This window comes from Ranitomeya variabilis, chromosome 4 (assembly GCF_051348905.1).
Source record: "Ranitomeya variabilis isolate aRanVar5 chromosome 4, aRanVar5.hap1, whole genome shotgun sequence".
NCBI classification, from domain to species: Eukaryota; Metazoa; Chordata; class Amphibia; order Anura; family Dendrobatidae; genus Ranitomeya; species Ranitomeya variabilis.
In genome coordinates, this window is record NC_135235.1 from 290,530,286 (window position 1) to 290,602,374 (window position 72,089).

The 72,089-nt window shown below is 44.0% G+C and overlaps 2 protein-coding genes across 2 annotated transcripts; both read right to left on the reverse strand.

Moving 5' to 3' along the window:
• Positions 1-9,041: 9,041 nt before the first annotated feature.
• On the reverse strand, positions 9,042-13,953 carry LOC143767839 (taste receptor type 1 member 3-like). Its single transcript, XM_077256361.1, has 4 exons — positions 13,769-13,953; positions 11,688-11,988; positions 9,483-10,223; positions 9,042-9,341 (listed from the first exon to the last, which is right to left on the reverse strand). Exons 1-4 carry the CDS (start codon positions 13,951-13,953, stop codon positions 9,042-9,044), a joined length of 1,527 nt encoding a protein of 508 aa, XP_077112476.1.
• A 26,379-nt stretch (positions 13,954-40,332) lies between these two features.
• On the reverse strand, positions 40,333-59,447 carry LOC143768845 (taste receptor type 1 member 2-like). The gene is made up of 5 exons (XM_077257469.1): positions 58,429-59,447; positions 55,283-56,041; positions 50,177-50,383; positions 48,309-48,429; positions 40,333-41,308 (listed from the first exon to the last, which is right to left on the reverse strand). The coding sequence occupies exons 1-5, from the start codon at positions 58,807-58,809 to the stop codon at positions 40,380-40,382; spliced, it is 2,397 nt and encodes a 798-aa protein (XP_077113584.1). The 5' UTR covers positions 58,810-59,447; the 3' UTR covers positions 40,333-40,379.
• Positions 59,448-72,089: the final 12,642 nt, after the last annotated feature.

The window sequence follows — 72,089 nt, forward strand, 5'->3', positions numbered from 1 at the left end:
TGACGCTGTCATGTAACCTCTAGCTCTCCAGATTACTCCAAAATCAAACACAATACCATGTGCATACCTAGAATCAGTGTATATATTAGCTGTCTGATTCTCAGCTATTTTTAGTGCTTCAATCAATGCTGTTAGTTCTGCTTCTTGTGCAGACTGTTTCGGTGGAAGCGGTTCTGCTTTGAGAGTTTCAGATTCTGACACAACTGCATACCCTGTATGGAAGTTACCTGTGTCATCTGCAAACCTACTACCATCTATAAACAGCTCTAAATCTGGATTTTGAAGTGGTGTTTCGGATACATTGGGTAAGCCTACCGTTTCTTGTAAAATGAGCTCTGTACAATCATGTGTGTCTGTAGGGAAAAAATTTGCGTGTGGATCAGTGTCCTTATTCCCCCCTTCAGACTCGAGAGGTAGCAGTGTTGCTAAATTAAGAGTCTGAAGCCTTGCAAATGTGATAGTAGAGGGGAGCAGCAAAGAACACTGTAGCCGCAAATGTCTGGCCATGGAAATGTGTTTTGGTTGGACCTGGTTTAATATCCCATAAACATCATGTGTAGTTTGAACTGTGAGTGGATACTCTAGGACAATTTCTGATGCTTTGTCCAACAATAGTGAGACAGCAACAACTACACGTACACAGGTTGGCGCTGCCCTAGCTACTGGATCTAACCTTGCTGAAAGATATGCAATTGGTCTTTGTTTCCCTGCATGCTTCTGAGTAAGAACTCCTGTAGCATGAGAATCAACTTCTGCAGCCATAAGCTGAAATGGTTTGGTGTAGTCTGGTAGCCCTAACGCTGGAGCTGAAACAAGGGCATCTTTTAATTGTTGGAACGAAATCTGACCTTCTTTTGTCAACAAATAAGGTTCACTTTTTACACAGTCATACAGTGGTTGCATTAGTTGACTGGCATGTATAATCCATTGTCTACAATGAGACACTATTCCTAGAAATGCTCGTAGCTGTTTATGATTTCTAGGCTCATTCATGCGTCTTATTGCTTCAGTTCTTTGAGGTGTAAGATGCTTTTTACCTTGAGAAATGCAATGACCTAGAAAGACCACTTTGATCCGACAAACTTGTAGCTTTTGTCTATTCACTTTACAACCTTCTTTTTCTAGAAAACATAGTAAACTTACAGTGGACCTTTCTGCGGTTTCTAGATCTGGGCAGCAAAGTAGTATGTCATCCACATACTGCAAAATTACTACCTGTGGTTCAGGTTCAAACCTCTGAAGGACTGTTTGTAGGGCATTTGAATAAAGAGTAGGGGAGTGTATCATTCCCTGTGGAAGGCGTGTCCACGCCAACTGTTTGCCCTTAAATGTAAATGCAAACAAATGCCAACTATCTTGGTGTAAAGGAACCGAGAAAAATGCATTTGAAAGATCTATTACAGTAAATACTTGAGAACTGACTGGTATCTGTGATAATAACGTATGAGGATTGGGTACAACTGGGGTGATTGGATCTAGAACTTTGTTTATTTCTCTTAGATCATGTACCATACGATATTTGGGCATAGAACTCTTATCAAGAGTTCTCTTCTTGACTGGATACAGAGGAGTGTTAGCAGGTGATTGTATCTCTACCAAAACTCCTTTCTCTCTGTATTCCTCTATCTGTTTTGTAATCGCTAGTTCCTGTTGGGCACTCACAGGGTATTGTCTGAGCTGTGGGAGAACAGTTCCTGGTTGCACAGATAATTTTACAGGAGAGATATGCAATAATCCCACATCAGTGTCACCCTGTGCCCACAGTGTTTCTGGGATCATTGAGAGGTCTAGATCTGTGGTGTATTCTTTCTCTTCTGTAAAATCCTCAAAAGCCTGAATTCTGACATATTGTTCTAATGATTCTGCATCATCAGGGATAGTCAACATAACTGTGCCATCTTTCCTAAAATTGATATTAGCTTCTAATTTCTTTAGAACATCAGTTCCTAACAGACATGTTGGGGCACCTCTGGCATACAAAAATCTGGATGCAAAACATTTAGGTCCTAATGAGACCTCTAGGGGCACAGTATATGGCAGTGTTCGAATTACCCCATCATAACCCTCAGCTATTCTGACAGGCTTATGATTTTCTTTTATATCCATGGCTATTCCTAAACATCGTTGTTTCACAATATTTGGTTGTTCTAACGTCCTCCAGTCTGGAGTAGCGGCTTTGAACTTTTCCTTTTGTTTCTCAAACATTGTAACAAAAACTTGGCAAAATGCCAAATGCTAATTTTTTGCACGAAGAATTATCAATCAAAACATATCACTTTGATAAAAACAGAACTTCAAAATTATGTTCAGACAAAAAGTTATAAGGATTTCTAAAAAATTGGCTTTGCGCCAAAAAGAAATAATCTTCCAGCAACTTAACAATTTCCTTTGTCTAGACAATCAAACTTACAAAAATCCATCTATTATCTTTAATAATTCCACCTCGTTCCTTGCTCATTCTTTCCCATTCTGTGCTGAACACAAGTGCTTCTGAAATTCCCAATTTTTCTCTTACCCTTCTAATCTGCTTTTCTGACTGTCTTTCCACATCTTTCCTGTATGATATCTGCTGCTTCCACTTGTCCTAAGACGGTTTTTGTCTGTTTATTTCCCATTTTTCTTTTCAATATTAGCTATGACTACCCTAGGTGACGTTTGGACAATCACTTACTCTGTGGTGATGTCTCGTTGCCTTCTCTCCTAGGGAGCTAAAATATTGAAAGGCTCGTCTGCTCCGTTTCTTCTAATATGCAGGACGTACTTGAGTGCTATTGCACATGCAAACAGACTCAGCAACACCATACAGATCACAAAACTTTCTGTCTCAGTTAGCATACTTGTCCCAGGCTCATGAAACCGCGTCCTGGGCTCATTCTATCAAACCTTATCCAGAAATGAAGGAGGTTAAGCACTTAATGAATAGTCAAGCATGGGCGGAGGTCTCCTCGAAAGGACGCAAACACATGACCCAGTTAGGCTGACTTCCGTGTATAAGGCTTATACCCCAACTATTTCGGCTTATTTTCTACGTACTTTTGCTCTTCTTTCACAACATGCCACAACCTTCACACTGTTCACACACTGCCAGGGACAGGACTTATAAATCTATACAATATGGTAACCCGAGTTTTATAGGTATCTACTCACTACTAGACTAACCCAGCGTGACACGGCTCATAGAGATCTTTCGGATAATACAGGGCAGATAAAAGAGAACTAATAATGTCTCTTACCTGGCCAGGTTTTTCAGTTCATTTGCCGTCCATTATCCCAGATCTCCGTTGTCCGTATCCACAGGTGAATCTTGAGTAGATACTATCGCCTCGGGTCCCTGTTCAGGCGCCAAAGAATGTTGAGTCCTCTCCGTCCCTGGCTTCCTGGATGGGATCCAAATAAATGACACGCAGCACAAAGGTTGTGTGTTCATACATAGGGATGGCCTCAGAGCACGCCTCTCCTCACTGGGCACGATCCCTTCTTTATATAGATAAAAAGTTTAGACATTTTTCAGACATGCGCATAAGCGCTCATATTTCATAATCACTTACAAAGCAAGTCTATTCTAGTGTAGAGTTACAATTATTTGGTATGTGGATAAAAAAGCTACAATTTCAAGGAGGAATGCGCGCGTGATTACTAACAAAACAAAGAAGATGTCAAGTTTGCAGAAATATACTTCTTGCTGTATCTATCAGATTTCTCAGGAGGAAGACAAAATGGATTCTTTGGTTCAGTCTGATCTCTACAACATCACCCCAGAGGACCCCTTAAACCAGCATCGGTCCCCACTGACCGAATACCACAGGTGGCATCACGAACATAAACTTTATTCAATTTCCCTTTTACATGGGCACCCAGGGCTACGGACCGGGTCGCCACCGTGACATCCCCTTGTGAACACTGGACCCGGTACCGGGTACCCCACGGCCCTGGCGGGCGACTCATCTACAAATTCAGTGTTTTTGCAGCATTTTTTTTTTTGCAGCCAAAACCTGCTCTCTTGGCATTAAAAACACTGTGTTCACAACATTTTTTTTTTCAGTGCATTTTCTCGCAGCATTTTTAGCTGCATTATTTTGGGGCGGAATATGTGTGATTTGTCTACAGTATATGTTTAATAAAATTAGTTTTATTTACCAAAAACATGGCAAAAAATGCTGCAAAAACACAACAAAACCTGTTTTTGCAATATCTCACTGTTGAAAAAACTGCAAAAACACTTAGAGGTGACATGTCGCAGGTTTCAGAAATGCTGCAGTTCTCAAATTTAGTCAGAAAAATAAAGTCAAGCGTGTGCAGGAGATTTCTGAAATCACAGAGCTTTTTCTGGTACTCAGAAAAGCAGCTTTTAATTTGCATAAAAAACCTACACTTTAACAATGCTGTCTGTGAACACAGCCTTACACTACTTTTCCCATCATATCAAAGACTGATAGAACCCCCTCCCCTCAAACTACAATGGTAATAGAGTATTTGTCAATATCTGTCCACATTAGATAAGTGGTGTCCAAACTCATCAATTTCGGCAGAACCTAATTTGAGTGACGGCAGTCAGCATTTGGCCTTCCCTTCTTCCCCTCCTGATGATGTCTACCGTAAGGTTTTTTCTTACAGCATGTGCCCATTTGCTTTATTTTTTGTTTCGGTGGAAGACTATTGTAACATTCCTCCTCCCCCTTAAAGAAAAGAAGACGGATGCAATGATTTTGTAGGTAGAAATCCATTTATTGTCACAGGCAATTGATTAATTATTATAAATTTTGTAATATTCTTCCGATGCCATTTCCGGTTTTAATAGGAGAATATAACATTTTGGAGCAAAATAACCCAACATTATACCAAAGGAACTCACCAGAGTCACAACCATTTGTAGCAAAACTTGCTTCTCATCTGTGACCTCAGCATAGACAGGAACAAAGACAATCCATATCATCAAATATGCCAGGGTGGAGAATGTGATATCTCTTGCCAGGCTGTACTGACCAGGAGGAGCTTGGGCTACACAATTCAACATGAAGGAGATAAGAGCAAGTAGTCCATTGTATCCAAACATCAAGAAGAAGCAGAGGACATTGGTTATTTCGCACTTGAGATACTTATAGAGGAAAGTCACCTGCTCATTTTGGTATAAAGATGGTGCAGTGAGTATGTACCATGTACAAAACAATCCCTGGATGATGATACCAAATATCATGGTGGCCCATGTTCCTTTGGTCTTTAGCCACTGGATATATTTTGTGGGGACATCTTTAAAATCTGTTACCAACATGACTTGGAGGGCTTTTATGGATAATGTTGACAGGCAACACGTAAACCCCAGAGCTGGGAGTGGTTGCTGCATCTGGCACACAAAATCAACAGGTTTACCAATAAAAAGGATGATACTCAAAGTGACAACCAACAAAGATAGGAGAGCGAAGAAGCACATGTGACCACCGGAGGCTCTCACCAGTGGACTACGTCTGTGTTGGAAGAAGAGAATGATGGTTCCCAGGATCAGAGAGAGGAGAACAAAAGATATTAGCAGAAGAAATATTACAGAGAGGTCTCTCCAGTGTAAATACATGTAGGTTGGATTGCTACAGCCGGTGCTCCGTACATAAGACCACTGACCCACGGGACATGACTGACATTGATATTCATCTGCAAGAAGAGTCATAAAAATTCTGTCAATTAAAAGTCAACCATACAGGTCTAACAGTTAACACAACATTAATGGTTTACCTCCACTAGACTGAAACATTCCTTCTTGGCAATCAATGCAGTCAAAACAGCAGGAATGGGTTCCCTTCACTCTTTTGACTTGTCCTGGTAAACAGTTTCCCGAACACTGAGATTTTGGAACCTGGGAGAAGCAAGAAAACTTCTGGATAAGTGCTCAATAATTAATCTGAAGCTTTTGACCAGTTTCCCAGCCAGACACTTGGAAGCCACACTTGACCTTTTTGTCCCCGGTATGTTGGTCTGAAACTGTTGACATTTAAGTTATTGGGGACTACAGATACCAAAGATCTTGGCATACCTGAGATTTTTACACATAGGATAAAAATGGACCCTGCCCGGTTATTCTAATCAGACTCTGATCAGAGTTTGATCAGTGTGTAGTCCAAGTGTCATCCAATTTTCTATTTCGTGGAGAAATAAAAGAAAATGTTTTTCCCCATCTTCTCCATTCTGACAGTCCGTGAAAATCAATCTGCACTCGTATGTCATCCAATTGTGGTCTGACTTTTTCACGGACCCATTGACTTGCGTTGCCGATTTTGATCCTACCCTTTAATCAAAATTGGACATGACTCCGATATTTTCCAACAGTCACTCGGACCGAGGAAAAGATCAGGCATGTGAATGGCCCCACAGAATATCATAGGTATGAGTGCTATCCATGAAAACCATGGATAACACTCATACGAGAAAATCAGTAAGCCCTAAAATTTGGCAAGAGTCAAACAATATCACTGTGGATAAGAGCAATGTGACTGGTTGATGATGCTCAATAGGTCATGGACTTCGACTCCATACAATCAGGAATAAAATCTTTTACCCTTATTAGTCCATTTTTCTCTGAGGATGATAAGTTAATTGTTTGTTATTATTATTATTTATTGTTATAGCGCCATTTATTCCATGGCGCTTTACATGTAAGGAGGGGTATACATAATAAAAACAAGTACAATAATCTTACACAATACAAGTCATAACTGGTACAGGAGGAGAGAGGACCCTGCCCGCGAAGGCTCACAATCTACAAGGGATGGGTGAGAATACAGTAGGCGAGGATAGAGCTGGTCATTCAGTGGTTTCGTCGATTGGTGGTTACTGCAGGTTGTAGGCTTGTCGGAAGAGGTGGGTCTTCAGGCTCTTTTTGAAGGTTTCGATGGTAGGCAAGAGTCTGATGTGTTGTGGTAGAGGGTTCCAGAGTAGGGGTGATACGCGAGAGAAATCTTGTATACGATTGTGGGAAGAGGAGATAAGAGGGGAGTAGAGAAGGAGATCTTGTGAGGATCGGAGGGTGCGTGTAGGAAAGTACCGGGAGACGAGGTCACAAATGTAAGGAGGAGACAGGTTGTGGATGGCTTTGTACGTTGTGGTTAGGGTTTTGTACTGGAGTCTCTGGGCAATCGGGAGCCAGTGAAGGGATTGACAGAGGGGAGAGGCCGCGGAATAGCGGGGGGACAGGTGGATTAGTCGGGCAGCAGAGTTTAGAATAGATTGGAGGGGTGCGAGAGTGTTAGAGGGGAGGCCACAGAGCAGGAGGTTGCAGTAGTCAAGGCGAGAGATGATGAGGGTATGGACTAGGGTTTTTGCAGATTCTTAGTTAAGGAATGTACGGATTCGTGAAATATTTTTGAGTTGAAGTCGGCAGGAAGTGGAAAGGGCTTGGATATGTGGTTTGAAGGAGAGATCAGCGTCAAGGATTACCCCGAGGCAGCGAGCTTGTGGGACTGGGGAGAGTGGGCAGCCATTTACTGTAATGGATAGGTTCATTGGGGGGGACGCGTGAGATGGGGGAAAGATGATGAATTCTGTTTTCTCCATGTTAAGTTTCAGAAATCTAGCAGAGAAGAAGGATGAAATAGCGGATAGACATGAGGGAGTCTGGTAAATAGGGAGGTGATATCTGGTCCAGAGATGTAGATCTGTGTGTCATCAGCATAGAGGTGATACTGAAAGCCATGAGATTCTATGAGCTGTCCCAGGCCAAAGGTGTACATGGAGAAGAGCAGGGGCCCTAGGACTGAACCTTGTGGGACTCCGACAGATAGGGGGCGAGGTGAGGAGGTGGTGTGTGAGTGGGAGATGCTGAATGTCTCGTCTGTTAGGTATGATGAGATCCAGGATAGGGCCAAGTCTGTGATGCCAAGGGATGAGAGGGTCTGTAATAATAGGGAATGGTCCACTGTGTCAAAGGCAGCCGACAGGTCGAGAAGGAGGAGGACAGAGTAGTGTCACTTGCTCTTGGCGGTTAAGAGGTCATTGGTGACCTTAGTTAGGGCAGTTTCAGTGGAATGGTGTGACAGGAAGGCAGATTGTAAGCGGTGAAAGAGGGAGCAAGAAGAGATGGGAGGACAGTTCAAGGTAGACGTGTTGTTCCAGTAGTTTGGAGGCATTGGGGAGAAGTGATATAGGGCGATAGCTAGATACAGAGGATGAGTCAAGAGCAGGCTTTTTGAGGATAGGTGTGATGGAGGCATGTTTAAAGCTTGAGGGGAAAACACCAGTTGTTAGTGATAGGTTGAAGAGATGGGTTAGGGTTGGGATGAAGACTGTGGTGAGGTTTGGGATGAAGTGGGATGGGAGTGGGTCAAGTGCACAGGTGGTGAGATGCGATCTTGAGAGTAGAGTGGAGAGTTGATCTTCTGTAATGGTGGAGAAGTTGGTTTTGGAGGTGGAGGGCTGGGAAGTTGGGAGGAAGGGCTCTGGGGGTTGTTGACCAAAACTGTCTCTGATGTTATCAATCTTCTGCTTGAAAAATTAGGCAAAGTCTTCAGCTGAGATAAGTGGGGAGGGAGGAGGTTCTGGGGGACGGAGGAGAGAATTGAAGGTGTTGAATAACTGTTTAGGGTTGTGAGACAGGGAGGATATGAGAGACGAGAAGTAGGTTTGTTTAGCTGTGGCGAGTGTGGTGTTGAAAGTAGTGAGGGACTGTTTGAATGCGATGAAGTGTTCGTTGGAGTGGGATCTTTTCCATCTGCGATCAGCAGCCCTGGAAGCTCACCTCAGTTCTTTGGTCAGGCTGGTGTGCCAGGGCTGTCTGTTGATTTTGCAAGCTTTGTTACTGTCACATAAACTCTAAGGTCAAATTAGAAGGAAACAGAAACCTTTCCAAAAGTCTTTTTGTTCTTTGGCCAAAAGGAGGAAACCAGATAATCCAAATTTGCAACATAAAACAAACCAAAAAACAATCACTAAAATCATAATGCCCAGTACTACCCAAACTCTTACACTGCTGCTTATTTACCCACACCTTCCCTCTCTCAAAAAAAAATAGAGAGCGTAAGAAAAATAGAAAAGAACTTTGCAATGTTGGCAAAAAACATCTAGATTAACATGGCCACCTGGGAATTGGTATCAACCGCAACATCATCCACTTCGTATAGACATTTTCCAGACCTGCTATTTTTATTGATTTCACAACTTACCACATTCATAGGAGTGCCCCAGGTAATAAGAGTACTGTTCAGTTCCATTGCATTGTTGTAGGATCCAATTTTGGAGAAGCCCATTACGGACATACTATGGGTCACTATATCATAGCCAGTACTAGGATTTCCATTATCATCAAACTTGAAAGACGTGTTAAAGATGGAGAAATTCACCTTCTTCACCTCCTGCAGCAACTACCAGAATAAAATAAATCAATAAGGGTATTTTATGTTATTAGTTTCACCACATTCTAGAGTTCAAATTGGCATTTTAGCAACGGGCTTAAGGTACAAATGCGTATTATATTGATGGAGAGAACATGGAAAATGGCTTACCTTCCATGCATAGATGTTAGAGTCTTGTTTGTTGCATTTCATAGACGTGCAGTTAAGAAGTTTATGTAATGCGTACGCCACTGCATAGACTGCCGTGTATACGCTGTGGGCATGCAAAGCAGTGAGTGGGTTCAAAATGATTGGGACTTTATCAGGTTCAAGGGCAATGCTTTGAAATGCATCACTGACATTTTGTGTATATGTCTGTGAGATCATATTTCTTAAAAACATATCAAATCCCGAAACAGTGTGGGAACTTGGAAAGAAGCCAATGACTGTGCCAATACGTTCAATTCCCGGCAAGGAAAGAATACTTTGTGATAAGACCCAGGATGCACTTCCTATCCACACCCTCGTCATGTTGCGCGCAATGACCTCCTTGAAGAGCGCTACGGACTGAGTCAACGATGCAAACACCAGTACTACTTCCACATCGGCCTGAACAATCTTGTCTAATATTTCCTCAATAGCGGTACTTGTGTCAGAGGTGGAGAGGTACGTTGGAATTAGGCCTTCATAAGCAAGGCAGATTCCACTAGCCATCGCAAAAGAAGAGAACTGTCGAAGAGCAGTTTCACCATAATCGTCATCACTTGCCACCGCAGCTATCCAATTCCATTTGAAGATGGTCATCAAAGCCACCATACCGTACACTTGTTTTTGGTCACTTGGCACAGTTCTGTAGAAGGCTGGATATACGCTTTTATCACTAAATGCATCAGTAGTCACAGCATAACTGATCTGAAAAAAATAAGCATATCGAAAGTACCCAACTGAGATTTCGACAAAAGTAATGGCACCTTTTCTAGCATTAATAGGGAAGGCCTTTTCTTTGTACACTTTTTGTACCAGCCAATTATAAACCTATATTCCTAAAAGAGTTTTCTAAACCACAAAATTAATCTCCAAGAGAACCTGTCACCAAGCCAAAAGTGACCTGTTTTTGCTGTTATTTTATTCCCACTGCTCCCCTGAGGATTCCAATTTTTTTTTTTGTTAAATCCGCTTTACGGTTCCAGAGATATGGGCTTTTTTATTGAGTGCTAATTTGCATGGTCTTTATCAAGGGGGCGTGGTTCACATGCTAATTATGCAGAAAATCCTAAAGACACGCCCCATAGGATCTTTTGAGCCACTCCCCCTTGCTAAAAACCATAAAAGTTAGCACTAAATAAAAAGGCCAATATCTCGGGAACCATATGTTGGATTTTGAAAAAAATAAAAAAACAGATTTCTCAGGTGAGCATTGGGAATAAGACAATAACAAAAACTGGATACTTTTTACTTGGTGACAGATCCTCCTTAAAATACCCTGTTAAAACATTCCAAACTAATAGAGCGAGATTAAGGATTCAAAACCCCTCTTCTAATCAGGTGGCGCCATACCTTTCTCTGGCAACTCCCCCAAATATATGAATGCCTGACTGAGTTTTTTTGTGTTTCCTATGAGTAGAGCATAGTAAGATGCTGCCAGACTTATCTAGCTGTGGCTTGTCTGATTGGAAAACAGAAAGATGGGGAATTTTAATTCACCTCTAATATCATCTTTTGTGGAAGAGACAGAAGGCCTCCATGCACGTAATATTGACAGCTTATCCTACCAAAATCGAAGGCTTTGGCCAACTATAACCTAATGTGTATGAAGACCTATAGCCAAAGATAAGTGCTGATGAGCTGTTACTTAGCCCATTAATACCATTGGACATTTTGCAGTGCTTCATTTCTCCCCCGGGGGTGCTGCAGGAATTTTGAAGACTCATTATTCATTAGTTTACACTTGACTGCTCGGAGCCTCACCATCAGGACAACTTGCCACCCACTTTCTAAAATTAGAGAGTTACACATTTTTATGCTAAAAAAAAAAGAAGTGACTAAATTTAGGAAATTCTGGTGGCAAAAAACTAGTGCAAAACTTTTGAAAACTTCCCTCCCCACCTCAAATAGTCCAACTCAGGGGCGGACATAGCATTGGCGCACCTGTGCACCCTCACAAGGGTCCAGGAGATAAGATGGCCTACTTCCATCTCCAAAGCAGATAGAATTGTCCATTATGATGAGCTATTAGACTTCAATGTCCCATGTACTGTTCTTTCACAGGAACCTCTTCTGTGTCCACCATTGAGCCAACTGATAGGTGGTGTAAAGTTAGACTTGATACTCTATAAAGATTTATACCAATTGTTGCTGTTATCGTATAAGACTTACTTGTGGAATTAGAAAGGTGCTGAAAATCTTCATAGAGACGGTGGCGATCTCAGTGGATGAAGGTCCGATCACAGCGAGAACTCGGGTTTTGTACTCAGTAAGGTTGCAGCTCACTTTCACGTCTTCTGTCCCGTTTCTAGCTAAGAAGAGCAGTACAGGATGCAGAATAGCTATGGAGTTAAGACAAGTGTCATAGACCTCATAGCCCAAAGTCTCTCCTGGGAGTAAGATGGTGCTATTGTTGATTTCTTCCAAAGCAAATTTCATTGCCAACGCCTGTAGAAAACCCGTAGGATTCAAGCTGCAGTAGAAAATGGTTAGTAAAAACAATAGTCATTAAAAAAGGTTACCTAGTTTATAAAATTCCTTAATAAGGAATTGGGGATTTCTTTCCACATCGGTGGTTCTCATAAATGATCCAGAGTGAAAAACGGCTTCAAAGAGCATTTTTTTTTCTAGCGGACCCAACACATCCATGCCTTATATAATATATACATTATATTTATTTCAGCAGGTACTATGCAATGCCTAATTTCACCCATGATAATAAGAAAAAAAGAATACCAGAAGAGCAGCAAATGTTATAAAACCATAACAATTCCAATGTTCTCTTGTTCCCCTCTAAACTCACGGGCAACAATGACATCATGTCCATCTACATGACCGCTGCAGCCACTCATGGCCTCAGTGGTCTCATGCTGAACATGCTAGCATGACCACTCATACCTGTGATTGGCTGCAGCAATCAAATGGATATACAGCATGTCACCCCTGCAGGAAAATAAACAAAAAACCATAAGGGACCACTGGAGAAAAGGATTCGAAAAACATGGTTGTGGTCTACTTTCCTTCCAAAAATATCCCTATTCTTGAGTTGTGCATTCGACTGATGCTCTGTGTTTTCTCTATTTCTTTGCAATCCCTCTAATTCCCAGCAGTGAAACAAGAAACCTTCTAGATGGCTGAGCCGCAGTTACATTCAGCAGAGGGTAACGCATCTACAGCCCAAAAATGTATATCTGTAGTGTTTACTGCCAATGTGTCGATTGATTTCTGAAAATGCTTGTCTATGTTATAACGCGGCCGTCCGTTTCCTTTACGATCCGCGCTTATAGGAATCCAAATGTTCTATTTTATTGTTCCAGCTTTGTAGAGTCAGCAGCAATAGTGAATGTGTGTGCTGTTCTGGGCGACATAAAACTGAATGAGACGTCAAGGACAATTGGCTGGGGCTATAAACTGGTCCATAAGATGCATACATCGTGAAGAAGACATCTAGAATAAAAGCGGCACATGCGGTAACATTTTATGTTTCTTTGGGTTTGGTACAGAATTAGGTTTCTTTGCAAAGAAAATTGAACCTATATCATGGCCATGTGCCCTATAAGCTTCCATCCTAGAGCCCTTCATCTATCAACCAGAACAGAGCCAACTATACATTACAACCGCCATGTCATCGGTAAATTTGTCTCTCAATGACCCCTTTCTATATACCCAAATGTATTGATTTTGTTACTAGGGATCCTTACTGAATTTTTTTCTTAAGGGTTTTACCATCAAGTGGAAACAGAAATTTATGGTAGACACACCAACCTGAACATCAGAGGTCTCCAGTGAAGCAGTTGCACCCAACTACATGACTAATTAAGAAGTGGAAATGACTAAACTTGCATAGCTCATAGATGGAGTCACATATTCTCCTATAATTTCAGTCTGCAGATTGTTGGCCACCACATCTATAAGAGCAGGGTCAGAAAATCTCTGGTCCCCCCAAAAACAAGAAGTTACACTGATGGGGCCACAACCCATAAGAAATTTGGTCTAGTATGGCAATATTCATTTAACCTGTATCATCTATTCATGGCACAAGTGATGAATGGTAGACTGATGAAGGGTTGTCCCCACCAATTACTAGAAAAGGCCACCACATCTCGTTAGTATGCTTGAGTATTTCCTCAGAACCTATAGTCATGGCTCCATACAACAGCCAGGACAGCTGAGGTGAGCAAAAATTAGAGAAGAGGTCCTTCATTTTGGCGAGCGGCAAGTCACTGTCCATATGGAGCTATTATAAGTCTTACCTGGAACATTTCAGAGGTTCTGGCTTCCAATAGCTTTCCAAGTCATCAACGTTGGTGTGAAAAGGAAACAAACCTCCAATCATAAATTCTCCCGGCTTCCTAAATATTTGGTAAGCCATAGGCTCAGAGGTCGAAAGTACAAACCTTTCATTGAACCTTAATAACAAGATGAAGTAGAAGATCATTACGTCGATGGTGGATGAAGACCTCAGATGACAATGGTGTACAAACTACCAGTATCACTGCACGAAGCTACATTCAGTGTTATAGACCGAACATAATGGGTGGAAATATGCAGTCAGTAATCTCCTGTTATCCGTGAACTCATGTGTCACTGACCCTAATATTTGAGTAATTGAGAATCTTTGTCTTGCACCAGACAGTCAGAATTTGCAGTCAAAGTGTGAGGTTAGCAGATGTCACGTCATTTACTGGAGACCTGAAAACATTGGAATACACGATTTACAATCTAGGTAAAAAGAAAGACGCCTTCACTGAAAATCACATTTCTTAGGTTTCCTTCACACATAAAATATGGGAAATAGACAGCATACATGGTATCTTTTGTGTTGTAGGTTTATATGTTTTTATGCTTTTTTTTTAATTAACATTATCATACGGAATTACAATCAAAATCATACGTTCTGCTGTTTTCAATAAACCAATTAAGTAAAAACAATGTAATAAGCTCAACACAACGCCTTCTGAAAATCCCATAAAAGATTTTCTATGAGGCTAGATCTGTTGAATGTGATGGCCACTACAGAATCTTGCAGGACTTCGCTTAAAATATACTTGAGATCATTCAGCTTCCTCACAGGAGGCATGACATTTTCTTTTAAAATTTTCTACTGCTTTATTGAATCCATCTTGCAGTCCACACGCACAAGGTTTCCAGTGTTCAAGGAAGTAAAGCAGCCCCAAAGCATCACCAAGCAACCATCATTCTTCACTGTAGGCATCACCAATCCACCACCATGCCTCGCTGTAGGCAAGGTGTTCCTTTCAGGGGATGCTTCAAGTCGTCCTCCTCCAGACATACTGCTGACTCATAGGCCTTAAAAGTTCCAGCTTTATTTCATTGCTTCACAGAACAGAACAGAAGCCCAAAACCTCTGTGACTTTTTTATACGGCTTTGAGTAGATTCATGCCGCCTTTTCTTGTACTCTTGGGTCAGTAGAGGTGACATCTTGGAGTTTGGACCTGGAAATATTCAGTGTTTTGTAGGAGACTTACTGTGGAAACTGATGTCTTAGTGCCTGCTGCCACCGCATCTTGCTGCAGGTATTTTGCAGTCACTTGAGTGTTGTTGACCATCTGCTTGTCAGGATTCTGGTGACAGTCGATGACAGCGTCTTTTTTTCTGCCACATCCATGTAGTGCAGCCAGTGTAGCTACATTGAGCTTGTGAACTCTGCTTCCAGTTGTATCTCTAGGAACATTCAATCCCTTTGTATCTTTTTATATCCTTTTCTCTGCTTGTGCAATGCAACTACCTCTTCTCTAAACTTTGTAGACCACTTTCTCGACTTATTATATTAATATGCAATCAAAGTCAGTCAACAAACCCCCAGCCAGTCCAGGCATTTGATGTGTTTTATTTCAAGCGCATGTGATGTATCAAGTAAAGCCCTTATTATATATTGTGCTTCAAACAAATGTGTTCTCTTATGAGGAAATCTATTCAGAGGGGTTGAATAATTAATTAAATTTTGCATTTTGTGAAGAATTTGGAGAAATCACTTTATATTAGTTGTTTTGAGCTATTTGAATTATTCTCGTTAGGTTTATTGCAAACACCAGAAAGCTTTCAATTTTTTGTAATTGTATATCCTATTCTCATGATACGTGGCTCAGACACAATATATTCTCCACCGCTAGTGGGCACTGTAACTTACAGATCAGTTGGGCTTTCTCATTTTCCTATTATAACAGGGAGATATTAGGGCTAAGGAAATAAATCTTAAGAATATCTCCTGCCTGATCTGTAATTAATATTCAAATATTGAATTGAACACCCAATCATTATTCCTGAGACAGACATTTTTTATTGAATTCTTCACTGTCAAAATACGTGCAGCATGCCCATAGGATGCATTAAAGTGTGCGCACACGGTGGTTTTGAATCATCATGTGTCCCTTTAAGTATGATGCTGTGGTCTTTAATGGCAGATTGTTTTTCTCTAGAGGTAGGAGGAAGGATTTCAGACTTACACAGCAGACAATTCAAGAACAGCTTTATTCTCGAAGATGTAAGTTAATGGTTGCAGAATTTTACAGGAGGCAACATATTTGGTGGTTACAGTTTCTCACAATAGGCAAAAACTTGATTTAACAGAGGGAGACAGTTGGCGATTCCAACAACACTATACACGGCCTGATGGCAACCTTCTTCTCAGCTCTCCATTTACCCTGGCATAGTCTGTGTCTCCAGTCTCTCAATGCCACAAAGCCCACCTTCTCTCACTGCTTGCTTCAGCCCCTCTCGGTCACCTCGCTCTGAAAGGAATGCACTGCTGTAACATGTATTGCCATCTTGTATACTCTTGCAGCCTATGCTTACAGTTATTGAGTGTCAATCATTCACATCAGACTCTTCACTCTACTCACCCCTACTTGCTAGCTAGCTGTGACCCAGGTATTCTTTTTGCTGCACAGCCCTTCCTCCTCTGCCTACTTGATCAGTCTGCATGTGTCAGACCTCTACTGGCATAAAATGAGAACCTTTTATGCTCTCTATATACTACAAGGGGACGTGGATGTGCTTGTGGTGCTAACTCCACACTGCCCTCTAACCCAGCTGTGTCATCAGTTTATTAAACGGTTTGTTTGATCTTGGCTACAAGTCTTTAGTTACTCTATATGACTGCAGACTTGGGATTCCTCACAGCACAGACAGTGCCCACTCTGAGAATTCTCCGGTCCTGGTTGCCTGTAGCGGGCAGTCATGTGACTGAAGTATGCTATTTGCATACTTCCTGCCAAATTCCAACTAGACTGTGTCTGGTCTGGGTCAATTAATTTGCATTCAACGAGGCCGGGCATGACTAGTCAGCACATCACTGCATGTATGCGATTTGCATACCTGTGGTAAGGCTCGTGGATTGCCCCATCAGGGCAGCGGGGTACTCGGTACCGAGTCCTTTGGTTCACAGGGGGATGTCATGGTGGCTGACCGGTAAGTGGCCCTGGGACGTCCGTGTAAAAGGGAAAGGTCTTTAAGGGGAATGTTCGTGACGCCACATGTGGTATTCGGTCAGGGTGACCGACGCTGCTTTAAGGGCTCCGCTGGGGTGATGTTATGGCAGCTAGATGGTATACCTTCCCACAGGTGAAGTGTATCCCCAGGTCTTCCCGGTGTGTAGATGGTGAATGGTGAGTGGCGCAGAGAAGAACGAGGACACAAGGTTGCAGTCTCTTTACCTTTACTGAAGACTTCAGCATCCACAGTCCAGGGCACCAGATTACAGGGCTGGCAGAGTTTGGCCGGTTTGGAGGCAAGTCCAGAGTTCCCTTGTCCAGGTGGAAATCAGTAGCCTTTCTCTAGCACTGCAGTGTTGTAGTCCCTTATTGCTAAGCTTCTCATAAGGTCCTCACAACTGTTGTAGATGTTATGTCTCTCTCTCTCTGTCCCCCGGGTAGGATAGGACAAACCCGTATAACTGGTGGCTTGAGGCGGTTTATAGGGACTCTATCATGCCCCATCCTCTAAGGGGTGCCACCATGCCTCCTGGGTGTAGGGCGGACAGGTAACATGAAATTAGCTGTCCTGCCAGTCTCTGGAGCAAGGCATAAAGGTCGTTACTCCCTCGGTGTTCCAGCTACCGGGCTTCTGCGCCTCAGAAGGAGGCAGCCTGGGTAGGCCTGGTCCCCTTCTGATATCCACTCCTTTGCTACGACTTCTTTTGCATGCTCGCTGCAATACAATTCTGCCTTTGATGTCTCTTTATAGGAGCTGCAGCTCTGAGGGCATGCACAGCTCCATGCCCTTCTCCCTCGATCTCTGACAGGATCCCACCCCTGCCAGGGACCAACTACCTGAGCAAAGCTCAGCCAGCAACTAACTAGCTATCCCTACAGGTCACCAGTTTTACCAATGTGGGGAGTGACCTAATAAATAGGAGCAAGAGCTCCCCCTGGTGGCCTGGAGTGTGAAATGTGTTGCATGTTTGTGATACCTGGATACAGTTATCCTTCTTTGCCTCCAAACGTAGCATCACTCTCCCCGAGAGGAAAGCAATACCACTGCGACGACCAGGACCCTGGGGCGCCGCACTCGCCATTGACTGTACTGAAGAATCCTGAAATACAGTGACTGCAGACTTGTACCCTAAGGCCAGACATGCCCTTTAAGCTAAATTTTTGCAGTCATTCTATGTGACTGCAGATTAGCGAGTCCTGACAGTTTGCCAACTATATAAGTGTATGCATATGCCAACTAGATTGTAACACATTTCTATAGATAGAACACTGAGATAAGCGGAAGATAATCTTTTCGGCAAGTGACCACCAGTATACAGATTGCATACTGGAAGTCACATGATGGCATGTTCATTCTTGCAATTAAGGAGAATCCTGACAGTGTGCTTAGTTCACACTGTCAGGATTCGCCAATCTGCAGTCACGTAGAAAACCCCTTTTTCTATTAGAGCACATAGCACAATCCTTGCTTCTAATGAACGTCACCGTGGCTGCTACCAGTGGCATCCCATCTGGACCTACTGACATGGGACTTTTCCCCCAAATAATGAATCACATCACTCACTTACGCTGCAATCATGCACTGCAACGGTGTTGGAATTTTTTTTTATGCCATCGAGGCAAAACCACAATGGTTTTTCTGTAATTTTAAAAATCTGCACAGCGGCCGCAACATGTGAACGAACCCTTATACACTACTCATATGTGAGTGTAATACATCATGTGTAATACATAACCTCGCACACCTGTTACAACTCAGTTACATCACCCACATATCATGAGTGGCATTAGGAAACATTATTAGACATTATAGCTCGTGCCTAACTAAAATGGGCACAATAGTACCAAGCAACAGCTGGTGATACGCTGCAGGTATATAAAACATTGTATGGCATAGATCAATATAATATTGACATTTGCTTGGCAACAAGACAACTAAAACAATCATAAAAATATATATCAGTCCTGGATAGTTATGGACACAGGGTCAGACTGGTCCACTGGGAAATCGGAAAATCCTCTGGTGGACCCGCCAACTGCCTTCTTCAAATTAGTGCCTGCTTAGCCCTGTATTCTGATTGCATGACCTGAGTGGTGCGCGCTTTATTCGATCCCCGGAGCTGGCAGGCCAGACTTTGGACACCACGATGCATTTAGGTGGCAAAAGTCCTTCGCTTGTGTACTAGTTTGGCGGACTTATTTATAACTCACAAGTGTAAGGCAATGATGTAGAATTCCTTTAATGCAGCATTAATGACACCCCACATTCTGGATCATTGAACACATAATAAAGTATATAAAATAGACGCAGGTAAAAGCAGAAAAGACAAATGCCCAAAATATACGACTCTACCTTTCATTTTTATTATAGTCACCTAATTGATATTTGGATGAATCGTTGAACTAGAAGCCAAATCAGAGGAATTTACCTATATACAGTACATTTTTTATAGGTAATCAAGTCAGTAAGGTGCCTTCATAAGTCATAAAGATCACATACCTGATTTCTGGCGGGGCGTTATAATAAATCACCAGCGCGCTTCAAGCAGTAATTAATAAATGTCATAGGATCTGCACCGACTCTCTGTATTGGAAGGACCAGAACACTGCATGCTGTATGCAGAGTAGATTGAGTCTCGCTTTGCACAGAATTCCATCGCATTTGTATAAAACAGACATGTTTTAAACCTCATTCCAGTTTTGCATGCTCTCCAGCTTATTTGAATGCTTAATTTTCATAGTCTAAGTCAAACAGGGAATTTTAGCTCAGAGTTTACATATGAAGAATAATATATGTATTGTATATGTCTAGCAAGTGGCTAGCGTACTAGTGGTCCTTGGCTACATTTGGAGTGCATAAGAGACCAATTTTACCTAAAGGTTCAATTCCAAGTCAGTAGGTTCTTTGCTATGTAAGAGCACCATGATGTTGGGGTTGAGACACTGATTCCAACGATGTATCACTTAGTAGGCTGTACGTTGCTGATTCAATAAAATCAGTGTTTTATCAGAAAGAGATTATCAGTACAGGACTAGGTGTCTCATGCCTGCTGGTCCAACCACGCCCCCACTGCTGATTGGCAGCTTGCTGACAATGTACACAGAAGTTGCCAATCAGTGGTGGGGGCGGGGTTATACACACCTCAGCATAGATCTGATTCAGAAAAAACTGTGATTGTATCAAAACTATAGTATGCCACCCAGCAAGTGACACATCATTGGATTCGGGGTCTTAGCCCCTATATCATGCTACTGTAATATAAAAACAAGACAGATTTCCTTTAAAGTGATTGTATAAGGTTAAAAAAAAAAGGTTTCTTTCTTCCAAAATCAGCAACACATCAGTTCACCGCTTATGTGCTCCACTAATTTCAACAGAGCAGAGTTGCAATACTAACCAACGAACAGATGAGGCGCTGTTATTAGAAGAAAATAGCTGTCTTTTTCTAAGGAGAGGTTCGCATTGCAGTGCTCTACGATGAGTGCTTATATGGCAGCTTGTGTCTAAGTCTCCAAAAAACGGGATTTAGACGAGACCTCCCGAGGGAGCCATTCAGTTTAATGAGGCAGAGACATCATTGCAGTTCTTGAAGTGTCGGTGGAAGTATTTTGTTTTGTGGATCTATCAGTCAGAACAGTTCCAACATTTCCACATGAGGCTTTTTTAGTACAAGGAACTTGAACTTTTTAATTTTACAAATCCTCAAGAGTGAGCTTTATTGCGTAGAGCATGAAAAACACAAGAAAAGGAGAGACTGTGACTTCAGAGCACTGTGTCAAGCTTGGACAGCTATATGATACCATTTTGAGCGCTGCTGAGTAGTATAATCACCGGGTAATATTGTATTTTAAGTCTCCATGTAGCTGAAACACATGTGTAAGGGTTTATAACAAATGTTCCATTATCCTTCATAAGTCCTTAAATGTGACGTCATGTGTCAGTAATATGCATTGACCACATACGTATTTATACATTTAAATGAGATCCTGTAATAATGAAGTTTCCGCCTTTGAACTGACTCTATATTCCAAATATCTTTTTTAAAATGTGGAGCTGAAAACTGGATCCCATATCCAAGATGTGGCTTTACAAGGGGTAATAATTAGTGATGAGCAAATACATTCGGCACTATTCGTTACTCAGCGAATAATTTTCTATTCGCCTTGGTATATTTGAGTGAGCAGCATATTTGGCACTTTATTTGCAGCCAATGAACATGCTGGGCTTACTTGCCAATCACAGTTATGTTGCTCACCATCTTTGGTGTGGCATTACTGTGGTACCCCAGGAGTCCGGTTGCCACAGTGTCATTGTCTCCCTCACAGGGGGTGATGTCATGCCTGGAAGCAAGGAGGGGTCCCCTTACCAGGTAACATCAGCATGCAACACAGTTTCCTACTCCAGACCAGAAGGGGGAGCTCTAACACCTGATTTCAGGGGAGCTCCCTATAAGTTCTGGCCTGGAGGCAGGGTTAGTCACTGGTCAGTGTTAGTTGGAGTCTGAGAGAGGAGAGGAGAGAAGCTGAGGAGAGCCTGGGGAGCGGAGCTGTGGCCAAGCTCACCCCTGAGCCGAGCGCCCAGAAACTGGACATCGGAGTCCGTGGTTGCTCGGGTACAGAAGTCCCGGCAGCTAAATCGGAGGGCAGGGGACTGCAGGTCTCCTGGCCCATTTAATACCCTGTGGCACAGCAGCATATCAGAGCCCGGAGTTGCCACTAAGGAGCGACACCTTGAATAGGCTCAAGTGGCCTGCCATGCGGGTAACGTCTTGCACAAACTGATAGACAGTGAGAGGAACTTGTGCAGAGCTTCAGGCAGCAAGGACCTAAGAGAATAGCGCAGAAGGAAGGCCTCCACTCCACCTGTGGGGAGCAGAACCATCCCAGCTGTGTCACCATCGGCCCCAGTGGTCGTCTTAAGCAGCATCACCCATCCATTGCCAAACACCACAGGTGGCGTTATGTTAAGTCCCCTATAAACTTCCCCTCATCATTTTTATTGGACGCTCAGGGCCACGGATCGGGTCACTGCTGCCGTGACAACCCCCTAAAGAACCAACTGACCCGGCCCAAGTACCCCATGGCCCTAGCGAGCGCTCCATTACTATGATTGGCTGGCCTTACAGTGTCATAGGGAATATTTAATCCCTGCCAGCGCCATCTTGCGCACATTACAGCCGGAAACAGCGTAGCGAGAGCGTAGTGTGAGCGTAAGAAGAGTGAAAGCAGAGTATAGGGAGAGTTTGTGATTCCAAAAATCTCTTTTAAGAGTTACGGAGAGTTAATATTAGTTCTCTGTTAGGTGGAGATAGCGCCTGGAGAGATTTAACACGAGGGAGAGGGAAAGGCAGACACCTGGGTCTTATCATTTCAAGTACATGCTGCAGATCTCTGCTAGTTTGCATTGTGTTGTACAGTGTAGGAACAGACTGGGGGACTGGGGAGATAGGCAGGGTTACATCCACTATCATAATATACAAAACAGCTTTTTTTAGAGCCAAATAATATTACTCAGTACCAGCCTATACTAAACAAATTTTGGAGCTGCATAATATTCCTGCATACCAGCATATACGGTACTAAACCATTTTTTTTACAGCTAAATAATATTCCTCAATACCAGCAAACATCTTTTTTAAAAGCTAATTGCTAAATAATATTCCTCGAATATTGCTGAAATAGCTAATATTTATATAGCAGTTGTGCGACTGCCGCAAAACCTGCTGAGATAAGCAAATGTCACTATTTACCAGTAATTTCCCTGAGTCTGCTATTGGCGTGTGTCATTAAGGCGATAGCAAAAAAAATTGAACATTTGACTCTTTGTAGTCTGCTACACATGGGACAGTTCGTGTCCAGATGGCCTTCCCAAAACCCTTGTGTTAAAGACATTTTGTCCACCATGAAATACTGGCAGTGCACCTTTCTTGACCCACGGTAGAAGGAGAAATTTCCTTCTCTCATGTTGGAGGCAGACGTGCCATTTTCAGCACATGCATGCCAGAAGGCCTTGGTGGAAGACTTGCTGAAAAGATTACCCTCAGACAATGCTGCTGACAGAGGTACCGGCTCTTTTCACACACAAGGACTACAGGGGAGGGCCACGCATGCCAGGTGCAACTCAGGAGGGGGATGTCCACCAACTGGGCCATTTTCATGAGACAATCAGCAAGGGCTATCTGTGGGTGTACCTATGACAAGGGGGGAGATGTTGACCAAAATGGTGAAGGAGTACTTCAGTGACAATACCAGTGTCCTTCCTGATTATTTAGTGCCCTTTAACTATCGTTTGTCCAAGCTGTACACTTGGCCCGACCCAGGGCCGGCTCCAAGTTTTTGAGGGCCCCAGGCGAAAGAGTCTCAGTGGGCCCCCCCTTTAACACATACCACGATTCATGATCGCACATACACTAGCCACGTAGTACATAACACAGCCACGTAGCATATAACACAGCCATATAGTATATAACAGCCCAGATAGCATATAACACAGCCACGTAGTATATAGCACAGCCCACGTAGCATACAACAGCCCATATAGTATATAGCACAGCCACATATTAAATAACAGAGCCCACGTAGTATATAACACGGCCCACGTAGTATATAGAACAGCCATGTAGTATATAGCACAGCCCACGTAGCATATAACAGCCCACGTAGTATATAACACGGCCCACGTAGTATATAGAACAGCCATGTAGTATATAGCACAGCACACATAGCATATAACAGCCCATATAGTATATAGCACAGCCTACGTAGTTTATAACACAGCCATGTAGTATATAGCACAGACATGTAGTATACAGTACAGCCCCCCTCCCCCCAAGAATGGCCCCATAGTCCAGTACTCACTGTTATAGTTACAAAAAAAAAACACTCCTCACCTCTCAACGTGCCCGTGCTGCTCCCTGCTTCGGTCTCGGCGGCTGCTGCTGCACTGCCTGACACACCGAGTGCGCGATAACGTCATCGCGCAGCGGCAGTGTCAGAGGCAGAGTGGGGAATGATGGGAGAGGGAGCATCAGGTGACGCTCTCTCCTCCATCATTTGCTTTGAACTTTACCGGCAGACGCCGGTATAGTTCAATGCGGTGGCGAGGGAGTTGGGGCTGGCGACAGGCGGGCCCCCCTGCCTCACAGAGGCCCCATAGCGGCTGCGTGGTGTGCCGCTAGCTGAGGGCCCCTGGGGGAGCGGGGGCCTCAGGCAGCTGCCTGCCCCTAACGCCGGCCCTGAATTGGCCCCCCTGTCTCGCCAGGGCCCCGGCACTTGCCCGGGTACGCCAGGTGCTGACGCCGGCCATGGCCCGACCTCTCCTTGTCCATTTTGGAGGTGCTGCCAGGCCCTGCGCAAGTGTGTTGTCTGAGAGGGTTTTTAGTTCAGCCAGTGCAATCTGTTGTGGATTCTGTTGGTGGGCTCCCTCTGGTGGTTACTGCTGGTACTGGGTGACTTTGGTGGGTTGCGGCCTTTGGTTTCCACCTGTCCATCAGAGGCTGGGTGTTTCCTATTTTACCTGGCCTTTCTGTCATTTCCCTTGCCGGCTATCAATGTGTTCAGATGTGCTCTGTTTGGTTCCTGCCTACCTGCTCCCAGATCTTTCAGGATAAGCTAAGTGCTGATTTTCAGTTGTTTGGTTTTTGGTCCAGCTTGCTTAGAATGTCTCTATGCTAGCTGGTTGCTCTAGTGGACTGAGGTTCTCCCCATGTGCCATGAGTTGGCACATGGGTTCTTGTAATCTCAGGATGGTTTTTTTGATTAGGGTTTTTTGCTGACCGCTCAGTCCCCTTTTGTATCATTCTGCTTTCTAGTTTTCAGCGGGCCTCTATTTGCTAAAGCTATATACATCATCTCTATGTGTGTGCCTTCCTCTCATTTCACCGTCAATACATGTGGGGGGCAACTATACCTTTGGGGTTAATTCCTCTGGAGGCAAGTGAGGTCTTGTTTTCTCTGCAGTACTAGTTAGCTCTTAGGCTGGTGCGTGGCGTCTAGAACCAACGTAGGAACGCTCCCTGGCTATCTCTAGTTACGTTTGTCAGGCGTAGGGCAGCGGTCAGCCCAGGTTCCATCACCCTAGAGCTCGTCCGATATTTGTTATACTTTGCTTGTCCTGTGCTATCCCTAGCCATTGGGGATTGATGACAGTATAGCCGGCCCACAAAGTGTTAATTGTTTGGGCTGAAGCAGGAGGAAAAGAAGTGTTCAAGGAAAATTTTTTTTTTTTTCCTTTAGAGTTTTGCTGCCTAGCCCTTAATTGCTGTCTAGCTGCTTCTTACCTCCTCTTAACCCTTGAATGGCTCTGATCTTAGCTGTTTATCATGGATGTCCAGAGTTTGGCTTCCAGCCTGAGCAATCTCGCGGCAAAGGTTCAAAACATACAGGATTTCGTTGTTCACACTCCCATGTCTGAACCTAGAATTCCTATTCCAGAGTTTTTTTCTGGAGATAGATCTACCTTCCTGAATTTCAGGAACAATTGTAAATTGTTTCTCTCTTTGAAATCTCGCTCCTCTGGAGACCCTGCTCAACAGGTCAAGATTGTTATATCGTTCCTACGGGGCGACCCTCAGAATTGGGCATTTGCATTGGCACCAGGGGATCCTGCGTTGCTCAGTGTGGATGCGTTTTTTCTGGCATTGGGATTGCTCTATGAGGAACCTAACCTAGAGATTCAGGCTGAAAAGGCTTTATTAGCCCTCTCTCAGGGGCATGATGAAGCGGAAATATATTGTCAGAAATTTCGGAAATGGTCGGTGATTACTCAGTGGAATGATTGCGCCCTGGCTGCAAACTTCAGAAATGGTCTTTCTGAGGCCATTAAGGATGTTATGGTGGGGTTCCCTGCGCCTACAGGTCTGAATGAGTCTATGGCTATGGCCATTCAGATTGATCGGCGTTTACGGGAGCGCAAACCCGTGCACCAGTTGGCGGTGTCTTCTGAACAGGCACCTGAGACTATGCAATGTGATAGAATTCAGTCCAGAAGTGAACGGCAAAATTATAGGCGGAAAAATGGTTTGTGTTTTTATTGTGGTGATTCAGCTCATGTTATATCAGCATGCTCTAAACGCACAAAAAGGGTTGATAAATCTTTTGCCATTGATACTCTGCAGTCTAAGTTCATTTTGTCTGTGACTCTGATTTTTTCACTGTCTTCCATTTCCGTCGATGCCTATGTGGATTCAGGCGCTGCCCTGAGTCTTATGGATTGGTCATTTGCTAAACGCTGCGGTTTTAGTCTAGAGCCTCTGGAAGTTCCTATTCCTCTGAAGGGAATTGATTCTACACCATTGGCTATGAATAAACCGCAGTATTGGACACAAGTGACCATGCGCATGACTCCCGTTCATCAGGAGGTGATTCGCTTCCTTGTACTGTATAATTTACATGATGTACTAGTGCTTGGTCTGCCATGGTTACAAACTCATAATCCTGTCCTGGACTGGAAAACAATGTCTGTGCTAAGCTGGGGATGTCAGGGGGTTCATGATGATGCACCTCCGATTTCTATCGCTTCATCGACTCCTTCGGAGATCCCTGCGTTTTTGTCAGATTATAAGGACGTTTTTGAGGAGCCTAAGCTCAATTCGCTCCCTCCTCATAGAGAGTGTGACTGTGCTATAGAATTGATTCCTGGCAGTAAGTTCCCTAAGGGTCGTTTATTTAATCTGTCACTGCCAGAGCATACTGCTATGCGGAATTATATTAAGGAGTCCTTGGAAAAGAGACATATTCGTCCATCTTCGTCCCCTCTGGGAGCAGGTTTTTTTTTCGTGGCAAAAAAAGATGGTTCCCTGAGGCCTTGTATAGATTATCGCCTTCTGAATAAGATTACAGTCAAATACCAGTATCCATTGCCATTATTTACTGATTTGTTTGCTCGCATTAAGGGGGCTAGGTGGTTCACTAAAATAGATCTTCGTGGTGCGTATAATCTGGTGCGGATAAAACAGGGTGATGAGTGGAAAACCGCATTTAATACGCCTGAGGGCCATTTTGAGTATTTGGTAATGCCTTTTGGACTCTCCAATGCTCCGTCAGTCTTTCAGTCCTTTATGCACAATATTTTCCGTGAATATCTGGATAAGTTTATGATTGTGTATTTGGATGATATTTTGGTGTTTTCTGATGACTGGGAGTCTCATGTTCTACAGGTCAGGAAGGTGTTTCAGGTTTTGCGGGCCAATTCTCTGTTTGTGAAGGGCTCCAAGTGTCTCTTCGGAGTCCAGAAGATTTCTTTTTTGGGGTACATTTTTTCTCCTTCTACTATTGAGATGGATCCCGTTAAGGTTCAGGCTATTTGTGACTGGACACAACCTACATCTGTTAAGAGCCTTCAGAAGTTCTTGGGGTTTGCTAATTTTTATCGTCGGTTCATTGCTAATTTTTCCAGTATTGTTAAACCTTTGACTGATTTGACTAAAAAGGGTGCTGATGTTGCTGATTGGTCTCCTGCGGCCGTGGAGGCCTTTCGGGAACTTAAGCGCCGGTTTTCTTCTGCTCCTGTGTTGTGTCAACCAGATGTTTCACTTCCTTTTCAGGTGGAGGTTGATGCTTCCGAGATTGGAGCGGGGGCGGTTTTGTCACAGAGAAGTTCTAATGGCTCGGTGACGAAGCCATGTGCTTTCTTCTCTAGAAAATTCTCGCCCGCCGAGCGCAATTATGATGTGGGTAATCGGGAGCTTTTGGCCATGAAGTGGGCATTTGAGGAGTGGCGTCATTGGCTTGAGGGTGCTAAACATCGCGTGGTGGTCTTGACTGATCACAAGAATCTCATTTACCTTGAGTCTGACAGGCGTTTGAATCCTAGACAGGCTCGTTGGTCATTATTTTTTTCTCGTTTCAATTTCGTGGTTTCATACCTGCCAGGTTCAAAGAATGTGAAGGCAGATGCTCTTTCCAGGAGTTTTGTGCCTGATTCTCCTGGAGACACTGGGCCTGCTGGTATCCTTAGGGATGGGGTAATATTGTCCGCCGTATCCCCAGACTTGCGACGCGCATTGCAGGAGTTTCAGGTGGATAAACCGGATCGATGTCCACCAGAAAGACTGTTTGTTCCGGATGATTGGACCAGTAGAGTCATCTCCGAGGTCCATTCTTCTGTGTTGGCTGGTCATCCTGGAATATTTGGTACAAGAGATTTGGTGGCCAGGTCTTTTTGGTGGCCTTCCTTGTCTAGGGATGTGCGTACCTTTGTGCAGTCTTGTGAAGTGTGTGCTCAAGCTAAGCCTTGCTGTTCACGGGCTAGTGGGTTGTTGTTATCTTTGCCCATCCCGAAGAGGCCTTGGACGCACATTTCCATGGATTTTATTTCTGATCTCCCGGTTTCACAGAAAATGTCCGTTATCTGGGTTGTGTGTGACCGCTTTTCTAAGATGGTTCATTTGGTGCCCTTGCCTAAGTTACCCTCCTCCTCTGAGTTGGTTCCTTTGTTTTTTCAGAACGTGGTTCGTTTGCATGGGATTCCGGAGAATATCGTTTCTGACAGGGGATCCCAGTTTGTGTCTAGATTTTGGCGGACGTTTTGTGCCAAGATGGGCATTGATTTGTCTTTCTCGTCTGCATTCCATCCTCAGACGAATGGCCAGACGGAGCGAACTAATCAGACCTTGGAAACTTAGTTGAGGTGTTTTGTTTCTGCTGATCAGGATGACTGGGTTGCTTTTTTGCCACTGGCCGAATTTGCTCTTAATAATCGGGCTAGTTCTGCCACGTTGGTCTCTCCTTTTTTTTGTAATTCGGGGTTTCATCCTCGTTTTTCCTCTGGTCAGGGGGAATCTTCGGATTGTCCTGGAGTGGACGTGGTGGTGGACAGGCTACATCAGATTTGGAATCAGGTGGTGGACAATTTGAAGTTATCTCAGGAGAAGACTCAGCAGTTTGCTAATCGCCGTCGCCGCGTGGGTCCCCGACTTCTTGTTGGGGACTTGGTGTGGTTGTCTTCTCGTTTTGTCCCTATGAAGGTCTCTTCTCCTAAGTTCAAGCCTCGGTTCATCGGTCCTTATAGGATCTCGGAGATTCTTAACCCTGTATCTTTTCGTTTGGATCTCCCAGCATCGTTTGCTATTCATAATGTGTTCCATCGGTCGTTGTTGCGGAGGTATGAGGTGCCCGTTGTTCCTTCGGTCGAGCCTCCTGCTCCGGTGCTGATGGAGGGAGAATTGGAGTATGTTGTTGAAAAGATCTTGGATTCTCGTGTTTCCAGACGCAAACTCCAGTATTTGGTTAAGTGGAAGGGTTATGGTCAGGAGGATAATTCCTGGGTGGTCGCCTCCGATGTTCACGCGACTGATTTGGTCCGCGCCTTCCATAGAGCTCACCCTGATCGCCCTGGGGGTTCTCGTGAGGGTTCGGTGACCCCTCCTCAAGGGGGGGGTACTGTTGTGGATTCTGTTGGTGGGCTCCCTCTGGTGGTTACTGCTGGTACTGGGTGACTTTGGTGGGTTGCGGCCTTTGGTTTCCACCTGTCCATCAGAGGCTGGGTGTTTCCTATTTTACCTGGCATTTCTGTCATTTCCCTTGCCGGCTATCAATGTGTTCAGATGTGCTCTGTTTGGTTCCTGCCTACCTGCTCCCAGATCTTTCAGGATAAGCTAAGTGCTGATTTTCAGTTGTTTGGTTTTTGGTCCAGCTTGCTTAGAATGTCTCTATGCTAGCTGGTTGCTCTAGTGGACTGAGGTTCTCCCCATGTGCCATGAGTTGGCACATGGGTTCTTGTAATCTCAGGATGGTTTTTTTGATTAGGGTTTTTTGCTGACCGCTCAGTCCCCTTTTGTATCATTCTGCTTTCTAGTTTTCAGCGGGCCTCTATTTGCTAAAGCTATATACATCATCTCTATGTGTGTGCCTTCCTCTCATTTCACCGTCAATACATGTGGGGGGCAACTATACCTTTGGGGTTAATTCCTCTGGAGGCAAGTGAGGTCTTGTTTTCTCTGCAGTACTAGTTAGCTCTTAGGCTGGTGCGTGGCGTCTAGAGCCAACGTAGGAACGCTCCCTGGCTATCTCTAGTTGCGTTTGTCAGGCGTAGGGCAGCGGTCAGCCCAGGTTCCATCACCCTAGAGCTCGTCCGATATTTGTTATACTTTGCTTGTCCTGTGCTATCCCTAGCCATTGGGGATTCATGACAGCAATCATAACGAATAAGCGCACATGCCTGTCAATGGCATGGCAATAGGTAGGATCTCTTGGCTGTTAGGTTCCTTACCTGTGTCCCCTAAATTTGCACTTAGCTTTCTTGCATATATCCATATTCTTAGGCACTCACCTGGATTCTGGATGGCTAGTTCCTATACCTTTTAAACCCTTTTGACTTCTGATATGGATGATCCACTGTATGCTATGCCCCTTTAACACTACTCTTTCAGTGCAGGTATTTTAGATTTTGCTGTTTCCTCCCCACTTTTTGGAAGTATTTTCTTTTCCCTTGTCTTTTTAAATATTTTATATACCTTGTAATTAATAATTTCTTTTATACCTTGTAATTAATAAATAATTTCTTTTATAAACTTCCTTTTCTCTTCTCGTCACTTCCTACTGTTATGGCACATTTTCATATCCGTGTGGTGAATAACTATTTAAATAACTGCAAAATGTATTGTGAGGTCCTAATCACGGTCTCTTTCAGCGTGTATGATACAGACCCCTTGGGCAATTTTTGGATACCTTTGTACATTATGCAATGGTAAAATTTCTACACTCAGTCTCTATATATTCTATTATTATAATTTTTTTATTGTGTTGCCTTTCTCACAGTTTCTTTAAGTGTCTATCTGGGAACCTGATATTGATTTTTGGGTCTGCACTTGGACATTGTGGAACATCAATGCATTAATATGCTCCACACACTTCTTCAGGTTTCAGCCTTACACAGAATAATAGTATGAGTAAGGTAATGAAACATGCTCTCTATATATATGCTGCTAGTTTGAAAATCTTACCCACACATACCTTTTATAAACATAAATTCGACATAATACCTCTGTTATCATATGTCATATACTGTTGACATACCCAGCACCCCAGTAGGTGGGCGTAAGGCCTGGTACAAAATCTGTGTCTGAGGGTGAAACCACTGGCCCTTCCCCTGTTACAGCTTTCCCAATTTGCTGTCCAGGAAGGTGACGCTAATGCCTCTTGCCCACAACCTGCAGTTGCACAGACACAACAGTCAGCAACCATGTCCAGTCCAGCGTTTAGTTGTAACCTGTCAGCATATCTGTCTGTTCACAAATTGTTAGTTAGATAGGGCATATATATTCATTAGCACTTTACATTGTTCGGTGCTGGACAAAGACCATTGCTGACTTTAGATGCTCTTAAAGGAAACTTGTGTCTCTTTATTAAACTGTTGCCTCCCTTAAATTTTCTAAATTTTGGTAAAAAAAAAATCGTGATGGGGTATTGGCCAGTTTCTGTACATTTTAAGCAGCTCTAAGAGTCTGGGTTACCACTAGTGGGGGCATTATAGGACACTGAGATTAGAGATAGGAACTCAGGAACAGTAACAGTTAACTTAGGAGGGACCAAGTGTGGGTAAGACAGGAGGATTTCCTGGTTTTGGGTCAGTCAGGCTAGAGAGCCCAGGCAGGTCAGCTGGGTCTGGGGGCCCCCAGCTTAGCAGAGGGCCACATAATGTTAAGTGTGAAGCACAGTCGTCCAGGACAGCAGAAGTGAGAGCAGCAGGATAGCAGAAGTGGCAGCAGCAGAAATAGCAGAAGTGAGAGCAGAGGTGATAGCAGAAGTCACCACAAAACAGAAACGCAGGTCGCTCCAAAATGTGGCAGCTTTCTACTTGGGCAGATGCCCTTATGTCTGGTGTGAAACAGGCAAGGGATTTCCTAAACGCAGCGAAGCTGAACAGGGAGGACGCTGCAGTATCGGTCGAGACTGTACCCAGTTTTGTCCCATCTAAAGGACATAGGGAAGCGCACAGGGAAAGCGAAGGATGTGAACTGTGCAGAATTCTGTGTTGATGCTGTAACTGATGTGGACGTGCTGCGATTGGAAACAAGCAAAGTTGGAATTGGACTCTGTCTCTTTATGTGAAGAAGTGTCCCTGCGTCTAAGGGAAGCCTCTGAGAACCAGGCCAGTGAGACAGTGGGACTGTATATATGTGATGTGGGTGGTCAGGGCACGCTAATGCAGACACCTATGTGGGCCATGACTACGGCCCTGGCTGCTGCTCACAATACAGCGCTCATTCAGAATCATATCCGTGGATTGTCAGTTACTGCAGGGTATAACAGCCATCTGGAGGCAAGACCAATACATGTTCTCTGTAACCACACTGACCACGAAGATCACGGACAAAGGACACCCCTATATTCCTTAGTATTCTTCAAGATACCATATCAAAATGTTTTGTTTTGGGGTTTTTTTGTGCACTTTTTTCTTAGCTGGACAATCTCATAGTTTAGACCACAAATTCTCTCCCATTGGCAGCAGACTTGTCTCTCATCTCCCGTCTCACAATCAGTGAAATTTCTTAGTCCTGGTTCGAAATGCGTCGGTTTTTATGAAGAGTATTCAGAAAGTGAAATCTCTGTTCCCCTGTACTTTACACACTCTCCCCTGCTCCAGGGATGAATCTCTGGTGCCACCGGATCCCCCGGACGAAGCATTTGAGTGCGAAACGCGCGTCGGGTGTGGTGGGTCCCCAGGAGCGCTCCATCGGTAATTATCATGTTATTACTATATTGAATTATACACTTGTACTATTTATTTGTTCATTTCTACTTGCATGCTTGTACATGGTCACATGACACGTTTGCACATAATTTATGATATTATGGAATGATTACTATACCACCTTTATTGGAGCTTCTGCCTGGGTTTCCCACCGTTTTGCCTGTGCTGTGGCTATATACCCATTACTGATTATTGTTTTTAATATGGTTAATAAAGTTTCCATGATATTCAGCAGAGCAGGAGCAACATCTGGGGCAAAACTATGGCCGGCAGATGTCCGGCCCTTTGACACAGTGACATATGATGGACCCCAAATCCCAAACAAAATGAATCATACAGACGCATACAAAATAAATACACAAAGCATTGTAATTAGGTGCCAAACGTTCTCAATTTTCTTTGCATTCATATGACACCGAAAATAGCACAACCCCCGACTCATGAAGAGTCACCCTCCAGCACTCAGGAGAGGAAAAACCCCCTGTGGTGGAAACCTCTAGGGAACCATGGCTGGAGGATTGCCCTTCCCTTGGGCTTAGAGAGTTAGTGTGATATATAACAGATGTAACACGTTTTAACATTTGTACATTTTACCAGATTTAGAGAGTGACATAACAAATATAGACTATAAATGTGATAAACCGGATGTGGGAGAGATCTGGCTGCGGTATCGGTCACCACATTGGTTGTTAGACCCAATTTAGTCGATCTGATTGCCCAGATGGATGAATCATTTCTTCCTTACAGATCCAGGTCCACCTCTCATAAATTTAGACTTTTGGTTACAGGGAGTGCTCATAATGGATAACCCTTAATAGGAGAAATACCCCCTCCCCCCTTCTCCCATCCCAATTTATCACCCATTAAAATCAAAAGTGCTTCCATGAACTCCCAAAAGAGAGCAGCTTTTTGTAGAGGGTAACAGAAGGGGATCCTGTGCTGGGCACCCCCTTCGGTTACCTTCCCATGCCCTGGGGGTGTCTAAAGCAGACAACCCCTTTCCCTGCTAGAACCTCCAAATTTCACCAAGGTTGGCACATTACGTGGGGTGGTCAAGCTCAATGTCCTCAGGCGCATCAGTAATGGCGCTGATCGTGACAGCGCGGCCTTCTATTATGGAATCTTTATCACACTTGTTTATGACCTCATAACAGTTGTCATGGTTACTGCAGGGGCTATTACTGATGCAGGACCCAAGTATTAACCCTTTCATCATTGGCAATTCACTTCATTATAGAGGCAAAAAACTGCACTTGTTACCAAGCAGACGCCTATCATTATGGCTTCTCTTAGGCACCATAAGAAATACAGATTAAACGTGCAAGTGTTTCAGGAGTGTTTTGCACTTTTTAAATCCAGAGATTGGATTTATAGCTAGCACTTTACACAGAAAAAATAAGGGGAAATTACTTGTAAATAATATTATAGGGAATTACATTTCAAGCATTTTCCTAATGTACTGTTCACATACAGTAATTACATAGGTTGAACTTGGCCCTAGGGCTTTTTTCAACCTATCTTCAAAGTTATGTATTTTATATTGCTAGATTATTTATAACTCACAATGTCATGTTTTGTTAAAAAAGCATCCATACCTTTTTTAAATGTTGTTATAGTAACTGCCATTACTAGCCCTTGTGGTCGGCATTCCAGTCTGATTGCCCTTACTGTAAAGAACCCTTTCCTATTTGGCTGCAATAATTGTCTTTCCTCCACGTGTAACAAACAGGCTCAGACTGGCCCACATGGTAACAGGGGAATCCCCCTGGTGGGCCCCTGTATAGATCTGGGCCCCCAACCCCACTGTATGGGCAGTACTTGGCATAATTCACTTGATTTACTCTGTACAGAAGAAAGCAGCATCTCAGGATTCATTAACCACGCTACCCAGTGTATTATTATACAGGTATTTAGGTTTGTGAACGAAGGTAGTATAATATTTGCATGCAGGTGAAAAATGGGCCCCCCCAAAGTCCATGTTACTGGTGGGCCCTTGTCACCCCAGCCTGACACTGTTTATCGGAGTATGTTATTGCTAACTGTTCAATCTGAAGTCTCTCTGGAGTGTTTTCATAGGTTTGTTTTTGGAATTTCAGTTATTGCCGCTGTATAACCAGCATGGCAGACTCAGTGCTGGACTCAATTAAGGTGATGTGTGAGTTGAGTGTGGTGTAAGTGTTTTTTGTATATTTGTTTTGTAGTTTGAATACTGTGAGGCCTCTTTCTCTCCGATGCTCAATGAGCACTGATAATTTGGACTTAAAGGAACATCTCACAACAGAATGCCGTTTATCTAACTTGTCTTTCCTCCATCTCAATCATCCCTCCTAGCAGACCTACAGTATCTATCACAGTAAATTACATTATGCTTTCCCCTGTATCACAAGTCCACCACCTCGGTGTATCCCTTAACTCTGCTCTGTCCTTCAAACCGCACATCCCAGCCCTGAACACCTCCAACCTCCAGAATGTGGCCTTTCCTCAACCCCAGATCAACTATAGTGATATGCATGCCCTCATCATCTCCCGCCTTCACTACTGCAATACCCTCCCCTGAGGCCTCCCGACTAACACTGTCGCACCTCTCCAGTCAGTTCTCAACTTCGCTGCCAGACTAATCCATCACTCCCCTTGCTACTCCTCCACCTCTGCCCTCTACCAATCCCTTCTCTGGTTTCCAATTCCCCAATGAATCCAGTTTAAACTACTAACAATGACTTATAAGGCCATCCATAATCTAAGTCCTCGATACATCTCCAAGCTAATCTTGATATATTCCCACATGTTCTCTCCAGTCCTCACAAATCCCACTTCCCTTTTGCCATCCATAATCTGTCTCCTCCATACAGCTCCAAACTAATCTCTTGAAATCTTCCCACACATTCTCTCTGGTCCTCACAAATCCTCCTTCTCATTTTCACTCTCATACGTTCCTCACCCAATCACCTCTAAGATTTTTCCTGAGCATCCCCCATTTTCTGCAATTTCATCACCTAACATGTCCGATTGTCTTCAACATTGGAAACTGAAAACTTATCTCTTCAGGAAAGTTTACAGCCTGCAATGATCCCACTGTCACCTGACCATCAATGGAACAAATGCAATCTCCCCAACCTACTGTCTCCTTCCCCATTATCATGTAGATGGAATTATGTAATTATGGAAACTCTCTTTACATGTACTGTTCCATGGAATAATAATAATAATAATCTGAGAGTATTAGCTGCATCCTCATTGAGGTAAGGGTAGCTGGGACCCTAAGAGGCAGCAATCATGCTATCATTGAATTTGGGACAACTAGAGGAGGAACACTTGTGAAGACTCAGACTTCAAGGTTGAATTTCAGAAAGGCAGATTTTAAGGGACTCAGAAAGAGGATAGGAGGATGTACTTATGGACAGAAATGTCCAGGAAGATGGGACACTTTGAAAAATTAGACTCTCAAAGCACAATTCCTAAAAGAGGGAATAATAGGAAGCATTTAAGGAAACCAGGATGGATGAACACAGAAATTAAGCACATGCTAAAAAGGAAGAAAGAAATGTTTATCAAATGGAAAGAGGGAGGCATATCTAAAGAAGAACATAATGCTGTCTGCAGAACCTGCAGGGCACGCATCAGATTATCTAAAGCTGATAATTAAGGATCGCAAGAGAAGGCAAAAACAATAAAAAAGGATTTTTGGGGTACGTCAAAAGTAAAAGAAAAGTCAAAGCTGCTATAGATTTTTCCAGGATGAAAAAAGTTAAGTGGTAACAAATGTTGTTGAGGAGGCTGGACTTTTAAATTCCTTTTTTCCCATCTGATTTCTCTCAGAAAGTAAATGTAATATTAACTGATCTTCACTGAATTATTGAAAGAATAGAAGAATCCACACTATCTATAAGCAGAGAGATAGTGAGGGAATACTTAGCTAATATAAATGAATTCAAGTCTCCATGTCCAGATTAATTACATCCTGGGGTACTGAAGGAGATAGCAGAGGAAATTATTGAACCAGTCTAGCAGAATAGGGCAAAGAAACTTGACAGTACTTAGGTTATGTCAATCTTCACGTTACCAGGAATTATTAATCCAATTTTTCAAAATATACAGCATATTTAGATTGAGAATCACCGTAGAAAGTCATCACTTTCACACTTTTATAGCATTTTTTATGCTATGAAAAATGTACAAATCCTTAGACTACATTCACATGAACTTTTTTGAGGAGTTCAAAAATTGCAAGTTTTTCCAGCAGAAATTGCTTTAGGAAACGCTCCTTTTTTGGAGGAAAATTTATTTTCCTGAAGTAGTTTTGAAAAGTTTTTTTTCTTGAAGCATTTTTTTTTGCATTTTTTGATTTGAGTACCTAGATTTGATTGGATTCCTGCTGAAAAGAACAAACTTGCATTTTACCACCAGGTATTTTTCAAAACCTCTTCCGTTTTTACAATGTGAGTGCATTTCTTTTTTTTAATCACAATATTTTGAAATTGTAGTAAATATAAAATACATTGTTTTTGCAACGATCTTCCAAAGTCATGGCAAAACCACTGCGTTTTTACCGTGAGTTTGGAAAATCTTGGCAAAGAAAAAATAAACAGCACGATTCCATCATGTGATCTTACCCCTCAGAAACAAAATACTCCAAAAACTTCTCATGTGGGCAGTAAAGTGGATTTCCCGTAGAAATGAATAGCACAGGATTTCCAACTGTTTTTAAATTGTTTTTTTTTTAGGAGGATTAGGAGCAGATCTACTAAAAAAAATCCTGAAAAAACTCTGTGCACATAGCCTTATTCTGCAAAAATCATGATCAGGAGTAATTCAATACCATTGAACCAGACAGTGACATGCAGTGGCGTAACTACAAAGTCATGGGCCCCGGTGCGAACTTCCAAATGGGCCCCCCCCCCCCACCTTCCCCTAGATACGCCTCGGACTGTTGCAGGAATCTCCTGCACTGCAACATGGTGTTGGGTGCCAGCACAGCCCGCACAGTGGTATATCCAGCACAGCCCGCACAGGGGTATATAGAGCACAGCCAACACAGTGGTATATCCAGCACAGCCCGCACAGGGATATATAGAGCACAGCCCGCACAGGGGTATATAGAGTACAGCCCACACAGGGATATATACAGCACAGCCCGCACAGGGATATATACAGCACAGCCCGCACAGGGGTATATCCAGCACAGCCCGCACAGGGGTATATCCAGCACAGCCCGCACAGGGATATATCCAGCACAGCCCGCACAGTGGTATATCCAGCACAGCCCGCACAGTGGTATATCCAGCACAGCCCGCACAGGGGTATATAGAGCACAGCCAACACAGTGGTATATCCAGCACAGCCCGCACAGGGATATATAGAGCACAGCCCGCGCAGGGGTATATAGAGTACAGCCCACACAGGGATATATACAGCACAGCCCGCACAGGGATATATACAGCACAGCCCGCACAGGGGTATATCCAGCACAGCCCGCACAGGGGTATATCCAGCACAGCCCGCACAGGGATATATCCAGCACAGCCCGCACAGTGGTATATCCAGCACAGCCCGCACAGTGGTATATCCAGCACAGCCCGCACAGGGGTATATAGAGCACAGCCAACACAGTGGTATATCCAGCACAGCCCGCACAGGGATATATAGAGCACAGCCCGCACAGGGGTATATAGAGCACAGCCCACACAGGGATATATACAACACAGCCCGCACAGGGATATATACAGCACAGCCCGCACAGGGGTATATCCAGCACAGCCCGCACAGGGGTATATCCAGCACAGCCCGCACAGGGATATATCCAGCACAGCCCGCACAGTGGTATATCCAGCACAGCCCGCACAGTGGTATATCCAGCACAGCCCGCACAGGGGTATATAGAGCACAGCCAACACAGTGGTATATCCAGCACAGCCCGCACAGGGATATATAGAGCACAGCCCGCACAGGGGTATATAGAGCACAGCCCACACAGGGGTATATACAGCACAGCCCGCACAGGGATATATACAGCACAGCCCGCACAGGGGTATATAGAGCACAGCCCGCACAGCCACTGCATAGTACTGCACAAGAGTTATGGCCCCATAAGATGCTCCACACAGCCACTGCCCCTTATAGTGCTGCACAAGAGTTATGGCCCCATAAGATGCTCCGCACAGTCACTGCCCCTTATAGTGCTGCACAAGAGTTATGGCCCCATAAGATGCTCCGCACAGTCACTGCCCCTTATAGTGCTGCACAAGAGTTATGGCCCCATAAGATGCTCCGCACAGTCACTGCCCCTTATAGTGCTGCACAAGAGTTATGGCCCCATAAGATGCTCCGCACAGTCACTGCCCCTTATAGTGCTGCACAATTGTTATGGCCCCATAAGATGCTCCGCACAGTCACTGCCCCTTATAGTGCTGCACAAGTGTTATGGCCCCATAAGATGCTCCGCACAGTCAATGCCCCTTATAGTGCTGCACAAGAGTTATGGCCCCATAAGATGCTCCGCACAGCCACTGCCCCTTATAGTGCTGCACAAGCTTTATGGCCCCATAAGATGCGCCGTACAGTCACTGTCCCTTATAGTGCTGCACAATCGTTATGGCCCCATAAGATGCTCCGCACAGCCACTGCCCCTTATAGTGCTGCACAAGTGTTATGGCCCCATAAGATGCTCCGCACAGCCACTGCCCCTTATAGTGCTGGCGCTGCACAAGTGTTATGGCCCCATAAGATGCTCCGTATAGCCACTTGCGACTTGCCCCTTTTGCTTTTGCTGCCATAAAAAAAATAAATCACATACTCACCTCACCTCTCTCTCTTCGCTCAGGACCCCAGGCACTATCAATATTTACCTGGCTGCTCCTCGTGCGGCTCCGTCTGCGGCACTGACGTTCAGCAGAGGGCGCGCACTGACTACGTCACCGCGCCCTCTGACCTGAACGTCACTGCCAGAGGACGCTGATGACAGAGCCGCACCGGAACGAGGAGAGGTAAATATCGCCCAGCGCTGCACAGCGCTGTATACTCACCACCAGTCACCTGCAGGCTGCTCCTGGCGCTGCGTCCCTGCTTCTTCCACCGCTGCATCTTCTTCCTGTATTGAGCGGTCACATGGTCCCGTTCATTACAGAAATGAATATGAGGCTCCACCCCTATGGGAGGTGGAGCCGCATATTCATTTCTGTAATGAGCGGGACCATGTGACCGCTCAGTGCAGGAAGAATCTGCAGCGCTGGAAGAAGCAGGGACTTCCAGGGACCGCGCCGGGAGTGGGTAAGTATAATTAGAGAGCGGTGACGGCTCCCTGCCGCGGGTCACTCACAAATGGTGCAATCATGGGTCATTTCGTTCTCCGGCTTCACTACTGTCCATGGGGCCCCTAAGTAGTCTGGGCCCTGTCGCAACTGCAACCGCTGCGACCGCGGTAGTTACGCCCCTGGTGACATGCATCTAGTGTCGGACTGGGTTGGCAAAAGCCCACCAGTAACATTGATTCTTGGGGTCCACTGTTCGGCTACATGACTCTAGTATACAAAACTAATTTTGCTTTTATGTAATATTAACTTGGCTAGCTTGTCTAGGGATTGATTAAATTATACCTTTTTTGCAAATTAGGAGTCAAATGTAATAGCACTGCTCATTAGTAGTTCTTCACAGCGGCCTACTAGAGGATTCTCCTGTGGGCCAGTCCAGGCCTGCATGCATCCCACCACATTGGGAAGATCTCACCTCGTGCTCCCACTCCCTCTCTTGGTGTAGGACTGGATGGTTGTTTGGAAGTGCTTTGTGGTATTAAATTGAGGCTTACAGTAAATTATGTAACATTTTGGAAAAAAATAGCCACCAGTAATACCCAATAGGCTGGCTAAAGCCAGACCGGCATTAATTGGGGTGACGTATTCTCCCACATCAATGAGTTGAGCGGTAAAGAAAGAGATGCAGACGACAAAATAAATCAACATGGCAAAAGTGATGCATTTGGCTTCGCTGTAGTTTTTGGGTAATTCTTTGCCCATATAAGCAAATGTAAAACAGAGAAGACTGAGAAAAGCGTTATAACCGTACTGCAGGATGTTGTAGATGGATCCAAACTGGCTGCAGTCCACGAGATCTTCATCTGAGCTCAGTTCCTTTGTGGATGGTTGTGGAGGCTTGGTGGAAATCCACAGACAGGAGATCAAGATCTGAATACCGGAAAGGACAGCCAAACAGATGTACTGCCCGTTCTGTTTTACCCAGTAGTCGTAGGTGGCCGGCAACTTTGAAGACATCTTAAATATGCAGACTATCTGAAAGGACCGTATGGAAATATAGGAGAAGCAGATGGTGAGGGCGATGCTGTATATAGGGTGTCTCATGATGCACTTTGTTATACTTGGCTCTCCAAGATAGGCCAAGACGCTAAGATAGGCCACCATCAGTGATATTAGCATGAGGAAGCACATTTTACCCCCTGCAGCCTTCACCACCGGACTGGATAAACACAGGACGAAGGTCACAATGATGACGGCTGTTAGCAACATCCCAGTGACTGTTGTCACAAATAAAGCTATGGTCAGGACGTCATCCCAGGTCAGATAGCATCTTCTTTTATTATAGCAGACAGTACTTCTCTCTGTGGACCACTGGTCTGCATTGCAGCTCATACAGGAACCTAAAAATTAAGAAACGGTACAATAACAAATATGCATTAAAAAAAATCGAGTGAAATTCCAACAAATGGGAACCCTTAAAATTATTTATTGCATAGAAATTTTTTTTAGAAGAATCCCCCCAAAAAATTAGACTCGTTTCACACCCAGTCCTCACTAATAGAATCAACACTAGGACTGTGTCTGAAACCCATCTGATTTTTTTTAGTGTTAAGTGTGGATTTTTTTTTTTTTTCTATGCAATAAATCATCATTTCAAGGATTCACGTTGCTGGAATTTCTATTTATTAATATGTGGGACTTGGTACATTACAAGGTTTCCATGCTATCTGAATCTCTGTTTCCCAGGTGAACGAACCTTCTCTTGGTCTTTCGCTAACATGCTATACCGTTACGACACGAGCCGACATATATCATCAGCTATCATCAGAAAATGGCTTACTGTTTGAATCTGTTTTATGCGGGTTTTTTGCATTTTTTAAATGAATAAAAATAAAAATTAGTAATTTTGCAATTTTCAAAGTCCACTGGGACTTTTTTTAGAATCTTACTTTGTTTTTGTTTTTTAGGAAGTTTTCATCAGGCTCCTTATCATCATAGGCGGGAATATAATGAAAGGCAACACCAGCTGATAACTCAGGATCCACCAATCACAATAGGCAATATCACGGCTCTCCTGCTCCCCCTCACTTCACATTGATTTTTGCACGCACTCTTTAGATGCTTCAATACAAAAGATAGAATCTAACCATTCTGGCTAGGTACATGTGTTGTTTCCTGAAACAAAAAGTTTTTAAAAAATAAACTACAGTGGCCAGTGTGAAAATTGCAAGATTTCTAATTTTTTTTGTAATACAGATTGTGATATGTTAAAAAAAAAACATGGCCAAAATATTTAAAGCATTGGTAATTTTCTGCTGATAGCTTCCCTTTCAAGACAAAATCCACCCTGAAAATAACACAATCACAGTTGTAATTTACTGTAAGTGATCATTATTCCTGCAGCACCTCCGCAGGCGAAATGAGGCATTACACTGTTCCTGGAAAAATTCATTTGCAGTTCAGTTCCAGCTAACTAATAAAGGTCCCAAAGAGACTCTTTTTCATTACTTGGTCACTGTCCCTTGAGACAACTTGATCTCATTTGAACCAAAGAAATGAGCTGCACATAAGTTAGTATACAGGTCCTTCTCAAAAAATTAGCATATAGTGTTAAATTTCATTATTTACCATAATGTAATGATTACAATTAAACTTTCATATACTATAGATTCATTATCCACCAACTGAAATTTGTCAGGTCTTTTATTGTTTTAATACTGATGATTTTGGCATACAACTCCTGATAACCCAAAAAACCTGTCTCAATAAATTAGCATATTTCACCCGACCAATCAAATAAAAGTGTTTTTTAATACCAAACAAAAAAACCATCAAATAATAATGTTCAGTTATGCACTCAATACTTGGTCGGGAATCCTTTGGCAGAAATGACTGCTTCAATGCGGCGTGGCATGGAGGCAATCAGCCTGTGACACTGCTGAGATGTTATGGAGGCCCAGGATGCTTCAATAGCGGCCTTAAGCTCATCCAGAGTGTTGGGTCTTGCGTCTCTCAACTTTCTCTTCACAATATCCCACAGATTCTCTATGGGGTTCAGGTCAGGAGAGTTGGCAGGCCAATTGAGCACAGTAATACCATGGTCAGTAAACCATTTACCAGTGGTTTTGGCACTGTGAGCAGGTGCCAGGTCGTGCTGAAAAATGAAATCTTCATCTCCATAAAGCATTTCAGCCGATGGAAGCATGAAGTGCTCCAAAATCTCCTGATAGCTAGCTGCATTGACCCAGCCCTTGATGAAACACAGTGGGCCAACACCAGCAGCTGACATGGCACCCCACACCATCACTGACTGTGGGTACTTGACACTGGACTTCAGGCATTTTGGCATTTCCTTCTCCCCAGTCTTCCTCCAGACTCTGGCACCTTGATTTCCGAATGACATGCAAAATTTGCTTTCATCAGAAAAAAGTACTTGGGACCACTTAGCAACAGTCCAGTGCTGCTTCTCTGTAGCCCAGGTCAGGCGCTTCTGCCGCTGTTTATGGTTCAAAAGTGGCTTTACCTGGGGAATGCGGCACCTGTAGCCCATTTCCTGCACACGCCTGTGCACGGTGACTCTGGATGTTTCCACACCAGACTCAGTCCACTGCTTCCTCAGGTTCCGGTCACCTCTTCTCGTTGTACAGCGTTTTCTGCCACATTGTTTCCTTCCAACAGACTTACCATTGAGGTGCCTTGATACAGCACTCTGGGAACAGCCTATTTGTTGAGAAATTTCTTTCTGGGTCTTAAGGCCCCGTCTCACATAGCGATTTACCAACGATCACGACCAGCGATATGACCTGGCCGTGATCGTTGGTAAGTCGCTGTGTGGTCGCTGGGGAGCTGTCACACGGACCGCTCTCCCCAGCGACCAACGATCAGGGGAACGACTTCGGCATCGTTGAAACTGTCTTCAACGATGCCGAAGTCCCCCTGCAGCACCCGGTAACCAGGGTAAACATCGGGTTACTAAGCGCAGGGCCGCGCTTAGTAACCCGATGTTTACCCTGGTTACCAAAAAAAACAAACAGTACATACTCGCCTTTCGGTGTCCAGGTCCCTTGCCGTCTGCTTCCTGCTCTCTGACTGAGCCGCCGTACTGTGAGAGCAGAGCGCAGCGGTGACGTCACTGCTGTGCTCTCACTTCTCACTGTACGGCCGGGAGTCAGTGAGAGCAGGAAGCAGACGGCAAGGGACCTGACGGACATCAGAAGGCGAGTATGTACTGTTTGTTTTTTTTTTACATTTACGCTGGTAACCAGGGTAAACATCGGGTTACTAAGCGCGGCCCTGCGCTTAGTAACCCGATGTTTACCCTGGTTACCAGTGAAGACATCGCTGGATCGGTGTCACACACACCGATTCAGCGATGTCAGCGGGGCCTCAACGACCAAAAAAAGGTCCAGGCCATTCCGACACGACCAGCGATCTCGCAGCAGGGGCCTGATCGCTGGTACGTGTCACACATAGCGAGATCGCTATGGAGGTCGCTGTTGCGTCACAAAACTAGTGACTCAGCAGCGATCTCGCTAGCGATCTCGCTATGTGAGACGGGGGCTTTACCCTCTTGCTTGAGGGTGTCAATGATGGCCTTCTTGACATCTGTCAGGTCGCTAGTCTTACCCATGATGGGGGTTTTGAGTAATGAACCAGGCAGGGAGCTTTTAAAAGCCTCAGGTATCTTTTGCATGTGTTTAGAGTTAATTAGTTGATTCAGAAGATTAGGGTAATAGGTCATTTAGAGAACCTTTTCTTGATATGCTAATTTATTGAGACAGGTTTTTTGGGTTATCAGGAGTTGTATGCCAAAATCATCAGTATTAAAACAATAAAAGACCTGACAAATTTCAGTTGGTGGATAATGAATCTATAGTATATGAAAGTTTAATTGTAATCATTACATTATGGTAAATAATGAAATTTAACACTATATGCTAATTTTTTGAGAAGGACCTGTACATGCAACATATAAGAGCATGTTCACACTGTGGTCATTTAACAACCAAAAAAACCTAAGATAAAAGCAAAATTAGTGTATACCCTGCTGTAATTAAATAGTAATAATCTAATATATAATTGCCTAGAATACTACTTCCTGCAATTTGTGCCAACTTCCGTGGCTTTGTCCGGAGCTAATGTCCGGAGATAATGTCCGGAGCTAATGTCCGGAGATAATGTCCGGAGCTAATGTCCGGAGCTAATGTCCGGAGATAAGTGACATCACCAGTGTCCTACACCCAGCCAGAGCACAGGGGCCCCAGGCAGCATATGGGGCCCCAGGCAGAGCACAGTGGCCCCAGGCAGAGCACAGGGGCCCCAGGCAGCATATGGGGCCCCAGGCAGAGCACAGTGGCCCCAGGCAGAGCACAGGGGCCCCAGGCAGCCTATGGGGCCCCAGGCAGAGCACAGTGGCCCCAGGCAGAGCACAGTGGCCCCAGGCAGAGCACAGGGGCCCCAGGCAGCATATGGGGCCCCAGGCAGAGCACAGTGGCCCCAGGCAGAGCACAGGGGCCCCAGGCAGAACATGGGGCCCCAGGCAGAGCACAGGGGCTCCAGGCAGAGCACAGGGGCCCCAGGCAGCATATGGGGCCACAGGCAGAGCACAGCGGCCTCAGGCAGAGCACAGGGGCCCCAGGCAGCATATGGGGCCCCAGGCAGAGCACAGGGGCCCCAGGCAGCATATGGGGCCCCAGGCAGAGCACAGTGGCCCCAGGCAGAGCACAGGGGCCCCAGGCAGAACATGGGGCCCCAGGCAGAGCACAGGGGCCCCAGGCAGAGCACAGGGGCCCCAGGCAGCATATGGGGCCACAGGCAGAGCACAGCGGCCTCAGGCAGAGCACAGGGGCCCCAGGCAGCATATGGGGCCCCAGGCAGAGCACAGGGGCCCCAGGCAGCATATGGGGCCCCAGGCAGAGCACAGTGGCCCCAGGCAGCATATGGGGCCCCAGGCAGAGCACAGTGGCCCCAGGCAGAGCACAGGGGCCCCAGGCAGCATATGGGGCCCCAGGCAGAGCACAGTGGTCCCAGGCAGAGCACAGGGGCCCCAGGCAGCTTATGGGGCCCCAGGCAGAGCACAGTGGCCCCAGGCAGAACATGGGGCCCCAGGCAGAGCACAGTGGCCCCAGGCAGAGCACAGGGGCCCCAGGCAGAACATGGGGCCCCAGGCAGAGCACAGGGGCCCCAGGCAGAGCACAGGGGCCCCAGGCAGAGCACAGGGGCCCCAGGCAGCATATGGGGCCCCAGGCAGAGCACAGTGGCCCCAGGCAGAGCACAGGGGCCCCAGGCAGCATATGGGGCCCCAGGCAGAGCACAGTGGCCCCAGGCAGAACATAGGGCCCCAGGCAGAGCACAGGGGCCCCAGGCAGCATATGGAGCCCCAGGCAGAGCACAGTGGTCCCAGGTAGAGCACAGGGGCCCCAGGCAGCCTATGGGGCCCCAGGCAGAGCACAGGGGCCCCAGGCAGCATATGGGGCCCCAGGCAGAGCACAGGGGCCCCAGGCAGCATATGGGGCCCCAGGCAGAGCACAGTGGCCCCAAGCAGAGCACAGGGGCCCCAGGCAGAAGATGGGGCCCCAGGCAGAGCACAGGGGCCCTAGGCAGAGCACAGGGGCCCCAGGCAGCATATGGGGCCCCAGGCAGAGCACAAGGGCCCCAGGCAGCATATGGGGCCCCAGGCAGAGCACAGCGATATTTTGGACCACTGTGCGGTGTTTCAGACCCCCTGTGTGATGTCTGGGGCCCTGTTCTTAAGTATATTAAAGATTAAAGTAACGTATATTAAAGTATATTATAGATCAAATTTGACACGTTTATGAGCACCATTGAGTGATATACTCAAGAATGACATAATTTTTCAACATTTTATGGTTTCAAACTGTAAACACTCAGAGTTTTTTTTACTTCAACCAGAAAACCTTAACGGTTCATAAAAAACTTGACTGTTCAGGATATGATAAAAGTCATAGTATTCTGAATCTTTAACTTATAAAGATACCTTTACATGGGGTGATTATTGGTTCCAGAGAGGCTTTCGGCCGATAATCGTACACATGGCTGGTGACAGGACAATACAATATAAACGTTCAAAGGTAAACACTGATAACATTAAAATCTAACATATAATTGCCTAGAATACTACTTCCAGCAATTTGTGCCAACTTCCGTGGCTTTGTCCGGAGATAATGTCCGGAGATAAGTGACGTCACCAGCGTCCTACACCCGCTCAGGGTGGACAAAGATATATGCCTTCGTGGTGCGCGGCATTTTTCTGATTGGTTGCCGCCTGCCGCGAGCGACCAATCAGAAATGTGCCGTACTGTCAAGAATTGTCAAGAGCTGGTGAGTGCAGCCATTTTTTGTTCTTTCTTACTATTATTTATTAATTGTATTATTCTTACATTTGAATAAATAAAGTATATATGGATTCTAGACTCCCGATTCTTTAGAATCGGGCTGCCATCTAGTATATATATATATATATATATATATATATATATATATATATATATATATATATAACAGAGGGTACATAGAAAACACTGTTTTTGATTTAAAAAAAAAAGCATAAAAGCCATCCCACTACGACAAGGTGACACAATCAGGATGGTCTTGTCCTCTAGAATTAATAAGCTTACCTTGTATCAGACCACCTCAATGTAGATGAGAGCAGAGCAGGACCGGGGTCCGATTGGTCAGACACCTGGCTATGGGAAGCTTTATAAAGTAAATGAATTGCTCAAAAAAGGAGTCCATACCCGTTTGTACAAAAGTACAAGACACTACAGCAAAAATCAAAGAAATGATCAGAAGCAAAAGTTATACATGCAACATATAAGAGCATGTATACCAACTTTATCTCATCTGATAGATAATTTGATAAATGTACATTATGCCAATCACATTATACATACATAATGTTGACCCCTCCACTCCCCCCAAAAAAACTCACTTCAAATTTGCCAACTAGTAGTTGTCTCCCTTCTGTCTAACTATCTAAAAACTGCACATTGTCAAATGTAATTAGTCCCTAGGTGCAAAAATATACTAAATAGAAGTCCCCGCTCCTATAGTGCTGGCAGAATGCAGATGAAGAGGAACTTCTTAATGTAGAGGAGTGTATGGCAATTTAAAAAGCACGAGAACTGACTAGGTTCCTGGACATAGTAAACAGATATGTGAAACAAAAGCAAGTTTAACTGGTAGCTGGTGACCAAGAAATGAGAGTCAAATTGTACTAAAATTGTACATAATTGTACAATTGTGGTATAGGGGTGCAGAAGTTGTAGACCCTAGACCTTGAAGAGGCCCAAAGGTCCCTTTTCCCCATATTTGTGGACCTGTAACATAAATGATGCGATACATATAACATCTCCTAGGAAAAACAGAGGGTTTACCAACCATTCTTATTGAGGTAGGTCCCGGGTGCACAGCTGACACATGAAAAACAGCACGAGTATTGCCCTTTTTGATGTTTTTCCTGTCCTGGCAAGCAGTCGGAGGAACACACAGAGGAAGGTACCTACAAGAAGCAGAGAAACAAAATCATAACAAAAGGACTGAAGTACATCAAATCGAGACGTCTCCATTTATAGGGTCCTAAAGAGTAACCGTCGGTTTCATTTTTATTTAAAATATCAATAATACACATGAAAATAAGCAACTTTGGAAGTTATCTGATTAGAGAAATCTGCTTCTTTCTTCTCCTGAACTGATTTTTCACTCTCAATTCATAGGAAAAAACTGCAAAATGTGTATTTAGTGAAGACAGATCTTTCCCATTACTGAGATAGGAGATGACAGTTGGTGCTCATAAAGTTCCATGGAGAGGGGAGGAGCTATGGGAGATAGAGACTCCTAGTATAAATCCTGCTGTTTTACTTAATGCAGCATTATTTTTCTTTCTCCATTCCTGAGGTATGGCTCCTTCTTACCTGTATATATATCTACTATTTTTTTAGCCAAGTAGGTGTGGTCTTCAAGAAAATTCCCACAGAGAAGAGTTGAGAATAACACCCACTTTTCTAAAAGGACATTATTTATATACAGGGAAGATGGGACCATATCTCAGGAACGGAGAGGAGCAGGAACAAAAGAAAAACGTCAGATTCAGGAGAACAGCGGCATTTAGACTTGGTAAAAAAATCAATTATTTATGGCAGTGACAGATCATTTTGAAAGGGGTTGTTTACTTAATTTTAACAAATTAATTTTAGGGCATAGATATAAGTATTGCAGGCTCTGCTCCTTTTTGAAGCGTAACCCGCTTGTTTGTGCAGCCTGCAAAAAAAAACTGCACATGTGAGAGCTGAGAGACAGGTACAGTCACATTCTCTTCTATTAATGACCGTTCTGAGGACAGGAGAACAAACTAGTGCAGAAGGAGAATCTGTAATTAATATATATATATATATATATATATATATATATATATATATATATGTATGTATATATATATATATATATATGTGTGTGTTTGTGTGTGTGTGTGTATATATATATATATATATATATATATATATATATATATATGTATGTGTGTGTATATATATATATATATATATATATATATATATATATATATTACTGAGTGTCACTAAATCATGTCCCCAACACATTTGTTGATAGATAAAGTGGACAAACCCTTTAAAGAAGGCCAGGCACCTGGTAAAAAGTTTCAAATTTTATGCCTTATTTTATTTCCACTGCTCCCTTGAGTATTCAGGTTTTTTTTATATAATCTGCCGTAAGACTACAGAGATATGGGCTTTTTGATTTACTGCTGCTTTTTATGATCTTTACAAAGGGGCGGTGCTTACAGGGTAATAATGCAAAGCAGCCTAAAAACACGCCTTAGAGGATCCTGTGAGCCACGCCCCAGAGGATCCAGTGAACCACGCCTCCTTGATAAAGATGATAAACAGCAGCGCTAATTAAAAAGGTCCATATCTCTGGAACCGTACGGCGGATTTTAACAAAACAAAAAAACAGAAAATTCAGGAGAGCAGCGGGAATAAAATAGGATAAAAAAATTGGCCATTTTTGGCCAGGTATCAAGTCCTCTTTAAGTCACTGTAGACTGTAAAGTTTGTACAATACCAGCAACCGGGTACTATGTAAAAGTTTAGGTAAATAGAGACTGTATATATGCAACATTGGGTCACCATGGGGTTCAGTTTAGTATCAATTACTAAGAACAGTTCCAAAGTATTAAGTGAAGGTTTAGGATATGACCATTATTATTACGTCCATGCATCATGCTAACTAACCTCATTGTTTTCTGTTTGCCAATTAATCATGTCTGCCTTGATATCCAGGTTTCCTAAGCTAGCGTAGGTCCCAATACTCTGAAACGGAGATCCACCCAACCAGTTCCAGAAGACAATGTCATATCCGGTAGGAGAATCACCATGTATGTCAAAGTTTATTTCATTATCCAGCAGCGAAAAGTTCACTTGTCCCAGAGCTTCTGTGATCTAAAGTGAGCAAAAGATACGATAAATACCCCTTCATCCAAACAAGCAGCGAGTCCTACCTGCACTGAAAAGTAGGGGATAGAGAAGAGCAAATCTCCAAAAGTTCTATTTGATTCAGTACGAATTAAAAATGTCCCAATTGCCGTAAAAATGTCCCAATTGCCGTAAAAATGTATTTATTATTATTATTATTATTATTATGGTCTCCAGATCCCAAAACATAATAAACAGAGGGGATGAAAAAGGTAAAAAAATATAAAAAAAAATAAAACAACACATAATATTCACCTGTGTTATGCTTTGACCTAACTCCTCTCACCAAGCTCCTCGCTCCTCAACACTGAGGTCAAAGATGTGTGCTGCACCCCTCACGCATAAGTGGTCTGCAGAAGAGTCAGGTTATGGCCAAACACAGGTGAGTAGAACGTGTTTTGCTTTATTTTATTATTTTATTTTAACTTCGTGCTCGGTTCTTAAAATAATCTGTCAAAATCGTTGTCAGCTTGTTGCCATTTTGCTCGATTCGTGAAAATTGAATCCTGAAAATTTCAAATTCACCAGGATACTGAATTTTGTCTAAAATACGTAACTAATTCAATTACTTTTGGATCATTCATATCTAGTAAGGGATGAGATATTTTAGATATAGGATATCATTCTCTTTAGTTAGAAAACCCTTCTAGGCCTTATTGACACATAGCGTAAACACTGCCGATTTCAGCTGCTTTTGTGGAGAAAAACCTCAGTTCAGAATTCAAGAAAAGTGGATGCGATTTCATGAAAGTCTCTTTTGAAATGGGAAATTTTTTTGGTGCATTTTTTCTCTAAAGATTTTTATTGGAGTGTCTAAAATGACTAGAAAAAAATGCATTTTGAAGTGCAGAATCCCAGCATTTCTCTATGAAAAATTGCATAAAAATTAATGGAGTGTAAATCTGCACCAAAAACACACAAAAAAAGAGAAAACACTCAGAAAATGCAGCAAAACTGCAGCAGCAGTGATGAAGAGGTTTGGGATTGAAAAGGTTCTTGGTTTTTTTATTTGATATATTGGATCACATTTGCATGTTACCAATTTCATATTTCCCTTTTCTTTTGCTTATATTGTGAAACGATAAGGATGCTCAGAAGACATGGGGAACGAGCGTACGTAACAACACTTGTTCCCAATCATTGGCTCACGTAAACATGCTGCCGATCAGCCGAGAAAAATGCTTATTGGTCGTCTCATGAGATCAATTATGTGGGACATTATCTGATCGTTCTTGGCAGCACATCTTCTCGTGTAAACGGCAGACATGCTGGAGACAATACTCAAACTGTATGGGGGCAAAACAATGGTCATTGTCCACATATAGTGGCCAGTGTGAAAGGGTCCTTAAATAAGTGATGATCTACGGTACCTGTATATAGTCTACTAGATGGTGGCCTGATTCTAACGCATCGGGTATTCTAGAATATGTATACGTAGTGTATAGCACAGCCCACGTAGTACATTGCGCAGCCCAAGCAGTACATTGCGCAGCCCACGCAGTGCATAGCGCAGCCCACGCAGTACATTGCGCAGCCAACGCAGTACTTTGCGCAGCCAACTCAGTACATTGCGCAGCCAATGCAGTACATTGCGCAGCCCACGCAGTACATTGCGCAGCCCACGTAGTACATTGCGCAGCCCACATAGTATATTGCGCAGCCCATGTTGTAAATTGCGCAGCCCACGTTGTACATTGCGCAGCCCACGTAGTACATTGCGCAGCCCACTTGGTATATTGTGCAGCCCATGTAGTATATTGCACAGCCCACGTAGTATATTGCGCAGCCCACGTAGTATATTGCGCAGCCCACGTTGTACATTGCACAGCCCACATTGTACATTGCGCAGCCCACATAGTATATTGCGCAGCCCATGTTGTACATTGCGCAGCCCACGTTGTACATTGCGCAGCCCACGTAGTATATTGCACAGCCCACGTAGTACATTGCGCAGCCCACGTAGTACATTGCGCAGCCCACGTAGTACATTGCGCAGCCCACGTAGTACATTGCGCAGCCCACGTAGTACATTGCGCATCCCACGTTGTATATTGCGCAGCCCATGTAGTATATTGCGCAGCCCACGTTGTATATTGCGCAGCCCACGTTGTATATTGCGCAGCCCACATTGTATATTGTGCAGCCCACGTTGTATATTGCACAGTCCACGTAGTATATTGCGCAGCCCACCTTGTATAGTCACGTAGTATATTGCCCAGCCACGTAGTATATAGCACAGCCCATGTAGTATATTGCCCAGCCCATGTAGTATATTGCCCAGCCACGTAGTATATTGCCCAGCGCATGTAGTATATTGCCCAGCCACGTAGTATATAGCACAGCCCATGTAGTATATTGCCCAGCCACGTAGTATATTGCCCAGCCCATGTAGTATATTGCCCAGCCACGTAGTATATAGCACAGCCCATGTAGTATATTGCCCAGCCACGTAGTATATAGCACAGCCCATGTAGTATATTGCCCAGCCATGTAGTATATTGCCCAGCCACGTAGTATATTGCCCAGCTCATGTAGTATATTGCCCAGCCACGTAGTATATTGCCCAGCCACGTAGTATATTGCACAGCCCACGTAGTATATTGCCCAGCCACGTAGTATATTGCACAGCCGACGTAGCATATTGCACAGCCCATGTAGTATATTGCCCAGCCACGTAGTAAATTGCCCAGCCACGTAGTATATTGCCCAGCCCATGTAGTACACTGTGTTCCAAATTATTATGCACAAAGAGTTTAGGAGTGATAAGGTTAGAATTTTTTTGTTTGTCATTTAAACTCATTGATGGTGCTGTGTGTCAGGGCTCTTTATATCACTGAAAGCAATTGCAGATACCTGTGCAAATTAGTTTGGCAGGTGTGTCCAAATAAAGGCAAGACTACTTAAGAAGGCTGTTCCACATTATTAAGCAGCCTACATTTTTTGCCAAAATGGGAAAGAAAAAGGATGTGTCGGCTGCTGAGAAGCAACAAATTGTGGAGTATTTAGGTCAAGGCATGACTACAATCAACATTGCCAAGACACTTCATCGTGATCATCGCACAATCAAGAAGTATGTAGCTGATTCCCAGCACACACGTGTGCGTGCTGATAAGGAAAAATTGAAGACTCTTTCCAACAGGCAATTGCGTAAGGTTAAAAGAGCAGCTGCAAAAATGCCTTGTCATAGCAGCAGACAAGTTTTTGAAGCTGCTGGTGCCTCCAACGTCCCCAGAACAACAAGATGCAGGGTCCTTCAGAGGTTTGCAGCTGTGCGTAAGCCATCCTGTCGACCACCTCTATCCACTGCACACAAGCAGAAACGGCTCCAGTGGGTCAAACAATACATGAAGACTGACTTCCAAACTGACTTGTTTTGTTCACCGATGAGTGCCGTGCAACACTCGATGGTCCAGATGGATGGAGTGGAGGATGGCTGGTTGATGGACACCCCATGAAAACACGGCTAAGGCGCCAACAAGGAGGAGGTGGAGTAATGTTTTGGGCTGGAATCATGGGGAGAGAGATTGTCGGCCCCTTTATGATCCCTGAAGGGGTAAAGATGAACTCCATAATCTATGTGGAGTTTCTAAAACAACACTTCCTGCCATGGTTCAAGAGGAAGAACTGTGCTTTCCGCAGCAACATCATTTTCATGCATGATAATGCACCGTCTCATGCTGCAAAAAACACATCTGCATCTCTGGCTGCTATGGGCATAAAATGGCCGACAAACGGTGAGTATATAATGATTTTTTATTTTTTTAATTATTTTTAACATTAGATCGTTTTACTATTCATGCTGCATAGGCAGCATGAATAGTAAAAAGTTGGTCACACAGGGTTAATAGCAGTGCATTACACCGCGGCATAACTCGGTCCGTTACCGCTGCCATTAACCCTGTGTGAGGGCAGACTGGAGGGGAGTATGGAGCGGGCACTGACTGCGGGGAGGAAGGAGCGGCCATTTTTCCGCTGGACTGTGCCCGTCGCTGATTGGTCGTGGCTGTTTTGCCTGTCATGGCTGCTGCGACCAATCAGTGAATGAATATCCGTGACAGAAAGAAGGACAGACAGAAGGACAGACAGAAAGACGGAAGTGACCCTTAGACAATTATATAGTAAATCAATGTCTATGTTAGTGTTCCTTAAAGGAATTGTCCAGGACTTTAATATTGATGTCCTATCCTTAGCAGACACCAGGAACAGCTGGTCAGTGGGGGTGCCGGGTGTCACGCCCATTACCAATCAGATGTTGATGACCTATCCCAAGGATAGGCCATCAATATAAAAGTCGCCGACAACCCTTTTAAGGCCTAACGCATATGGGTGTGTATCATGCTTCTTGTTTGCAGTTGTATCCCTGAGACATTTTTATACTAAGGGGAGACATATAGCATCAGATTGAGTACTTTACACAGTGTCAGAGGTGCCAAGGACCCAACAGTAATCATCTCCAGGGACCCACTTTTCAGGTGCATATAAATGTGACATCATCCTCAATCACAGATTTATATAACAATGAACTGTGTAGATTGGCAAATGAATAAGATAACGCCTTTCTCTATACATAGTGATTCAGTATATTGTGCCAAGCACTGCTCATATAAGAGGGTGTTGGTCTACTCTTGAACAGCGGCCCACCGGAGGATTCTCCGGTTCTCCTATGGGCCAGTCCAAGCCTAAGTCTGTACAGCAGCACCAGGTAACATGGGTGTACTGTCTCCGTACTGTCTCCGTCTCCATCTATGGCTCTATGTGTACCTGCTGTTTTTGCATTTTATTTAATTGAAAAACATGGGGGGAAAAATTCTCTAAAATGAAAAAGTAAAAAAAAAGTCTAAAGATCTGGTAAAAGGTGCCACCTACTTGCCAGGGGTAGATCTCCTTTTTGTTGCAGGATGTTTCATTACAACCAAGTACATCATGCAGGGCATGTGCTACGGCATACACGGCTGAGTAGATACTGAAGCTGACTCTTTTATCTGAAGAACCCAGAAAGTTACTGAGTGGTGTACTGAGACATTTATCACAGTCTTGGTTGCATCCTTCATCTAGGCTTGAAGTTCCTGAAGTGTTTCTTTTTTCATAGTATACATTCAGGAGATATTCATCAAAGGCTGGTATCTTGACATATTTTTGAGCAATGCCAAGTACCAACCCTAAATTCTTCATATTAGGCAAATCATAAATTTCTTTAGACAATGACCACGTCTCGGTAGCCAGCCAGATCTTCGAGGGAACATTCAGTTCCGCCGCTTCCTTAAAAAAGTCCAGAACGACAATGTCAACGGAGAACACCAAGATGACATTGACGTTAGTAAGGATGATATTGGCGATCATACTATGTACAGAATCTTCCCACTCTGTCTCTTTGCCCCCGATTTTAATAGGTATGAATCCTATATATGCGATGCAAATGTTCGTATCCGATGTGAGTTCTACAAACTGCTGAACTCCGCTCAATCCATATTCATCCAAACTTCCCAGCACGGCGATCCAGGTCCAATTAAAATAGTTTAGGATGTCTGTGATGGCTTGTTGCTGCACCCTGCTGCTTGGAATAGTCTGGAAGCTGGACGGCAGGCTCAGCTCACCCATCCTCTTACTGGTAGCAAAAATGTTGATCTATAAATGTACAAAAATAAATATTTTTACAGAATTAGATCCCAGTTCTGTGTTGTCTTTCCCAGAGATTCTTGGCCATCAGCCTACGGTCTAGAAGTTCTCTGGTGATTTGCCGTAGTCTCGAAATGTAGACTTTTAGAAGTAGCAATCCTAAAAGTCAACATTAACCCAAACCAGAAACTCAATTTTCAGACGAGTTTTGCAGTGTTTGCAGCTCATCAATACAAAACTCAAGAACTGGTTGGCTGGGTAAGCGGCCATTGATAAAGGATCTAGAGGGCAAAGTTTCTCCTTGTGGAGATCACTAAGTTGGCGTAAGGAGACTTATAGGCTCTCCTAGCAATAAGTATAAATGAAAAACAGGAGAAATACACCAAAAACTAAAATTAAAAAAAAATCAATAATAAATAGGGCCCAAACAGAACTTTTAATTATGTACAAAGTTCATGACCCAAGTGCAACTTTTTAAAGAATTTGCCACAAAAACCATTAACAAGTACCACAAAACAAAAAAAGAAAAGTGACTTAAAAATTTGCTACATGTGCATTGCATGGCCGTTAAGTTTCCTTATGTCACTTTTTTTTTTTGTCTTGTGGTATTTGTTGACGTTTTTGCGGCAAATTCTTCATAAAGGCACACATGGCTCATGAACTTTATACTAAATTAAAAGTTCTCTTTGGGCCCGATTTATTATTGTATTTATGCTTTTTTTTAGTCGAGGTTTTGGTGTTTTTCACCTGTTTCTCATTTGTACTTTATTTTTTTAATTTGCAGCTTTTTAAAGTTTTTTTTGTATGTGTTCGCCTTTTTTATGCTTGTGATTTTGGACAAGGTTTGGGGTTTGTTTTCGGCAAATTCATGAATTCCAATTTTTTAACACATTGCAACATTTTGCGCAAATGTATTCAAACCACCTTCATTGTAGTGACTTTATGCACGTTCAGTTCCTTTGCACAAATTTTGCCACATTTTAGCAGAACATGGAAATTTTTCTGCTAAATAAAAAAAAAAATAACACCAAGTGGTTAAAGACAAAAATAAAGAGTATTTTTATTTGGCACAAATTTCTCAAACCTGGGTGCACCATTTGAATGCACCAGTGAATACTAAAAGACAAAAATAAACTGACTTAAACTCAATAAAACACAAAAGATAAATCAGGCCCTTTATTCTTGCCTATAACCTTTTTTTTTTTGCAAACGTTTGGCTGAAAAAAAAAGCATATCACACTCAAAATTTCACAAAATTTGTACAAAGAATCCGGACTGGAGTATATTTGCTCCAAAAAGTTTGCAATTTGATGAATCAGCCGAAATCATCTGGAAACACCAAACCCGCTCACAATGATGAACATATAAAAAACAATATATAAAATGGATTTTGAAAAAGGCGCAAATTAAAAGAATAAGGTGTGAATGAAAAACAGATGAAAAAGACAGAACAAAATAAAAAATGGTGCAAATGGAACAATGACTCAGATCCATTGTGCCTGGATATAAAATGTAGGGAATGGAGTTTATGGTTAACCATAATATGACATTGGTGTCCCACTAGAAGAATCACAAGATGAGGAATCACAAGACGAGGACTCATTCATTGCCGCTGGGACTGCCGAAGACAGCTGAGCAGGGTCTTCAGCTTTTACTATCAGTCTTATAGACAATGTGGCAAAAGTGCACATGCCACTCCATTAAAATGGGAACACAGGTGCAACGATTTTGTGTTTGTTAAAGGGGTTTTCCAGGCTTGAGGTTGAAATTTGAGACTCCTCACAGAGTGCAATGTGAACGCTGTCAGGATTCTCCGGTGCTGGAGGATTCATGACTGCAAGTATGTGATTTGCATACATGCAGTCGCATGCCAACTAGACGTGCCAAATACAAGTGAATTGAGTAAGGCCGGACACGTCTATTTGGAATGTGGCCACAAGTATGCAAATCGCTTACTTGTGGTCACATGTGCTAGACGCCTTTAAGGGTTCCCTCCTAGCAATCAAATACTTACATACTGCCCTATAAATGTTGTATTTGGCAGTTGTGTAATTACTGTAGATCCTAAACTAAGCTGCCGGTTTGTCGGGTTACCATTAGAATTGAAAAGGTCCTAAAGTCCAAGTTCGATGTAGATTCTGAGCATGGTCATACTATTAAAGTCAATTATCACAACAGTAATATTATATTAAATCTACAGTTTTATAATGCATACATTAGTGTATCCTACCAATAGTAACGGGAAAGTTTTCTATTTTTCCTACTGTATAGCCAGCAGAGGGCACTATTTCACTACTGGATTTGAACAATAATGTGGGGTGGCTGAAGGCAAAGAAGTTGAAGGCGACATCTGTAAGATAATCTATAGTAACTCATAATTATGATCAGATACTTACTTGTGGAAGAAGCAGTAGATTAAAAAAGTCAGCGGTAGTCTCCGCAGCGTCAGTGTTATCAGGGCCAATCACAGAGATCACATTGGGGATATATTCTGTGAAACTTTCTGTAGGGTTAATCACGTAATCCCGTGACATGAAATTCAGAGCCGGCTGGATGTTGTTATACACATAGCAAGTGTCAAAGACATTGTATCCAAGGGTTATGTTGGGAAGAAGTTTCCTACTAGTGTTAATTTCCTCCACTGCAAATCTCATGACTTGAAAGCATCGATATCCTGCAAAATTGACTTTTAAACTATAGGTGGGAAAATACACATTGTTAGTACCAGTTTTGTTTGAACTTGTTTGGGTCACTGCCATTTCACTGTGTATGGTCATACCGCTGCATCACAGTACATACATTACATTACTGATCCTGAGTTACATCCTGTATTATACCCCAGAGCAGCACTCAATATTCTGCTGGTTGGATCACTGTACATACATTACTCATCTTGTCTTAGATATGTATTATACTCCAGAGCTGCACTCACTATTCTGCTGGTGCAGTCACTGTGTACATACATTATATTACTGATCCTGAGTTACATCCTGTATTATACTCCAGAGCTGCACTCACTATTCTGCTGGTGCAGTCACTGTGCACATACATTATATTACTGATCCTGAGTTACATCCTGTATTATACTCCAGAGCTGCACTCACTATTCTGCTGGTGCAGTCACTGTGTACATACATTACATTACTGATCCTGTACTGATCCTGAGTTACATCCTGTATTATACTCCAGAGCTTCACTCACTATTCTGCTGGTGCAGTCACTGTGTACATACATTATATTACTGATCCTGAGTTACATCCTGTATTATACCCCAGAGCTACACTCACTATTCTGCTGGTTGGATCACTGTACATACATTACTCATCTTGTCTTAGATATGTATTATACTCCAGAGCTGCATCACTATTCTGCTGGTGCAGTCACTGTGTACATACATTACGTTACTGATCCTGAGTTACATCCTGTATTATACCCCAGAGCTGCACTCACTATTCTGCTGGTGCAGTCACTGTGTACATACATTACATTACTGATCCTGAGTTACATCCTGTATTATACCCCAGAGCTGCACTCACTATTCTGCTGGTGCAGTCACTGTGTACATACATTACATTACTGATCCTGAGTTACATCCTGTATTATACCCCAGAGCTGCACACACTATTCTGCTGGTGCAGTCACTGTGTACATACATTACATTACTGATCCTCAGTTATATCCTGTATTACACTCTAGAGCTGCACTCACTATTCTGCTGCTTGGATCACTGTACATACATTACTCATCTTGTCTTAGATATGTATTATACTCCAGAGCTGCACTCACATTCTTAATTACATATGAATGTGCTGAAGGAGCTATTGACCGATGTGCTCAGTAATATAAATGTAGCCCCCAGTAATGGCAGTGGAGGCACTATACTAGTTTCCTAGGTTTAGAAAACATGACATGGCTATAAAGCTGTATACAGTGGAGTCAGTTGACACGTGTGATAGTTGTAGGCTGTAACCATGTAGACACATAGGTCTGCATAAGATCTGCATACACAAATTGTCAGAATATTATTTAATCAAAACTATTTGTTAACTTGTTTCATTCTTTATTGTAGACACATTTAAGTGATACAAACTCCTGCACCTCTAGTGGGAACGGTCTTACCTGGAGCAGGTCTCTACGTCAGGTATGTAGTCATTGCTCTGGTCTTTCCCAGAGGCGTGGAGGCTGAATAATCCTCCTAGAGTATAATCTCCCTTAGACACAAACTCAGACGCAACGTTGTCATCTTGACAGCAGTCCCCAACTGGTGTAATGGCCAAGAGAAGCCCAAAAGCAATGACATTGGTTGCCATCTTTACAGGTTCTCTATGTATGTTACCTCCGCGTCGAGAATGTCAAGAGTCTCTATGTGTATCCTCTGTCCCGTCTTCTCATTTACATCCTCATTGGTGGTCCGCCTGCATGGGTTTACATTTACACGTATACACTGTATGGTTTGGGAGGTTTCTTTGCTTATGAAAAGCAAAGTTTGCATGAAGGTGAGGATACCGAGACTTTAAAGGGTTATTCTCATGTCAGCCTTTCATGACTACAGGAGGTAGAGCTATGGAAAAAATGGAAGGTTTGGGGCAAGGCAGCAACCTGGGCATCGGGTCTCCAACATGTAAATTCAGGAGAACCTTCTACCAGTGCGGTGTGGGACACAGGTACATGCGGCTGATGCCAGTGAGAGACCATGTTGCAACCTGACAAGTGTATTCCTATTTTAATTTAACACATTCAAGATATTTTTCAAGTTAAAGCGAGTCCATCAGCACAAAATGACTGTTCAATCCAAGCGCAGGAGCTCGGTGCACCCTTGGTGTGGCCAAACATTTAAGTCCACCTTCCCTCCTACTTGTTTTCCATCTATCTCCTCCCTCCTCTTCCTTTATTGACAGTTCAGGCTTTAAAGAAGCCAGAGAAGTCAGAGATAGGTGGAAATTCGAAAACAAATACAGTAGGTGGGAAGGTGCACTGAACTGCTCGGCCACACCAAGGGTGCACCAAGTGCCTGTTTGTGCAGTCAATTTGGGCAAATAGACTCCCGTTAAGCCTCTGCCCCGTGTGATCATTGAAGAGGCAGCACCCATAACGTGCGAACTTGGATTAGAACTGTATTCGCCTCTTTTGCTCTGGAACCATTGTAGCACAAACATCACGAGGTATGCACCTTATGAGCATGCAGACATGGCAAGGTTGTATTCTGCGAAAGGTAGTGGCACAGCAGCAATGAGGACCCATTAAAGGGAATCTGCCACCTCAAATTGGCGGGCTATGTAAATGCCCTGTGTCCGGTCCAATGAGCGGTGTTTCATCTTCTTTTCTCCACCCCATCCTTCCCTGCTGTCCGCAATATTTTCGTGAATTTGATTAGGTGTCCTCCATAGTTTGCGCTTGCGCAATGCTATCTTGCTTCGCGCACGCGCAGTATGCTTTGTCCATCTGCGGGCAAAGCTGAAAAGCATTACTGCGCATGCGTCGGCGCAGTATGTCCCAGAACACAGCGAAATACTTCCGGGACATTTTCCTTCTCTCTTCATGTGGATGACGCGTCCTTACATCATCCACACAATCTCCCCGGCATCAGGCTCCTGCACAGGCATACTTACGAGGGCAGAGCAAAGTATTGCAGTGTGCATGCTCTTTGGGGCTCTTTGACCTTTTCTGGCGCATGCGCACTGCAGCGCTTTTTTTCTCTGCCCTCATCAGTATGCCTGCGCAAGAGCACGATGCCGGGAAAGCTATGTGGATGAGGTAGGGAGGCGTCATCGACACAAAGAAAGAAGGAGGGCGGCATCGAAAGAAGAAATAAGGCACTGGATCAAGACCAGCAACATTCCTTGACCCGGACCCGCCCCACCCGTGAGTATAATAAGAGGTCTTTTTCTTGTCTTGCAGATCGGGGGCAGATATACAGCATTACTGTATGTCAGGCCTAAAAGGTAGAGGTCATATCTCATATCAACCAAACCTGGTGACAGGTTGGCTTTAAGAATCATAATGTCTGAGTCACACTCTGGGAGATTCTGTTATGAGTGCCATACAGTGCTATCACCACTAACATACACTACAAAAATAATCTACAGCACATTGCCTGTCTACTAGAATTAGCAATAAATACTGCCATCCAGTGCTGAAATAATACCAGTATTGACCACAATACAACTCTATACATAATGTAATCCAATAAATGTGGTATACAATTTAGTAATATTAGTATTCATGATGCATACCAGTCTACATAAGCAGCTGCATCAATGTAGCCGGAGCTGGCTAAAACCAGTGTATGACAGATGGAAGATAAAGGTTCACAATGTGTTTGCTCTAGATAAGGATCTTTCCCTTTAGTTTCCAACAACAAAGTTGTGTGTTTTTGTTAAAAACAGAACTTTCTCTGATTGTTGAGGGACACTGTTAATAAGTACACACCAATAGGGATAAGCTGAGCTTACACTTGTATGTACCAACAACACCACAAAGAAGCTTGTTTGTAGGAAACTCTTTATGATGTAAATGTCACGGGAGACCTAGGCAGAATAGAGTTAATAACCCGGGCCCCTGCGATTTCCCTCAGACTAGGGAAACCCTGACTGACCCTCTACCCAGAGTTTACACTGATGGCGTGCATGTCTGAGCCTCCACCCTTGCCCTATCTCCTGTTTAAACCCTAGGCTTAAACCACCACCCAGTGAAGAGTTAACACTCCAATACCCACAGTTAGCACAGACAAGGATAAAAGAAATATAAGCACCACGCAGCAGTCACTCAGGAAAAACACTAAAGTGCAAAGGGCAACACTAACACAAACATGGGAAGGAGAAAATAAGACAAAGGGAAATACACCACCAGCAACGATACTGCAACTATTAGCTCACCACTCCAGATCGAGATAACAATGCAAAGACAGAAGCTATAATCGGCGACGCCCAATGTTCAGGAGAACTATTTAAAGGCAGTGGGCATGGCCCAGCTTCCAATCCGATCACCAGGTAAATTAACCTGTTATGATCTGGTGGCCTAAGAGCAGCATGGGACGTACTCTGGAGAAGGTGGTACCTGTACTGACCGCAGACCCTGAACCTAACACCGCAACTAGAAGTAGCCGTGGAATGTACCTAGCGCTCCCTAGACATCTCGACACAGCCGGAGGACTAATTACCCCTAGAGATAGAAAAGGGAAAACTATCTTGCCTCAGAGAAAATCCCCAAAGAACAGGCAGACCCCCACAAATATTGACTGTGAGAGGAGAGGGAAAAAACATACACAGACTGAAATGAGAATTTAGCAAAGGAGGCCACTTCTAGCTAAATAGAGAGGACAGGACAGAGTACTATGCGGTCAGTATTAAAACACTAGAAAATATCCACCACAGAAAATACAAAAACTCCACAGCTAACTAAAGACATGGAGGGTATATCTGCATCTCCAGAGATACCAGCTTGGCTAAACAAATCCTTATACAGACCAACAATAACTGAACAATAAGACCACAGCATGTGGACAGCAAAATCAAGGCCAGAACTTATCTTTGTTGAAAAGAACTGCAAAGCAGAAGAGACCAGGCAGGGATGTGAATCCTCCAGGAACAATGGACAACTGGCACTGACTAAAGGGTGAAGCAAGACTAAATAGCCCTGTCCAAATTGCAAAAAGTGAAAACACCTGATAAATGCTGTGATCCAGAGTTCCAAAAGAAGGGTGAAACCAAGGTAGCAGAACTAGCCCGATTATTAAGGGCAAACTCGGCCAATGGCAAGAAAGCCACCCAATCATCCTGATCAGCAGACACAAAGCATCTCAAATAAGTTTCCAAAGTCTGATTAGTTTGCTCGGTTTGGCCATTTGTCTGAGGATGAAATGCGGAAGAAAAAGACAAATCAATGCCCAGCCTAGCACAAAAGGCCCGCCAAAACCTAGAAACAAACTGGGAACCTCTATCGGACACAATGTTCTCCGGAATGCCATGCAAACGAACCACATGCTGAAAAAACAACGGAACCAAATCAGAAGAGGAAGGCAACTTAGGCAAAGGTACCAAATGAACCATCTTAGAAAACCGGTCACAAACCACCCAGATAACTGACATCCTCTGGGAAACCGGAAGATCCGAAATAAAATCCATAGAAATATGCGTCCAAGGGAAAAGCAACCCACTAGCACGGGAACAGCAAGGCTTGGCCCGCGCACAAGTCCCACAAGACTGCACAAAAGAACGCACATCCCTGTTATGACCCCAATGGCAGAGGGTCTCAAAAATAATAACCAAGTCTGCAAACACAAAAAAACAGCTCATAGGGCAGTGGTAACTGGGCTGACCATATATCTAATCCTAGCACCACAAATAGAAGTAGCCGGGGAACGTGCCTACGTTGGTTCTAGACGTCTCGCGCCAGCCGGAGAACTAACTAACCCTAGAAGGGAAAAGAAAGACCTTTCTTGCCTCCAGAGATAAGACCCCAAAAAGTTGGATACAAGCCCCCAACAAATAATAACGGTGAGGTAAGAGGAAAAGACAAACATAAGAATGAACTAGGTATTTAGCAAAGAGAGGCCCACTAGCTAATAGCAGAATATAGTAAGATGACTTATATGGTCAGAAAAAACCCTATTAAAATATCCACGCTGGATATTCAAGAACCCCCGAACCGTCTAACGGCCGGGGGGAGAACACCAGCACCCCTAGAGCTTCCAGCGAGGTCAGAAATCACATTTAGTACAAGCTGGACAAAAATAGAAGCAAAGCAAATAACCCAAATAACCAAAAAGCAAGACTTAGCTTAATTTTGCAAAAACCAGGACCAGCGGACAGGAGCAAACAGAAGGATCTGATTACAACGATGCCAGGCACTGGACTAAGGATCCAGGAAGTTAATATAGCAACACCCCTGGACTAATGGCCCAGGTGAGTGCCAAAGTGAAGAAAGACAATCCCAGAGTCATATCACTAGTGACCACAAGAGGGAGCCAAAAAGTCTAATTCACAACAGTACCCCCCCCTTAAGGAGGGGTCACCGAACCCTCACCAAGACCACCAGGGCGATCAGGATGAGCAGTGTGAAAGGCACGAACTAAATCGGCCGCATGCACATCAGAGGCAACCACCCAGGAATTATCCTCCTGACCATAGCCCTTCCACTTGACCAGATACTGAAGCCTCCGCCTGGAGAGACGAGAATCCAAGATCTTCTCCACCACGTACTCCAACTCGCCCTCAACCAACACCGGAGCAGGAGGCTCAACAGAAGGAGCCACAGGCACAACGTACCGCCGCAACAAAGACCTATGGAACACGTTGTGAATGGCAAACGACACCGGAAGATCCAAGCGAAAGGACACCGGATTAAGGATTTCCAATATCTTGTAAGGACCGATGAAGCGAGGCTTAAATTTAGGAGAGGAGACCTTCATAGGAACAAATCGAGAAGTCAGCCATACCAAATCCCCAACACGAAGTCGGGGACCCACACCGCGGCGGCGGTTGGCAAAACGCTGAGCCTTCTCCTGTGACAACTTCAAGTTGTCCACCACATGATTCCAGATCCGCTGCAACCTATCCACCACAGAATCCACCCCAGGACAGTCAGAAGGCTCCACATGTCCCGAGGAAAAACGAGGATGGAAACCAGAGTTGCAGAAAAAAGGCGAAACCAATGTAGAGGAACTAGCCCGATTATTAAGGGCAAACTCAGCCAACGGCAAGAAGGTCACCCAATCATCCTGATCCGCAGAAACAAAACACCTCAAATAAGCCTCCAGAGTCTGATTAGTTCGCTCCGTTTGTCCATTAGTCTGAGGATGAAAGGCAGACGAAAACGACAAATCAATGCCCATCCTAGCACAAAAGGATCGCCAGAACCTGGAAACAAACTGGGATCCTCTGTCAGACACGATATTCTCAGGAATGCCGTGTAAACGAACCACATTCTGAAAGAACACAGGAACCAGATCGGAAGAGGAAGGCAGCTTAGGCAAAGGTACCAAATGGACTATCTTAGAAAAGCGATCACATACCACCCAGATGACAGACATGCCCTGAGAAACCGGAAGATCTGAAATGAAATCCATGGAAATGTGTGTCCAAGGCCTCTTCGGGACAGGCAAGGGCAAGAGCAACCCGCTGGCACGAGAACAGCAAGGTTTAGCCCGAGCACAAGTCCCACAGGACTGCACAAACGACCGCACATCCCGAGACAAGGAAGGCCACCAAAAGGACCTAGCCACCAGATCTCTGGTGCCAAAAATTCCCGGATGCCCTGCCAACACCGAGGAATGAACCTCGGAAATGACTCTGCTGGTCCACTTATCAGGAACAAACAGTCTGTCAGGTGGACAAGAATCAGGTCTCCCAGCCTGAAATCTCTGCAACACACGTCGCAAATCCGGAGAAATGGCTGACAAGATAACTCCCTCTTTAAGAATACCAACTGGTTCTGCGACTCCCGGAGAGTCAGGCACAAAGCTCCTTGAAAGAGCATCAGCCTTCACATTCTTTGAACCTGGTAAATACGAGACCACAAAGTCAAAACGGGAGAAAAACAATGACCAGCGGGCCTGTCTAGGATTCAGGCGTTTAGCAGACTCGAGATACATCAAATTTTTGTGATCAGTCAAGACCACCACACGATGCTTAGCACCCTCGAGCCAATGACGCCACTCCTCAAATGCCCACTTCATGGCCAACAACTCCCGATTGCCAACATCATAATTCCGCTCAGCAGGCAAAAACTTCCTAGAGAAAAAGGCACAAGGTCTGATCACAGAGCAACCAGGGCCTCTCTGCGACAAAACGGCCCCTGCCCCAATCTCAGAAGCATCCACTTCAACCTGAAAGGGAAGTGAGACATCAGGCTGGCACAAAACAGGCGCCGAAGTAAACCGGCGCTTCAACTCCTGGAAAGCCTCCACGGCTGCAGGAGCCCAGTTAGCAACATCAGAACCTTTCTTGGTCATATCCGTCAAAGGTTTAACAACGCTAGAAAAATTAGCAATAAAACGACGGTAGAAGTTAGCAAAACCCAAGAACTTCTGAAGACTCTTAACTGACGTGGGCTGAGTCCAATCATGAATAGCTCGGACCTTGACTGGGTCCATCTCCACCGCAGAAGGGGAAAAAATAAACCCCAAAAAGGGAACCTTCTGTACTCCAAAGAGACACTTTGAGCCCTTGACAAACAACGCATTCTCGCGCAAAACCTGAAACACCATCCTGACCTGCTCCACATGCGAGTCCCAGTCATCAGAAAAAAACAGAATATCATCCAGATAAACGATCATAAATTTATCCAGATACTTCCGGAAAATATCATGCATAAAGGACTGAAACACTGAAGGAGCATTAGAGAGCCCAAAAGGCATCACCAAGTACTCAAAATGACCTTCGGGCGTATTAAACGCGGTTTTCCATTCATCTCCTCGCTTAATGCGCACAAGGTTGTACGCACCACGAAGATCTATCTTGGTGAACCACTTGGCACCTTTAATTCGGGCAAACAAGTCTGACAACAGAGGCAAAGGATACTGAAATTTAACAGTGATTTTATTCAAAAGCCGATAGTCAATACAAGGTCTCAAAGATCCGTCCTTCTTGGCCACAAAAAAGAATCCCGCACCAAGAGGGGAAGAGGATGGATGGATATGCCCCTTCTCCAGAGATTCCTTGATATACGAACGCATTGCGGTATGCTCAGGTACAGACAGATTAAATAGTCTACCCTTAGGAAATTTGCTACCTGGAATCAAATCTATGGCACAGTCACAGTCCCTATGAGGGGGCAGAGCACTGGACCTGGACTCGCTGAACACATCCTGATAATCAGACAAATACTCAGGAACTTCCGAAGGAGTAGAGGAAGCAATAGACACCGGCGGGGAATCACCATGAATACCCTGACAGCCCCAACTTGACACAGACATTGCCTTCCAATCCAAGACTGGATTATGAGTCTGTAACCATGGCAGACCCAAAACGACCAAGTAATGCATTTTATGCAAAACAAGAAAACGAATCACCTCCCGATGTTCAGGAGTCATGCACATGGTTACCTGTGTCCAAAACTGTGGTTTATTTTCCGCCAATGGCGTAGCATCAATACCTCTAAGAGGGATAGGATTTACCAACGGCTCAAGAACAAAACCACAGCGCTTGGCGAATGACAGATCCATAAGACTCAGGGCAGCACCTGAATCCACAAACGCCATAACAGGGTAAGAGGACAATGAGCAAATTAAAGTTACAGACAAAATAAATTTAGGTTGCAAATTACCAATGGCGACAGGACTAACAACCCTTGTTAGGCGTTTAGAGCATGCTGATATAACATGTGTAGAATCACCACAGTAAAAACACAACCCATTCTGACGTCTATGATTTTTCCGCTCATTTCTGGTCTGAATACTATCACATTGCATCAAATCAGGTGCTTGTTCAGACAACACCACCAGAGGATTAGCGGTTTTGCGCTCCCGCAAACGCCGGTCAATTTGAATAGCCAGCGCCATGGAATCATTCAGACTTGTAGGAATGGGGAAACCCACCATCACATTCTTAATGGCTTCAGAAAGGCCATTTCTGAAATTTGCGGCCAGAGCGCACTCATTCCACTGAGTAAGCACGGACCATTTCCGAAATTTTTGGCAATACACTTCAGCTTCATCCTGGCCCTGAGAAATAGCCAGCAAGGCTTTTTCTGCCTGAACCTCAAGATTGGGTTCCTCGTAAAGCAATCCAAGCGCCAGAAAAAACGCATCAATATTTGCCAATGCCGCATCTCCTGGCACTAGCGAGAAGGCCCAATCCTGAGGGTCGCCCCGTAAAAAAAGAGATAACAATTTTAACTTGCTGAGCTGAGTCTCCAGATGAACGGGGTCTCAGAGATAGAAACAATTTACAATTATTCCTGAAATTCCTAAACTTAAATCGATCTCCAGAAAACAGTTCAGGAATAGGTATTTTAGGTTCAGACAAAGGACTCCCGGTAACAAAATCTTGTATGCCTTGCACACGAGCAGCAAGCTGGTCTACACTTGTAATCAAGGTCTGGACATTCATGTCTGCAGCAAGCACAAGCCACTCTGAGGTAAAGGGGAGGAAGAGAGGAAAAAAAAACCAACTCAGAATTTCCTTTCTTATAATCCCACTTCTGCAATGCATTAAACATTCAATGTTGGCCTGGCATACTGTTATGACCCCAATGGCAGAGGGTCTCAAAAATAATAACCAAGTCTGCAAACACAAAAAACCAGCTCATAGGGCAGTGGTAACTGGGCTGACCATATATCTAATCCTAGCACCACAAATAGAAGTAGCCGGGGAACGTGCCTACGTTGGTTCTAGACGTCTCGCGCCAGCCGGAGAACTAACTAACCCTAGAAGGGAAAAGAAAGACCTTTCTTGCCTCCAGAGATAAGACCCCAAAAAGTTGGATACAAGCCCCCAACAAATAATAACGGTGAGGTAAGAGGAAAAGACAAACATAAGAATGAACTAGGTATTTAGCAAAGAGAGGCCCACTAGCTAATAGCAGAATATAGTAAGATGACTTATATGGTCAGAAAAAACCCTATTAAAATATCCACGCTGGATATTCAAGAACCCCCGAACCGTCTAACGGCCGGGGGGAGAACACCAGCACCCCTAGAGCTTCCAGCGAGGTCAGAAATCACATTTAGTACAAGCTGGACAAAAATAGAAGCAAAGCAAATAACCCAAATAACCAAAAAGCAAGACTTAGCTTAATTTTGCAAAAAACAGGACCAGCGGACAGGAGCAAACAGAAGGATCTGATTACAACGATGCCAGGCACTGGACTAAGGATCCAGGAAGTTAATATAGCAACACCCCTGGACTAACGGCCCAGGTGAGTGCCAAAGTGAAGAAAGACAATCCCAGAGTCATATCACTAGTGACCACAAGAGGGAGCCAAAAAGTCTAATTCACAACACATCCCGTGACAAAGAAGGCCACCAAAAGGACCTACCAACCAAATCTCTGGTACCAAAAATCCCAGGATGACCGGCCAACACAGAACAATTAACCTCCGAAATCACTTTACTAGTCCATCTGTCAGGAACAAACAATTTCCCCACTGGACAGCGGTCAGATTTATCAGCCTGAAATTTCTGAAGAACCCGTCGTAAATCAGGGGAGATGGCAGAAAGAATCACCCCTTCCTTCAGAATACCGACCGGCTCAAGGACCCCAGGAGAATCAGGCAAAAAGCTCCTAGAGAGGGCATCAGCCTTAACATTCTTAGAACCCGGAAGATACGAGACCACAAAATCAAAACGGGAGAAAAACAGGGACCATCGGGCCTGTCTAGGATTCAGCCGTTTGGCAGACTCGAGATAATTCAGATTCTTATGATCGGTCAAGACCACAATACGGTGCTTGGCCCCCTCAAGCCAATGTCGCCACTCCTCAAATGCCCCCTTCATAGCCAACAACTCACGATTGCCGACATCATAATTGCGTTCCGCAGGCGAAAACTTTCGAGAAAAAAAGGCACACTGTTTCATCAAGGAACCATCAGAATTCCTCTGAGACAAAACGGCCCCTGCCCCAATCTCAGAAGCGTCAACCTCAACCTGAAAAGGAAGAGAAACATCCGGCTGACGCAACACAGGGGCAGAAGTAAATCGGCGCTTAAGCTCCTGAAAGGCAGAAACAGCCGCAGAGGACCAATTTGTAACATCAGCGCCTTTCTTCGTCAAATTGGTCAGGGGTTTAACCACACTGGAGAAGTTGGCAATGAAACGGCGATAAAAATTAGCAAAGCCCAAAAATTTCTGAAGGCTCTTCACGGATGTGGGCTGGATCCAATCATGAATGGCCTGAACATTAACCGCCTGAACCTTAACCGGATCCATTTCTATAGATGAGGGAGAAAAAATGAAGCCCAAAAAAGAAATCTTCTGTACTCCAAAGAGGCACTTAGACCCCTTCACAAACAAGGCATTATCACGAAGGATCTGAAATACCATCCTGACTTGTTTCACATGAGACTCCCAATCATCTGAAAAAATCAAAATATCATCCAAATATACAATCATGAATTTATCAAGATAATTCCGAAATATATCATGCATGAAGGACTGAAACACAGATGGAGCATTAGAGAGTCCGAATGGCATCACAAGGTATTCAAAATGGCCTTCGGGCGTATTAAACGCAGTTTTCCATTCGTCCCCCTGCTTAATACGAACCAGATTATATGCCCCTCGAAGGTCAATCTTAGTAAACCAACTAGCCCCCTTAATCCTAGCAAACAGATCAGAAAGCAAAGGCAAAGGGTATTGGAATTTGACCGTGATCTTATTCAAAAGGCGATAATCAATACAGGGTCTCATGGAGCCATCTTTTTTGGCAACAAAGAAAAAACCTGCTCCCAATGGTGAAGAAGATGGCCGAATATGCCCCTTCTCCAAGGACTCCTTCACATAGCTCCGCATGGCGGTATGTTCTGGCACAGACAGGTTGAAAAGTCGGCCTTTAGGGAACTTACAGCCTGGAATCAAGTCAATAGCACAATCACAGTCCCTATGCGGTGGAAGGGAACTGGACTTGGGCTCATTGAATACATCCTGGAAATCTGACAAAAACTCAGGAATTTCAGAAGAGGGGGAGGAGGCAATTGACATCACAGGAATGTCTCCATGAACCCCCTGACAACCCCAACTAGTCACAGACATAGATTTCCAATCTAATACCGGATTATGCACCTGTAACCATGGGAAACCCAGCACAATAGCATCATGCAAATTATGCAACACCAGAAAACGACAATCTTCCTGATGGGCTGGCGCCATGCACATGGTCAGCTGTGTCCAAAACTGAGGTTTATTTTTGGCCAACGGTGTAGCATCAATGCCCCTCAAAGGAATAGGACTCTGCAAAGGCTGCAAGGGGAAACCACAACGTCTGGCAAATTCTAAGTCCATTAAATTTTGAGCGGCGCCTGAATCCACAAATGCCATGACAGAAAATGACGATAATGAGCAGATCAGGGTCACAGATAACAGAAATTTAGGTTGTACAGTACTGATGGTAACAGAACTAGC

Bases quoted from the DNA above. Each gene is read 5' to 3' on its own strand.
- LOC143767839 (XM_077256361.1), bottom strand. From the start codon at position 13,953: ATGATCTTCTACTTCATCTTGTTATTAAGGTTCAATGAAAGGTTTGTA. The intron at 11,989-13,768 runs GTAAGACTTATA...TTTCTACTGCAG, and splicing joins GAACCTCTGAAATGTTCCAG to CTTGAATCCTACGGGTTTTC. The intron at 9,342-9,482 runs GTAAGCCATTTT...TTATTCTGGTAG, and splicing joins CTAACATCTATGCATGGAAG to TTGCTGCAGGAGGTGAAGAA.
- LOC143768845 (XM_077257469.1), bottom strand. From the start codon at position 58,809: ATGACCATACACAGTGAAATGGCAGTGACCCAAACAAGTTCAAACAAA. The intron at 56,042-58,428 runs GTAAGTATCTGA...GTACATTTATAG, and splicing joins ATCTACTGCTTCTTCCACAA to ATCAACATTTTTGCTACCAG. The intron at 50,384-55,282 runs GTAGGTGGCACC...TGCTCACTTTAG, and splicing joins AGGAGATCTACCCCTGGCAA to ATCACAGAAGCTCTGGGACA.